This window comes from Artemia sp. Qi Xiang Cuo, chromosome 5, assembly GCF_049724085.1.
Source record: "Artemia sp. Qi Xiang Cuo chromosome 5, ASM4972408v1, whole genome shotgun sequence".
Lineage (NCBI taxonomy): Eukaryota > Metazoa > Arthropoda > Branchiopoda > Anostraca > Artemiidae > Artemia > Artemia sp. Qi Xiang Cuo.
In genome coordinates this window covers 35,697,560-35,769,648 of record NC_142798.1, presented here as the reverse complement: position 1 = coordinate 35,769,648, position 72,089 = coordinate 35,697,560, and the positions used below count along the sequence as shown (strand labels likewise).

Genomic DNA, 72,089 nt, shown 5'->3' with positions numbered 1-72,089 from the left:
AACGTTCCTTTTATCTTCCACCCAGAACAAAGTGTAGCCTTTGAAAAACTAATGACAGAATTATTAAATCCAAATAGTATTTTTCTAGAATTTCCTGATAAAGACAAAGAATTTTACCTTGTCACGGACGACTCGGAAAAAAGTATTGCTTCAATTTTAATGCAACAATGCGAAACAGCTGATAGATTTCAAATAGTGGCAACATATTCAAAGGTTCTTAGTGGCACAGCCTCTAGGTTTGATAACCACAACAAGGAACTTTTTGCCTTAGTACAAAGTCTAAAGTACTTCCAAAAGGGATATTTATGGGCCACGAGAACTCACATATTTGTAGACTTTGCTGCTCTAATATATCTTAAAAGATCCAAAGATCTTCACTCAAAATTATAAAGAATTGCGGTCTATCAGACAACGATTTGTATACTTATCACCACATTAGCAATAGCAGGAACCCTGCCGACTATTTGAGTCGCCCTAGCTCACAATTGTCTAAGGAAAATAGGTCAATTTATCTTGAGTCAGAAGTAGAATATTTAGCCCTATTTGGAGACGAGGTACCGATTGATTTTTTTGGAATATGAAAAGAAGAGATGAGGAGTTTTCAACTAGAAGACCCTGAAATTAAGGTGGCAATCAAGAAAATAATTGAATTAGAAAACACACTCTTAGGCTTAAAATCTCCCCCAGGATACATATAAAAACGATGCAAGCTCTAAGGAGGGTAGCAATGCACAGTCGAGCCAGACTGGTTTGACCAGGCCCTGTGAGGGATGTGAGTCAAATACGGGTAGCTCTAACATTCCCGGAGCTATCAAAACATCGAAAGGGGGTGAATTCAGTAGTAGTACTGAAAAGGAGTTTCCTTCTATGAGAAGGGACAAGCCTGGGTACAGGGATAGATGCCTGACTTCTTGGTCTATCCATGGCAAATTGAAAGAGGTAAAACTAAAGGGCAGTACATATGCGTGTGTTACTGACAGCATGTCAATTTTAAAGGGGAGTGAAATTGAATCCTGTAAAGGACAAGTTCTAACGGCGGAACTTAAGAAGACCAAAACTACTACGGGAGTTACTGGCACCATGAGTAATCGGGCTGGGTTTAAAACGTCCATGGATCCGGACTCGGAGAGGGACGAGCCGCTATGGATACGACAAGCTTGTGCGGTGGAGCTTGCGAAGACTAGGACTATGAAAGGAGTCACTAGCATAGATAATTGGGATGGGTCTGGAATACCCGCCGACCTAGGCGCCAAGAGGGGTAAGCCGCAGGAAAAATTTCCAAAATTTGACGTTTCGGGCAGAGCTCAAATTAACAACATACCAGAAACTTCAAATTTGGGGGAAGGGAATCCTTTTGTTGTGAAATGGTTAAGAGATCTCCAGTTGATCCTATTCGAAGGGTTATTGTATGCAATAGACGATTCAGAAAAAAGGAAGCAGATGTATCAATTTAAAATCATTCTACCAAAAAAACTAATTAGCGGAATCATTAATCTTATGCATACGAGCCTTTCCCTAGGAGCACACATAGGGACTGTAAAAACTTTGAATAAGTTAGAATAAAGTTGTGTTTTTGAAAATATGTACTGCCAAGTTGAAGAATTTTGATCTATGTTTGAGGAGGAATAAAGTTAGCACTATATATCCTAAACTAAAGGAAAGTATTTTCCCCGACCACCCATTTTATATCTTGTCAATGGATACCACGGGAAAATTACAACTTTGCACTAACGGTGACCAATATATAATTATTGCATCAGAGCATTTCACTAAGTATATAGTCAAGGCACCAGCCAAAGACCTCAGGTCAAAATCAGTGACGGGATTTATAATAAAAGAAATCATATCACATTTTGGAAATATGGATTTCCTACTGTCAGATAATACCTCATGCTTTACAAGCAAAACCTTTAATGAAATGGCCAAAGCATTAGGATTCAAAATTATACATTCATCGCCTAAGAGCCCCCAAACAAATGGATTAGCAGAAAACAGAGTAGAATGTGTAAAAAGAACACTAACTCACTACCACTATGAGGTATATAGAGGAAATTGGAGTGAATTCTTACCATGTATACAATTAGCGTTAAACAATAGTATAGATGCTAGCAGGAAATATACACCCTTTTTCTACTAAATGGTTTCGAAGCGAAATCAGTATTTGACAAAATTGTTTCTAATCCGAGGGAGGGGTTCTGTTCTGAAGATGAATGGGTATTTAATCTCGTTCAAGAGGTATTTGTCAGCCGACAAATATGTATGAATTAATTAAAAAGGGCCCGAAAGAGCCAAGCGGCACAATACAACAAAAAAAATATTAGAAATCGAAATCTTACCTAATAATTTAGTACATGTCATTCAAGAAAGTTCATCAAAAAATTATTCTTATATGGGACCCTTTCTAGTGTATTCAGAATTATATAAAAACGTCTTTAGAATATCAGATAATTATAGACACTACGGCTTACTGGGACTTGATAAATCGACTAGCTGCAATGTGGCAACACAACAATAGAAATTGTTGATTATCTGTGATTTCTCTATATTAAATCAACAAGATGGGTTCAGAATGTTCGAAATGTTCAGCATTCCATTTCCAGTCTCAAACATTTCATATTTCTTTCAAATTGAAAACGAGTAAATTTTTTGGGTTTAGTTAAGATCAAACTAGATATTTCTTAGAAGATTACAATATGGAAAAAGAGTGTAACTTAAAAGGTGTACCACTAATAAATAACCACGAATTTCTTATTAAAAGCACACAGATGAATTCCTGCAGTATAGCAAACTAAATGGAAAATAGTGCATTAATTAACAAAGTGTGTGCAATCAAAATTATAAAGGAAAATATTAACATATAATAACATCTCTATTTAAAGAAGAAATAAGAATACATTTCGAACGCAGAACAGAGAAAAACAGTAAATCCAAAGAATTGGAAGGGAAAAGTATATAATAACATCTCTATTTAAAGAAGAAAAAAGAATACATTTCGAACGCAAAACAGAGAAAAACAGTAGATTCTCATATATAAAGGGCAGCTCAATAGTGGAATTGCCAGAAGAATGTTCTCTAACTGCAGAAATGTTAAAAATAAACAGGATGTATAGGGGACACATTACAAAAGAAATGGCACCTTCAAACATGGCATAACTTACAACCCTTGCCCTAAGGGCTGTGGAGGAGTTTTCATCCTCAAAGACCTAATTTCCAGAACTTAAAATTACGTTTTATAAAATGGCTATCTCAAAATTTTGATTGGATGTGTTTGGGGAATAGGTAGACGTGTGGGGAGGGTTAGTTGCCCTCCAATCACTTTTGACTATTAAAAACGGCACTAGCCCTTTGAATTTCAAATCGAATGAGCCTTTTTTTGAAATTTCTACGACAACGCCTTCTATAGAAACCTTATATGCCCCCAGGGTATAACTTAAAACCCTTGCCCTGAGGGTTGTGGGGGAGTGTCCTCCTGAAATACATATTTTCTATCAGGAAATCAACAATGCAGAACAAAATGGCTATATCAAAATCTTGATTGGATGTGTTTGGGGTAATGATGGATGTGGGGGGGGGGCTAGTTGCAATCCAATCATTTTTTACTATAAAAAAAGGTAGTAGCCCTTTGAATTTCCAATCGAATGAGATTTTTTTGAAGTTTCTACGACAACGCCTTCAATAAAAACCTTATACGCCCCCAGGGCATAACTTAAAACCCTTGCCCTGAGGGTTTTGGGGAGTTTCCTCCTCAAAAACATACTTTCTATCTGGAAATCAATTATGCTGAACAAAATGGCAATCTCAAAATTTTATTGGATGTGTTTGGGGGAATATGGGCGTGGAGGGGGGGCTAGTTGCCCTCCAATCACTTTCGACTAATAAAAAGGGCACTAGAACTCTCGATTTCCAATCAAATGAGCCCATTGATTGGAAATGAGTCCTGTTTGCAATCAAACAGTTCGTGGTAACAAACTTTATAGTAAGATCCGGGTTGCATCAGAGGCAACACTATAGCGTTGCCTATAGTAAAGGCCATACGGTGTGTGCAACCAAAATTATAAAGGAAAATAAAATCTTAATCCAAAGAATTGGAAGGGAAAATTATATAATAACATATCTTTTTATAGAAGAAATACGAATACATTTCGAATGCAAAACAGAGAAAAAGAGCAAATTCACATATATAAAGGGCAGCTCAATAGTGGAATTGCCAGAAGAATGTTCTCTAACTGCAGACATCTTAAAAATAAAGAGGATGTATAGGGGACACATTACAAAAGAAATGGCACCTTCAAACATGGCATAACTTACAACCCTTGCCCTAAGAGCTGTGGGGGAATTTTCATCCTCAAAGACCTAATTTCCAGAACTTAAAATTACGTTTAATTAAATGGCTATCTTAAAATTTTGATTGGATGTGTTTGGGGAAAAGGTAGACGTGAGAGGAGGGTTAGTTACCCTCCAATCACTTTCGACTTTTAAAAAGGCACTAGCCCTTTGAATTTCCAATCGAATGAGCGTTTTTTGAAATTTCTACGACAACACCTTCTATAAAAACCTTATATGCCCCCAGGGCATAACTTAAAACCCTTGCCCTGAGGGTTGTGGGGGGGTGTCTCCTGAAAAACATATTTTCAATCTTGAAATCAACTACGCTGAACAAAATGGCAATATCAAAATTTTGATTGGATGTGTTTGGGGGAATGATGGATGTGGGGGGGGGGGCTAGTGGCCCTCCAATCACTTTCGACTATTAAAAAGGACAGTGGGCCTTTGAATTTCCAATCGAATTAGCATTTTTGAAGGTTTTACGACTCTGGCTTGGTCATAAACTCATATGACCCAAGGGAGTAATATACAACCCTTGCCCTGAGGGCTGTAGGGGAGTTTCCTCCTTAAAAACATATTTTCTATCTGGAAATCAATTATGCTGAACAAAATGGCTACCTCAAAATTTTTATTGGATTTGTTTGGGGGAATGATGGGCGCGGAAGGGGGCTAGTTGCCCTTCAATCACTTTCGACCATTTAAAAGGGTACTTGAACTCTCGATTTCCAATCGAATGAGCCCATTTTGAAGTTTCTACGACGACCCATTCCATATGAAGTGCCTCTGGGAAAAAAAATTTTTTCTTTGGAAAAAAATAATAATAATAATAATAAAACATTTTTCCTTTGAATAAAGATTTGGAAACAATTTTAGATCAAGATCTTCCTGAAATTAGTCTTCGCTTTCACCTTTTAGTTTCTTGATTTGAAATTGGTCAGTACCAAGATCTTTCATTTGCTTAAAGTCTTCTATGAAGTCTTTTGGAACCGCTGAATTGAGTGGCTGGACAGAAAAATGTTCAACCAATGTAGATTTTGCGCTTTCTGTCAGTTTCTGAAAAATTGCAGCTTCCAGTATTTCAGGTAAATTATCAACACTAACCGCTTTTTTAGCAAGACGCGTTTCAAGTATTCCATTTAAATCTTCTAGGGTGTATGCAAGTATTGTTTTATAGAGACTGTTGTTCTCTCTTAACCACAACAGTGCTTCATGGAATTTTCTCAAATCTATTAGGGCAGTCCAAACATTCTTGTTATAATTAGGCTGACCATTGACAATGACTACAAAACTATCAATATTAAGAAGTTTTTCAGGCTGAATATCTGCATTTGCTAGCCTAAAGGGGAATCTCTCCCTAGCTGGGATACCGCCTAGCTACTACTACTACTACTAACAACTCACCGTAGCACCAAGCCGCCTGAGGCCAACACAGCTACGCACGCTTCTCCTCCATCCGAATCTATTCAAAGCCTCCCTTTTTACACCCGCCCACGAAGTTCCTATTTCCTTTAAATCTTTCTTTATGACGTCCTCCCACCCCAGACGAGGACGACCTGCTTTCTGTTTAGCCCTAGACGGTTGGCCGAAAAGAACCATCTTCGGCAATCTGTCATCCTTCATCCGCACAACGTGCCCTAGCCACCTCAACCTTTCTTTCATTATAGCCCTAGAGAGCGGTATTGAACCACATTTTTTGTATAGCCTATTGTTTGACATACGGTCAGTCGGCCGGGTACACAGAACAATCCTTAAGCAATTTCTCTGGAAAACATCTAGCAAATCTTCATCCGTTTTTCGGAGTGTCCATGCTTCAGAGCCATATTTGACCTCTGTCATAACTGTAGCTTCTAATATTCTAATCTGGGTTTGTTGAATTATCTTCTAGTTCTTCTAAACTTTTTTTAACTTTGGAAAACCACCCCGAGTTTTGGCATTTTTTCTTTTAACCCGTTTATGGCACCCGTCGTGTCTAGTAATATCGCCACCAAGGTAAGTGAAGCTGCCCACCTGATCAATCTTTTCATTACCCAACGCCACCTTTTCATCTTCAATTATTCCTAGCCTTAGTGGTGTTGTACTAAGCACTAGCCTTAGTTTACCACCTAGCTGGTGTTGATAATAGTAAATTATCAACACCAACCGCTTTTTCAGCAAGACGCGTTTCAAGTATTTTATTTAAATCTTCTAGGGTGTATGCACGTATTGTTTTATAGAGACTGTTGTTCTCTCTTAACCAAAACAGTGCTTCATGGAATTTTCTCAAATCTATTAGGGCAGTCCAAACATTCTTGTTATAATTAGGCTGACCATTGACAATGACTACAAAACTATCAATATTAAGAAGTTTTTCAGCCTGAATATCTGCATTTGCTTGCACATCAACATGTAGATATATTCTACCCTTAAGAGCGTTAACAAGTTCTGTTCTAGGTTTCTTCAACGCAGTTACTTGCCCTAATCTGGCGATCGTAAGGCAAGGCATTACAAATCGAATCATTGCCATTTCAAAATTATTTAGACAGTTTATACATTCCGGTGTACAGTTGAGATTTTAAGGTTGCCCCAACCACCAGGGCTAAAATTTTCTAGCGTGTTGTTACTGATGCGTTTTGGTAAGATTGGTACTCTGAATTCAGTTATAACCGATGTATATTATGAAATAAATAAAATGAAATTATTCTAACTCTAACTATAATAATTCTTAACCTTTTCTAGGTCTGTTTTCTAGTATACTCTGGATCTGCTTGTTCAATCTTCCAATGTTTACCGAAAGGAAGGATTTAGTTAATTCTAGGCTATCTAATGTTTCTAATTGAAATAATTACACTTGAATGATCAGACTGACTTGGGCACTGTTGTAATTAAAGTTTTTTGCAAAAATTTATGGGATCTAAGAATAACCATTTAATAAAATTTCAATGGTTGCATAAGTTAAAACAAGTTTAAAGCTTATATTCCGAAATGAAATTTAGTTCTCTTTGGAACTTTGAAAAACTACAACTTTCTAGAGAAAATTGGATCTTTGGACGGAAGAGATTGGAAACCTTAATGTAGCAATTTAGTTCCTTTTTTATTCCCTAACCTATTTTGTATAAACATCAGGGCCGCTTCTATATAATATTAGCATGGGTTGAAATGCGAAAGTGGCTAAGAGAGGAAACCGAGTCCCTCTTTCGTATAACTTCAGAGAATTCACTGGGGGAGGAATATTGTATTGTCCTATAGTTCCAATCTTCTTATTTACATAAGATTTTAATAAATGCTAGGTAAATTCCAAAGGGTACTAAGCTGGAAGAAAGAGGCAAAAAAGGCTATTCAATTTATTCTTTAAGGTCAAAAAGTTTATGTTGTAGTTAAACGTTAGGTTATTCCTAGTTCAAGTTTCTAAGACGAAATAATTTTATTTCTATTCCATTCCTTAGAAAAAGATGTATTCCATCTAGGGCCCCAAGCATTTCCAATCCAATATATCCAAAATCATTAAATTATAATCCAATGTTGTACTTTGACTTGAGCACTATTTTTTATTCTTATGTCTCCTATATACTTATTAAATTTATTACTTAGCCTGGATTATCAAGGCGCCAGATATCTTTAGAATTTTACTTCCTATCACAATGTTATCTTTAAAGGGGAATTCAGACAGGACAGTGGTAGCCTATCTTAATTACAAAGAAACACTTACTTGTTGTTAGTTCCAAAAAAAGACTACCCCCTTTCGGTCCCAGAACCACTATTTCAAGCTTTGTCTTATTTTGTGATTCTTGTCTCCTATTGGCCAGAGGCCAGTTTTGATGCAATTCCTATTTTTGTAATAAGGCTGATAATAATTCTTTGTTCAAAATGTTGGTTTTCGCTTTCCCTATTCAAAAAACCCTGTTTTGTTCTATTGTGGTAAAGCTTTCTAATTTAGTTAATTATTAATTTAGTAAAAATATATATGACGCAAATATGAAGTTTGGAAATACCACTTTTTATTAAGATAAGGAATATATCCTGCTAAATTCTGTTTAACGGGAAATAGAGAAATTACCACTTCCTAGCGAATACGTGGGAAGGTGTGGTTGATAGAAATGTATAAAAGATACATTTTATCGGAAGGGGAATCTTATACTAACTTATATGCCGGACTGACCTCTGGTCCGTTGTTTTAGAAATACTTTGGGACTTTGTCTTATCATTGTAAGTGTCCAAGTATCTATTTATATATTATTGTTGTTTTATTGAGACTTATGGTTTATTTGGGACAGCCAGTCCCAGTAGACAGCCTATATCCGATTATATTATATGGTAAATGAATAAAAGTATTGTATTTTAGATGATTTCTCTACGATCTATTTTTAGCCTCTCGAACATACTCAGTCGGTACGCCTCATTAGTTCGGTCATAGCCTAAGGCACGCTACCAAAGTTTAATTACCTTAGGGCCAGAGTTTATCTCCCCTATAAAGGGAGAATAAAGGCATCTACGATTACACCCCCCCTCCCAAATACCACAAATAAAGCTTCACAACACTATATCTTATCATGTGACATTGTCACGTAATATTCTACCCATTGAACTCTGATTTTGAAACAGTCCGGTTTATTTGCATTTTATAGACCTTGTTGAATCAAGGGTATTATTTTTCAAGTCTGATTTCACAATGTTATGTTTGTTTTTCTTACACAAAGAAAAATAACGCTTCGTTAGTTTTACTATTACCCAAAAGTCATAGTAGAGCTTTGCTATTTTTACAATTTAGTCAGGTTATGATAGCTTTTTCACAATCTACCACACTTAAATTCATAGTACAGTTACTGTTTCTTAATGAAACCATAACTTTGCTAAAAATCAATTTAATTGAATTTCTTCTTGTTCCAAAGTTACATGGAAGCCTTGAGACTTTTGTTTTCTATAGTCTAACCATAGTTTTCTTAATGTTTTTAGGATTATTTCTATGGAGACTAGTCCTACTAAAGAGATAAGTATATTAAAAGTATTGAAAATAAATGTCCAATAGTTAGCTATTTTCTTTCCTCTGTCTTTTGTTAAGGAATTGTGTATTTTCTTCAGTTCATCTATGCCAATCAGCGTCTTAGAGATTTTCTGGAAATATATAGAGATTAAATCTTCAAATTCATTGTCCCAGTCATTCTCTATCCCAGCTAGGGAGAGATTCCCCTTTAGGCTAGCAAATGCAGATATTCAGCCTGAAAAACTTCTTAATATTGATAGTTTTGTATTCATTGTCAATGGTCAGCCTACTTATAACAAGAATGTTTGGACTGCCCTAATAGATTTGAGAAAATTCCATGAAGCACTGTTTTGGTTAAGAGAGAACAACAGTCTCTATAAAACAATACGTGCATACACCCTAAAAGATTTAAATAAAATACTTGAAACGCGTCTTGCTGAAAAAGCGGTTGGTGTTGATAATTTACCTGAAATACCGGAAGCTGCAATTTTTCAGATACTGACAGAAAGCGCAAAATCTACATTGGTTGAACATTTTTCTGTCCAGCCACTCAATTCAGCGGTTCCAAAAGGCTTCTTAGAAGATTTTAAGCAAATGAAAGATCTTAGTGCTGACCAATTTCAAATCAAGAAACTAAAAGGTGAAAGCGAAGACTAATTTCAGGAAGATCTTGATCTAAAAGTGTTTCCAAATCTTTTCCCGAAAGACAAATATGGCTTGCATGACAAGGCAAGACCTTTTTGGATTAGGTAAATCAAGGCTTCTTAGCAGACATACTAATAAGTTTCATCTTGACAAACAGTTTTTTTTCACAGCATCCAATTGCAAGAATTCTCTTACATGTGTAATAGCGTCGATCATATGTTGCAAACTGTGAAACCAAATCAAAATGCTCCTCAATTTATAGACAGGCTTCATTCCCGTGATGGAGAGATGGAAGCAAATTTGTTTTCTGTTCAGTCAAAAATCAGAGGATCTCAGCAGTATTTTCAATCTCTTTCCTATAAAGTAAAGTCAATGATTGAGCAATTGGGTCCACCGACTTTGTTTTTGACAGTTTCATGTTCTGAGTGGTACTCTCCTGAATTTATTGACTATTTACAGACTGTCCATAAAAACGTACCTGGTGTGGCAAAAATGACCCCAGCAGACTTGACGTGTCTAGATCCAGCTGCAGTTTCCATGAACTTTGACAAAAATGAACACCTATATTTAATGAGCTAATTTGTTCAAATACAAATCCTTCGTTTGGTAAAATCAAGGATCATTTCTGGCGTATCGAGTATCAGAAACGAGATGCGCCTCCTGTACACTGTGTGTTGTGGATTGAAGATACTCCTATTATTGGGAATTCAACAGCATCTGAAGTGATTCAGTATATTGATAGTATTATAACTTGTGAAATACCAAATAGATTGACAAGTCCAACTCTTCACAAACTAGTCAAAGACCATCAAGTGCACCACTGTAATTGATACTGTCAAAGAAAATATAAGAGAAAAAGAGAAAGATGGGTTACGTATTGTAAGTTTGGCTCTCCTCGTCCTACAAAGGAACGAACAGAATTATATGACATCCTTGACTGCTTGGCTCAGGGTACAGACCGTAAAAAGTCAAGAAAAAGAATATATCCTCTGCTTCGAAGAGATGACGAGCGTAACATAAATGACTATTCTCCTGCGTTACTAATTGCTAATCAAGCAAACATTGATGTTCAATATATTGGCCATTTGGGCTCTAAATTGCCGTATTACATTACCGATTACATGACTAAAGCAGATAGTGTCAAAATAGAAGCAATGTGGGAGGAAGTGAATAATGCATGCAAAAGTCTTGGTCAACGAACTATGTCCTAATTGTTGAAGTCCATAAAAACCCGTCAAGTTTTATAGTAAAGAACGAAATATAGCCTATAGTAATTGAACTACAAAGAACACCATTAGACTAATATGAAGGATAGGTCTAGTTAATTATAGTCTTGCTAAAGATTGATCAATGATGTCATAATCGTAGGTTGTAGCCAGGTCGTCTCTTACTATTCCAATTAAGAAAAAGCCATGGGCTTTTTCCTGTTTGTAATCAAACAGTTCGTGGTAACGAAATTTATGGTAAGATCCGGGTCGCATCAGAAGCAACGCTATAGCGTTACCTATAGTAAAGGCCATATGGCTCCAATGTTTTATTATTATCTTTTTTTCCCAGAGGCACTTCATATAGAAGGGGTCGTCACAGAAACTTCAAAGGGGGCTCATTCGACTGAAAATCGAGAGTTCTAGTGCCCTTTTAATAGTCAAAATTGATTGGAGGGCAACAAGCCCCCCCCCCGCCCTTCATTCCCCCAAACACATCCAATAAAAATTTGAGATGGCCATTTTGTTCAGCATAATTGATTTCCAGATAGAAAATATGTTTTTGAGGAGGAAACTCTCCCACTACTCTCGGGGCAAGGGTTTTAAGTTATACCCTGGGGGAATATAAGGTTTTTATAGAAAGTGTTGTCGTAGAAACTTCAACAAAGGCTGATACGATTTGAAATTGAAAGGACTAGTGCCCTTTTTAATAGTCGAAAGTGATTGGAGGGCAACTAACCTTCCTCTCACGGCTACCTTTTCCCCAAACACATCCAATCAAAATTTTGAGATAGCCATTATATTAAACGCAATTTTAAGTTCTAGAAATTAGGTCTTTGAGGATGAAAACTCCCCCACAGCCCTTAGGGCAAGGGTTGTAAGTTATGCCATGTTTGAAGGTGTCATTTCTTTTGTAATGTGTCCCCTATACATCCTGTTTATTTTTAACATTTCTGCAGTTAGAGAACATTCTTCTGGCAATTCCACTATTGAGCTGCCCTTTATATATGAGAATCTACTGTTTTTCTCTGCTTTGCATTCGAAATGCATTCTTATTTCTTCTTTAAAAAGAGATGTTATTATATACTTTTCCCTTCCAATTCTTTGTATTAAGATTTTATTTTCCTTTATAATTTTGGTTGCACACACCGTATGGCCTTTACTATAGGCAACGCTATAGCGTTGCCTCTGATGCAACCCGAATCTTACTATAAAGTTCGTTACCACGAACTGTTTGATTACAAACAGGGCTCATTTCCAATCAATGGGCTCATTCGATTGGAAATCGAGAGTTCTAGTGCCCTTTTTAATATTCAAAAGTGATTGAAGGGCAACTAGCCCCCCCCCCCCCCGCGCCCATCATTCCCCCAAACACATCAAATAAAAAATTTGAGATAGCCACTTTGTTAATTAATGCACTATTTTCCATGTAGTTTGCTAAACTGCAGGAGTTCATTTGTGTGCTTATAATAAGAAATTGGTTGTTGCATAATTGTGGCACACAATTTAAGTTATATTCTTTTTCTATATTGTAATCTTATAGGAAATATCTAGTTTGATCTTTACTCAACCCAAAAATATTTAAACTCGTTTTCAATTTGAAATAAATACGAAGTGTTTGACACCGGAAATGGAATGCTGAATTGACAATAGTTTTCTCTTCAGCAGCACTGAAATAGGATGGTCCCAATGCAGAACTCGTTGGGGTATCATCAGTTCCTTTATTCAACTTATGTTGTTTGCACGCATAAACAAGTGTCATACGTGGTATCCTGTACTTTTTGGCCAATGGCCTTAAAGCCCAGCTCACCAGGGATGTACTCAGAAAGCGCCTTAACCAGATCAGATTTCATGTATGTTGCCTAATACTTCTTTTTTCTGACCTTGCTTTTCTCAGATGTCCTAGTACTTTTTCTGTCTTCATGTTTTTTCTTCACCAATCTTTTACTTTTCAGCATGTTTTTTTTTGCCTCCTTCATCAGAATCTCCATCACTAGAAGAATCTTCACTGAAGTCACTTTTACTGTCACTGCTGGTTTTTATTGAGGAACTTGAAGAGCTTGTGCTACTTGAAGATGTAGAAAATTCTGTTACTGGAAAGTAGTCTCGAACCAACTCCATTTTGGTCAATGAGGAATCACTTTTTGCATAATATTTTTTGCTTCCCTTCCGCTTTCAGTGAGTTTTCTTTTGACTGGCTTTGCTCACCCTCTTCCTTTTCTTTTCATCTTCCCAGTCGCTGTCTTGCATTTATTTCTTCTTCTTCTTTCTCTGCTCCAAAAGAGCCAGCTGAGGCTTCATGTGTCTTGGAGGTGGCATTTTAGAAAAAAACAAAAATAAATTTCTGCTTTATACTGGGGGAGGAAAAGTGCAATCCAACATAATTATATGTAATAACTATATATATATATATATATATATATATATATATATATATATATATATATATATATATATATATATATATATATATATATATATATATATATATATATATATATATATATATATATATATATATATATATATATATATATGTGATTTGTATAATGCAAAAAACTGTGGTTGTGATAATATTTTGATGTCTTTGATGTGTTCCACTTAAAGGGAAATGACAATATTATTACCATCATAATTACTATACTTATAAATAGAGGAAAATGTTCCTTAAATAAAATAATAGTTAAAATAGAGGGGGATTATATTTTAAAAACTAGATTTTGAAAATAATTTTCTTTTTCATTGAAGAAGTCTAAAAAGCAAATCCCCCCTAAAATTTAAAAAGTTTTTTCTTGTTTTCAATCCTTTTTTAAATACCCAATTTACTTGTTAATACTGTAATTAATTATTTAATTAGCCTACTTAATAATCAAACTGAAGAAATAGTTTGTGTTTAATAAATTTAATAATATATTTATATATTTATGTTTACCTTTTAAATAATCTGAATTGCTAATAATTAATTACCAAATTAGTTTAAAAAAGGGAGAAAATGTGGGATCCACATTTGAGGACTTGCAACAAAATCTTGTAATCATGTAATTCAGTTAGAGACTGTAATATTTGCTGTTGATTATTCTTTTCAAGCTTTCTATAGAAAAATTTAGTCTTTTTGCTTTCCTAAAAATTACTATAATGCTGTATACACCAAACAGTATAATTGATATCCGTTTGAGTACAAAAACTTTTGTTTTGTATGATATATCAAATCTGGTTCTAGGTATTTACCCCCCCCCCCCTCGGCGATCACCCCCTGGACAATACCCTCCATAAAATACTCCCGGTGGAAAATGCTCCCCCCTCCCCAGAAAATGCCCACCCTGCAGGAAATACCCTGTCCCCTAAAAAATACCCCCTGTGACCATTAAGTGATATAAATCACTTTACTTCACCTTTAAGTGATATAAATATACAGAATAGGCTAGGTTTTTACCAATTATCCAGTTCGGCTTGAAATTTTTCTACTTATTTAAAGACATTTTTATGACTTCGCCAGCCAGTACGCTGCGTCTGGCGCTAGTAGTTTTCAACTCCTATCTTTCCATTTTAAATCGTCAAAGTTTCCACTATCGGAAGTCCGCAACTCTGACTCGAGTAGCGAAACATTCAATTTCTAAAGTCGTGAATACGATAATGTCAGTTGCCATAGCTGCAAATATACCAAAAGATTGCTCTGACTCGAGCATCCGCGACTACTTTTCTTCAGTTGGCATTGTTTTTAAAGTCCATTGTTCAAAGCAAAATTCTACAAAAGGTAGCCTTGGCTATAATAGCCCAGTTTGTTTCCTGTAAATTCTACAGAAAGCCTATGTTTCAGTTGTATTGGCTACCTTTTTGGTAAAATTCTACTTTAGCTACTTTTGGCTATCTTGAAAAGGGGCTGGGTTAGGAAAATGAAACTTTCAGGGATGGGTCTACATGCTAAGTTATGTCCTGGGAAGGTACTTTGAAAAAGTAGCTAAGGTAGAATTTTACCCAAGGATTTTTAAAGGTCATCAATGGTCACGGCCCTCTAGAGGGAGAAGGAGTGGAGATAAGAAGTTAAAATACCGGTCAATATCTACCAAATCATATTATTGAGTTAGGAATAAAGTGAATACACCATTTGATGCCTTTTTTTAGCTGATTACGAATAAAATAAGCATTTCTATCGGAAATGAATTTCAGTCCCCCCCCCCTATATCGGCTATACCTAACCTAACCCTGAATTGACCGATATCGGGGGGTGGGGCTGAAATTCATTTCCAATAGAAATGCTTATTATATTCCTAATCAGCATAAAAAAAGGCATTGAATGGTGTATTCACTTTTGTCCTAACTCAATAATATGATTTCGTAGATATTGACCAAAATACCTTCCCAGGACATAGCCTACTTTAGCCTGTAGACCCATCCCTGAAAGTTTCATTTTCCTTACCTAACCCTTTTCCAAGATAGCCAAAAGTAGCTAAAGTATAATTTTACCCAAAATTGGAGGGTCCTGAAATTTGCCTACATGATAGGTCTATAATACCTATTGAAATTTTGACAAAACAACATTTTACCCTAATTTTCAGTTATCAATTTCTTTTTCTCTGGTTTTAGTTCTGAAAATACAATTCCTGTTAATTGAGTAAGCCTAGAATTTAAACCATATGTTATAAATGTTTTTTTTTCAAAATTTAGGAAATATGTTTGCAGATCTTTAAAACTTTATAAATTGGGATTGAGCAAAGTTGTGAAGCTAAAAATAGTTTTGTTGTACTTCATTTAAGCCAAAAATCTATTTTGTAAGGTTTAACTTTTATAAGATATGCATTTTTAAAGGTCAGGACCCTCTAGAGAGAGAAGGAGTGGAGGTAGGTACTCAAAATACCTTCTTGGTATATATTTTAGCCTGTAGACCCATCCCTAAGAGTTTCATTTTCCTAACCTAACCCCTTTCCATGATAGCAAAAAGTACTGTAGCTAAAGTAGAATTTTACCAAAAGTAGCCTAGCTAAACTAGAATTTTACATAGGTTAAATTAAATTTACAATGGAAACTAGGGTAAAGTAACTGAACTTTTTGTCCCCCAAAATCCATAACTGGGAACAAAAATTTTCAGGTTACTTGAGCAGGCTTCAAAACTGTTGATTGGAAACTGTTGTGCATTAGACTGAGAATAGTCTGTATTCATCCCCACCCTTGTCTGTGGTCCAATATGCTGTGAAACTTCATGAAGAAAAGATTCTTCAGTTTCCAGGGACACAGGTGTATTCAAGGTGCCCAACTGAAGGTTAGGATTTTGAAGTGAGTAACTGACAAACATAATTTTTTTTTAATTTGAACATACACACAAATTGCTGCATTTGGTCTGTTATAAATTAATTCCCTTTCTTGTTGGCATGCATAGAACAGGCTATATGTGTTTCTTTACTTCATTTTTTTTTACCTAGATTAGCAAGGGACCAAAACAGGTTACTAGGGGATGAACTGTTTGATGGCTTCTATTTAGTTTCTTGTGCCCAGATTGAAGAAATTTCAACTCTCTTGGTACTCAATTATCACAGAAATTACCAGGAAAACTACAACTTTTCATTTTACCAGGGACAAATTGCAGTAAATTTTTGTCCCCCTTGTGGCTAGAATGACCAAAGGGACAGAATAAAGATATCAGGGCTAAAACTTTCTAACAACATAATCTTTTAAAGCTGAACCATCTAAGAGACAAATTGTTGAAAAAAGGGACTAATTTTGCTGATTTATTTTTTGTTTGTCCTCCAGTATAAAGCAGAAATGACTGATTTTCCAAGTATTAATTACTATTATTAGGTTAATGCAGTGTTTCATTTAAGTATTTTATGATGATTGCTGATCAAAGTCTATGTTATTTGTGCCTTTCATTTATGTTATTTTACTTTGTCATGGCCATATATTTGGCTTTAAAATATACTTCTCTATCTATCTATCTAATAAGCAGAATAATTATGCCAAACACATTTTGCATGCTGACCTGCTGTACTTTACCCCTCCCCCCCTAATGTACGAATCTATAGCCCAAATTTATTTCTAAATTAACAAAGAAACCAACAAAAATTTCTTGAATTTTTGAATTTTTCACAGCCTAAACTTAAGTGAGTGGTGTATAATACCCAAGTACCAAAATTCCGTCTCCCTACAGAAATTAAAATAATAAAATTCAAATAAATTTCTCCACTTTAGAAAGCCTTATTTTCCATGGGGGGGGGTATTTTTCACAGGGGGTGTTTTTTAGGGCACGGGGTATTTTCTGCAGGGTGGGCATTTTTCTGGGGGGGGGGGTAAACACTTAGAACCAGATTTGATATATCATACAAAACAAAAGTTTTTGTACTCAAATGGATATCAGTTATACTGTTTGGTGTATACAGCATTATAGTAATTTTTAAGAAAGCAAAAAGACTAAATTTGTTTATGGAAACCTTGAAAAGAATAATCAACAGCAAATATTAAAGTGTCTAGCTGAATTACATGATTACATGATTTTGTTGCAAGTCCTCGAATGTGGATCCCATATTTTCTCCCTTATTATAATGTTGTTGATTATAATTTTTAGCAATTAAAAATGCTATTAAATTTATTAAACATGAATTTTTCATTCAATTTGATTATTAACTAATTTGATAATTAAGTATTAGCAATTCAGATTATTTAAAAGGTAAACATAAATATATAAATATATTATTAAATTTATTAAACACAAACTATTTATTCAGTTTGATTATTAACTAGGCTAATTAAATAATTAATTACAGTATTAACAAGTAAATTGGGTATTTAAAAAAGGATTGAAAACAAGAAAAAACTTTTTAAATTTTAGGGGGGATTTGCTTTTTAAACTTCTTCAATGAAAAAGAAAAAGATTTTTCAAAATCTAGTTTTTAAAATATAATCCCCCTCTATTTTAACTATTATTTTATTTAAGGAACATTTCCCTCTATTTATAAATATAGTAATTATTACAGTAATAATATTGTCATTTCCTTTAAGTGGAACACATCAAAGACATCAAAAGATTATCACAACCACAGTTTTGCATTATATAAATCATATATATATATATATATATATATATATATATATATATATATATATATATATATATATATATATATATATATATATGTATATATATATATATATATATATATATATATATATATATATATGTATATATATGTATATATATATATATATATATATATATATATATATATATATATATATATATATATATATATGTGTATATAATATTGTCAGTAGTTATTACATATAATTATGTTGGATTGCACTTTTCATCCCCCAGTATAAAGCAGAAATTATTTTTGCTTTTTTCTAGAATGCCACCTCCAAGACACATGAAGCGCCTTCAGCCTCAGCTGGCTCTTTTGGAGCAGAGAAAGAAGAAGAAGAAAGAAAAGCATGACAGCGACTGGGAAGATGAATAGAAAGGGAAGAGGGTGAGCAAAGCCAGTCAAAAGAAAACTCACTGAAAGCGAAGAAGAGACACAAAAAAATATTATGCCAAAAAGTGATTCCTTGATTGACCAAAAGTGGAGTTGGCTGGAGACTACTTTCCAGTAGCAGAATTTTTTACATCTTCAAGTAGCACAGGCTCTGCGAAGTTCCTCCAATAAAAGCCCAGCAGTGACATTAAAAGTGACTTCAGTGAAGATTCTTCTAGTGACAGAGATTCTGATGAAGGAGGTAAAAAAAAAAAACATGGTGAAAAGTAAAAGACTGGTGAAGAAAAAGCATGAAGACAGAAAAAATACTGTGATATCTGAGAAAAGCAAAGTCAGAAAAAAGAAGTATAAGGCAACATACATGAAATCTGATCTGGAAAAGGCACTTTCTGAGTACATCCCTGGTGAGCTGGACTTCAAGGCCATTGGCAAAAAGTATGGGATACCATGTATGGCACTTGTTTATGTGTGCAAACAACATAAGTTGAACAAAGGAACTGATGATACCCCAAAGAGTTCTGCTTTTGGGCCATCATATTTCAATGCTGCTGAAGAGAAAAATATTGTCGAATTTGTATTTGACTGTCAGAAGAAAGGATTTCTACTAGTACGCCACCTAATTGAAACAGCTGAGCTATGTTTGAAACGTGCAGGGAGAAAGATATGTGGGAAGAAACTGACATTTTCTTGGTACTACAAGTTCCTGAAAAGAAACCCTGAGGTGACAACCCGTGTCCCGGAAACCATAAATGGCGGACGGTCAAAGGTCACTGAAGCCAAGATTTGGGGATATCTCAAAGGAAAGGGGTACCTAAAGATGGATCAGCTAGGTCCAAGACAAATTTGGAACTGTGACAAGACAAATTTCCTTTTCCTCCCTAGGGGGACGGTTGTTCTTGCTGAGAGAGGGAGCAAGCAAGTAATACAAAACATGGGAGGTGATGAGAAAACCTGCATGACGGTCATGATGTACATGAATGCTGCAGGAGACAGTTGCAAAGCGTTTGTTGTTTATTTGTGCAAATCTGGAAGGCTTTATCCTGATGTTGAAAGAGATTGCCCCAAAAACGTCTATCAGTCCGCATCCAAGTCAGGATGGATGAGGGCTGAAAACATGTATGAATTTGTCTAGCAGGTGCAGCTGGAAAAGGTAGAGGAGTTGTCTGTACCTTCTCCCATTTTCCTCTTTTTGGATGGTCATGCTTCTCGTTGCTTGCCACCAAACAGCTCCTTCATTCTTCAACCTCTAGATGTTGTTGTGTTTAAGCCTCTGAAGTCAAGATGGCAGGAATTCTTTTGTAAGAAAAGAAATCAAGCAAAGCTGGATGGGCAGGAATTTAAAGTAACAAAAAGGAATTTTGCTAGCCTTTTTGGCGAATTAATTGATCCAAAGATGACAAAAGAATTACTGAAAAAGTCATTTGAAGCTTGTGGACTGTTCCCGTGTAATGCTGACAATGTGCACTACTAGTAGCTTGTCAAACAACAAAATGACAAAGAAAACAGTCCGGTGACCAAAAAAAGCCATTTAGATGTGGTACTCAAATCACTAGAAAATTTTATTGATGCTGAAACTTTGCAACGCTTTTATTCTGCCTATCCCAACCCACTTGAAACAGTAGAGGAAGGGTCAAAGGGTCTTTATGCTTATTGGAGGTCTCTTGAGGTACTCTGGAGACAACAATGCTGTGCATTGGCACACTCCAATGAAAATTGACCCAGGAGTAAGATTTTTGCTCACCCCATCTCCTAGTTGGGTAGCGGATGCTGCAGAGCCCCAAAAGACTGTCCGAAGAAGGTTCTTTCAACATCTGTCAAACGAGTCGTATAGGCAAGAAAAGAGCACAGGTACAAAGAAGGATACAAAAAAGCAAACTGTAGGTTAAAGAAAAAAGATTCCTCAGAAGTACCTGAACCATCAACGTCAGCTGGACCTAGCAAGGACACAGAGACAGTAAAAGAAGGAGTACTCCTGGATTGCTACTTTGCTGTCTTTTTTAGTGCAAAGAAAAAATATGTCCCATGGTTTGTTGGCCGAGTCTTGGACTTTCTGGATAAGAATATATGCTGGCTAAAATTTTTGAAATGGTGTTCCTTCCCACAATTCACAATGAAGTGGCCAAACAAAGATGATGTATCCAACATCCTGGAGACCAGAAGTTTTGCAGGACCTCTGAAATTATCTGGCACTGGTCCTTTCACGCTTGCTAATGGGCCTGAAGTTTCCAAGAAGTATTCCAAATTTACCCAGCCCGTGGACTTCTAAAGATGATTTCTTAACTTGCGTTTTTATCCTTTGTTTTTATATAGTCGAAATCGATAAGAAAAGTTTTTTTTTACATATTTTGTATTAGCTGAAGAAGAAAAAAAACATTCGAAAATAAGTTTGGAGTATTTTTTTAGTTTTTGGGAAAGAATCAACATTCCAATCAATTTGTCCTGGGAGGGTATGTTTCAATCCATTTTATCCCGGGACGAACACGGTTACCTAGGGGACGAAAATCCAGTTACCCAAAGGCAGCGGACCAAAAGAAAGGTTATTTTTGCATTTTTCGGCTAAAAGTGAATAAAATCGCTCAGACTCCTTATCTAGGAGAATTTACTGCATAAACCTTTAGAACCTTACCCTGGCATCGACTGGGATAAGTATGAAAATCGTGTCCTTAAAATGAGACGTGCTGTAAGCAAAAAACTGTCCATTTTCCGAAAATGGGACGAATGTTCAGTTACTTTACCCTAATGTCAGTAAAGTTCTAGTTCAGCTACTTTTAGCTCTTGGAAAGGGGTTTGGTGAATCCTAAAAGTGAAACTTTTAGGATTGGGTCTACAGACTAAAGTATGTCCTGGGTTATCTTGGAAAGGGGTTAGGTTAGGAAAGTGAAACTTTCAGTAATGAATCCAGAGCCTAAAACCTACTCTGGGAAGGTATTGCCAAGCTTCTATATTAACTCTCTTCTGATTTTTAAGTCTTAGAAATTTGCCTACTTGACAGGTCTATAAGCTACTGTACCTATTGAAATTTTGACAATTTTTACCTTAATTTTCAGTTATTGTTTTCTTTTTCTCTGGTTTTAGTTCTCAAAATGCAATTTCTGTTATTTAAGTATAATTTTAAGCCATATCAATGGTTTTTTTCCTTAATGTAGGAAACATATTTGCAGATCTTGAAAACCTCATAAATTGGGATTGAACAAAGTTATGAAGCTGAAAGCAGTTTTGTTGTGCTTTATTCAAGGAGATGATCTATTTTTCAAGGTTTCACTTTTATAACACAAATACTTTTGAAGGTCATCAAAGCTCTCTAGAAAGAGAAAGAGTGTTCAGTTTAAAGTTTATTCACCAATAAATACAGGTTGGAAATACAATATTCTTGTTCCCCCTCAAAAAGCTCCATGGCCAGGCCATGTACACTCCTCTAGGTACTTCAAAATACCTTCTCAGGACATGCTTTAGTCTTTAGACCCATTCCTAAAAGTTCCATTTTCCTAACCTAACCCCTTTCAAAGAGCAAAAAGTAGCTAAACTAGAATTGTACCTTAACCTATCCTGTCTAAACTTGCCCAAATATATAGCTCATATTATATATTTCTATGCATTTATTGATTCTTGATTTTGTCACTGTCAATTTACAGGTAAACCAGTTTTGACAAGATTGATGCTAACACAGGTATAGGATCTGTATCTAAAGTAATAGATAACAGTATCATCTTTGAGGGTGTGTAAAGAGCTTAAAATTGAATTTACAATGGAAACACATGTCATATTTGGGGTAAATTCTGATTTTGGAGATAAGTTTGTTTGTTAGCTATGTTAGCTGTATACTCTTAATCTAGATATTTACAATTTTTTGAGCTTAATAGTGTAAAAGTAAAATAGTAGCTCTATTCAAATCCCCTTTCAACTCTGTTTCTAAATACAGACATAGAGATAGGCAAATACTATAGTCAACTGACAATTGTATCCCAGCCCCCTTTTGGAGCTGAAACACATATTTTAAACAAATAAGAATATTATCTTTAGATTCTGTTATTTTATGAGGTAATTCTAGTTCAGAGGCTTTTTATTATCTTTGAAAGCAGCCTAGTTGAGTTTAGTGAACTCTTCTCTCAGGAATAAGTCAAGAGCCCTAATAATCTCCTGAGAAGATAATTTTGAGTTACCTACCTCTATTACCTCTTCCTCCAAAGAGCACTGACCTTTGATGATCTTTAACAAACTTTGCAGCCTATTATAAAAGTTAAACCTTAGAAAATAAAATTTCTGCTCAAATGAGACATAAAAAACTGCTTCAAGTATTTAACTTTACTCAATCCTAATTTATAAGGTTTTAAAGGTCTGTGTAACCATTCTTATATTTGGGAAAATATACTGGAAAATTTTTCCTTTTTCAAATAGGCTTATGTAGCTAGAGAAAAGTGAACCCATCAATCCTTAACCTGCTTCCAGCTGTGATTTAAGGTACCTCTTGATGCCTGTTTTATGCTCTTTCTAAATGTACTATTGAAATGTATAGCTGAAAAATTAATTAAAAACTTACAATTTAATTATTAAATCCCTTACTTTAAATTAGTATATTTCAAATGTTTACAATCTAATTCAATAAGCGTTTGAATTTAATAGTTTCCTAACATCAGTATTTAAAGGGCCATTTTCTATGCAATAACTACTGTAATGTGACAGTAGCAGAAAAAATAAGAGAAAAATAACCGATTGCCATGCTTGTACAAAAATGATGGATAAAAAGCTAAATTACAAAATGCTTCAATTAAAGGAAATTATAAAACTAGAAACATTAAATATATATATATATACATATATATATATATATATATATATATATATATATATATATATATATATATATATATATATATATATATATATATATATATATATATATATATATATATATATATATATATATATATATATATATATATATATTATATATATATATATATATATATATATATATATATATATATATATATATATATATATATATATATATATATATATATATATATATATATATATATATATATATATATATATATATATATATATATATATATATATATATATATATATATATATATATATATATATATATATATATATATATATATATATATATATATATATATATGAAAGACTAAAAAGAATTATGGATTTAAAAACTAAATAAATAAAGAAAAAATACCCTTGTTGATATAGTTACAAGATAGACATGATTAACATAATCTGATAAACCAGTGATACAGGCTAATGAAATTGATGAACCACACTATTATAAATGGGCTGATATTTTGTTTACACTTTCTTCTGTTTTTTTTGTCATCAGTTTTGTAGAAGGTAAAACAATCTGTAATTTTTTATTTGGGTTTTGTTTTTATTATTGTTAGGCTACTCCAAAGTTTATTGCACAGAAAATGTATCCTTTTCTATAGAAATCAGAAAAACATTCAACACCTAAAAATAATATTTTAACTTCTAATTTCTATGGGATAAGATTGTTATTCATCAGTGCCTTTGAAATAGACTACTTTTGAATAATATATTTATAAACAAATGGTATGTTTGTAACTTTGTTTTAAACCCAGTTCTTGCAATTGTTGCTTTTTTTGTGTGATGACAAAATAAGTTATCTCTTGGAACTCCCTTTAAGGGCTCAAGATACAATTTCCCCTTGAACCAAGCAAGTTAATAGAGCTAAGGAAAAGCTTATTACTTCAGATTTTGAAATACTGGTTCCAAGTATAATGATCACTACTATTATTATTGACCTCTCCCCTACTAGGGCTATATGTAGCTTAAGGCTATGCCCAATGATTTGTATGCCATAGACTAAGCCTACTATGAATATAGCAATGAATATTGGAACATTACAGCAATGAATGAAGAATGAAGCCTAAAGAGAGCAGAAAATACAATGAACAATGAATGAAACCAAAAATGAACCTAAGTTACCACAAATAAGTGTAGGGTCTCTGCCTGCCCCCTAAAGTGTCCTAAAAGTATTGAGTTCAAAGTAGCTAGATTACTTAAATAGAAAGTTTTGTCTAGGCAACCCTTGCTTTTGAAATACAAATAGATTACAAAATTATGATACAGTACTAGGTTTATTGTTAGATCTCCTGTATTTGCAGTTTTTGGTCCTTTTTTTCTATAAAATCGTTGGTGTTTCTGATTTAAAACTAATTATGCTTATTACAGAAAGACAAAATAATAAACTGTTTGGCAGATAAAAGCCAGAATGCATTTTAATTTCGGTAGACAAAATTGTATTAGGAATCCTGACTCTTCTGCAACTAAACTTCTCTTAAAGTTTAGAATCTTTAAATTTTGAAAAAAAGGTTCAGATATGTTGATACAAAACTATCTCTTTATGTAAGCAATATCCCACAGGGATAACCATGGATGCCCATGGGGAATGCTGGGGACTTTAATCCCTCTCTAAGAATACACAAGAAAGGCAATACTTTGTATTAATGTGCTTCTAACATCTGAGAATCTCTTTGAAAAGGTATTTTTTTAAACCTTAACTCTCTTTTAGAATATTTTTTTGAAGCTTTCCTCAATCCAGTGGTGTTAATCTATTGAAACTAAGGGGAGTGAGATTAATTTTTCGAAGCTTTTAGCGTGGGATAATTTTTTGGTCTGTTCAATTTTGTCATTGGAGATTCTAAAAAAGCTATTTTCAAATGAGAATATTATAACAGTCATTTTTAAAAGTTAAAAGGGATGGGTTAATATTCCCTTCCTTTCATTGAAAACTCTGCCTCATCTGGAAAATTTTCCGCTGGAATCATTGCTCATAATTATGTATTTCTGCAAATTTACCTAATTGGAAATGCCAGTAGATAAACTTTTTTCTTTTTACTTTTTTGGATTCTGACCAAGGGTCTGTGTTGTGCAGGTACTGATCTCCTGGTTTGACGTCTTTGGCCAGGAGTGCAACGCGTGGTTGGGGTCAAATCATCTGATGCTTCCCGTGTCCCCCCCCCCCCAGATTTCTCCAGATACCCATTTAGAGCTGTGCTGATTCTGACTGAGCTTACAGGATCACACCATTGATCCTGTTCAAAACCAAATAACCAGCAACACCAGGACTCAAACCCTCGACCTCAGGATTTCAAGTCTGGAGCGCCAACCAAAATAATAGTACAAAATAAAAGCTCTTTTTAAACCAAGTCATATAAATGCTTACAACAATTTTTAATAGTTTACCATATTTATATGAACCTATGACAAAATTATATGATGTCAAGCAGAATTGAAGAAACTATTGACTTTCCAGTTATTTTATAGATGACGCAAAGAACAAAATTGCCTATATAACATACAACAAGAAGGAAGACTGTGTCTTGGCAGTAGAGAAGCTGAACAAGACCATTTTCAATGGTAATCGAATTACTGTCAGAATCAGTGGCAAAAAAAAATTAGAAGGAGAAGCGAGTAAAGACATTGAAACTACGGAGATTCAACCAATTTATGAAGGCAAAGAAAAAGAGGTACTAGGCGCAACCAAGGCTGAAAAAATTAATCGGAAAGCAAGACTGATTGTAAGAAATTTGTCATTTAAGGTAAGAACTTTGTATTTCTTTAATTAAAACTGCAAGGTAGATACAGAAAACAGGGTCATCATGCCATTTCAAAGAAGCATGAGTAATTCCAAGGCCAGGAAATCAACCTGTTCATAAAATACGCAATGGAAGAACTGCAAAAATCGTTTCGTCTACACTGTTGGTTTAATTTCAATTTGCTATTAATCTGCTGAAAAACTAATCCAGGATTTTGATATCTCTGATTGTAAATAATTTATTTGTGTGCTTTTTAAATTAGGTTGATCAAACTGGGTTCTAAAAAACTAATTAGTATTTTTAGTAATTATCTTTTTTTGTCATTTTTGCATCAACCTTAATCTGTTGGAAATGTTCTGTCAAAGTTAAACAAAGTGACATATAGGGTCATTAGTTAGACATTTGAGAGACTAATGACTTCTTTCCTAAACGCTGTCCCTATACTGTATGTCTTAGGAAGATGGTGCCAGGTTTTTAACCATATGACTGTAGCTGGTTCTGTTTCATGATCTTTGGGGGCCTCCTTACCCGCTCTCCTGGGGCACCTTTGCTAGCCACCCAGGAAAATTGGAAAATAATAGAAATCTTGGCTGTTTACGTGGTGGTGGTCCACTTCTTTCCAGGCATAGTCCATAAGAAGCTGCTTTGCTGTTTTTCAAAATTAGGCAAATCAAGAAGCAGTAGTCATACCTCTCTAAAGAGTCAACGCATGCTATTGTTAATTAGATCAAATTTTTGGTTTCATTGGTGACTGAGAGATAGAAAGGGTGTATTTTCTAGCCTGAATTATATCTTCTAAATGTGAATGAATATTTATTCTCTCTGATGCTTTCATCAACAGGGAATGCAAAGTCAACAGTTTGACCGCTCTCTATATCTGTTTTACTCCCCCTTCAATGCTGTTGTTTCTGGTCCGATCTCGCAAGGTAAAGTTCATTAATGTTATGTACTTTGGCCTCTAAATTGATGATTCACCAGATTACTCCTTCTTCGTGCTCTACAAACAAATCATAGCCATGTTCTTTTCTTATTTTTTTCCATCATGACTAAAGTCCAGAATTGCTTACTGCATAAGTATTTAAGGTCATATTATATTTTACATAGTATTTTCTCCAAAACTGTTTGAGATCCCTGCTAACTCTAAAGCAGTGTTTCGTTTTTACCTTTTTTGTTGAAATTACTGATAATATATTCAGTAAATGCACAAATACCCTAGGGTAGATCTAAAATGCTAAAAGTGTATTTTCAGGCCCACAATTTTAGTATTTTCTTCCTTCCTTCCCTGTGTGCTTATATTTTGTAAATTCCTGTGATGAAGGTAAACAAAGTGGTTGCCGCACTTTGACACTTTCAGTGCACTAAGTTGTGGAAACTGCACTAAATATATGAGACATTGTCTATCAAGCAATTCTTGAATTTTAAGCTCGATTGATTAGAATTGATGGAAAATAAAAGTATCTTTATATTTAGCATTTCAATTTTTTTTTTAATTAGCAAATATAATTTTATACTTGAGATTAGTTATATATATTCTGTAAATACAGTAACTGACTAACGGTGGCTCACATATTTCACCTTAATTAAGAGGAAGGTATTTCCAAGAAGTTTATGGAATACCTAATGTTGGCATTTTCTGGGAACTGATTCTCTTTGATTAACTTTCACTCTATAAAATTGTTCTGAACGGATTCTCTCTCTTAGAATCATTTTAAAATGGACCTAAAAATGGTCATTTCTTGTATTATCAATCGCATTCCTCTTTGGGTCAGACCTGCCTGCACATGTGACCCTCACAATATCACTTGTTTGAGAAGCAATGGATACTCTCCACTAATTTGTCTTATGAAGTTGAAGTAACTTATTGTAAATCAAATCGTGATTAGTTCCCTATTCTATGTTAGGTAAGTTACACCAAAGCTTAAAGCTTGTAATATGCTTAGATTTAAACAAGGGAATTCTGTAGTAACAAATTGAAAAAAAAACAACTATTGTAATTATTTAATACCAAGACAGTAGAAAATTAAGGACAACCAGTGCGGTTTTCTTAATTTGTATCTACCTACAATTAGTATCCAAACAAATAAATTTCTACCTTCACTTGCTTCTAGAAACTTTTATTTACTAAAAACTAGAATCACAGTTTTTACACCTTCGTCACCTTTTTCCCCTCTCGGGAATTAGACGCTCTGATTATTTTTCAGGGAATATAGGAAGCTATATATAGGCAGAATTGCCACTAGGAGGGAAAAAAAATTATCAAATGTTTCAAGAATTTCAAGATATGTTTCAAGATATGTGACGTTTAAACTTAAACTGAGAATTACTTTTTTCATATCTCTTTTTGTATTGTTTCTAGGGTATGGCACAATTGAAAAAACTTAGGAGCCCACAATGTGTTAAAGTGGCTTTGTCTGTACACCTATTCTTCAATTAAACTAAACGGAGCCATAACAGACTGTTATAATTTATTCTGTTGAGTGAGTTTCATAGTTCCCGATAGAAAAAAAGACTATGATTCTGTAACAACCATTCCTTAAGATCTGCTATAGAAACAGAAACGTATGTTTCTGGTTCGATATCTGTTAGGTATCTGCTTCGTCTGATCAAGGAACTTTAATTTAAATTAATCTGCATAATTTGCAATTTGATCTTTCTATAGGTGTATCTGGAAGATAAATGGGGAAGTTGAAGTTTAGTGACAATGCTAGAGCTGTTGCCTGAGCAAAAGCTCTTAGTCTTCTATGTTCTTTGTTTTTGTTAGACTGCCAAACAAATAAATGCCTATTTCTAGCAAGATATTGCTATAGATCCTCTTGTGTGTTCCTAATCTGCCCTTTGTTGGATCCAAAAATTTCACCCTTCAGAATAAACCAACCACGAATAAAAAAAAAAATCAGACTATATACGACCAATCAGGGGAGAAGAGTCAGTTAATTTTACTCGGGAGACAAAACGCAAATATGACAGAAATTCTTCCTTTAACAATGTTAAACCATCTGGGTACTGAATATTTTGTTTATTTGATTGGCTTATTGATTAATCATTTTCAAACCGAATAGTTGTAAAATGTAATGATTTAGTAGCAAAACTCTTTGTACATGTAATTTTAAAATTAATTGTCATGGCTATAGCAGTAGCTGCAACCTAGTAAAGAGCAAATGATAACCCATAGCAGCCGAAATTTTGAAAAAAAGTTTGTTTCTAAGAAAATGATCTAGTGAAAAATAGTCCTTATGTAGCACTGCTTTGAAAATTATATTTCATTAAATATTTTGTATTTAGAAACTTTTTATTAAATATTTTATGTTCAGAAATTTTATTTATCAATAAATAAATGAGACCCCAAACGAACAGAAATCCATATCAAACTCAAAACGAACGGAAATTACCACAAACAAGCTATTCTATTTTATAACGTTAACAAATCCAATATAATCAAGAATTTCAGGTATGAATATCAATATACCGTATCTTAAATTGTTAATCTACATTCATTTATTCTTTTTAATAACCTTGGTGATTTGGGTGTTTTTTTTTTTTGTTAATGTCAAGACGAATAAAAGCGCATAGCTTGGAATAAAAAGTGCAATTGGCATTATGGTCTGTAGAAGGTATTAGGGATGATAGCCCTTCTTCTATTTGTGACAATTTCGATTAGTTTTTAGTTTGAATTGGTTATTTATTGTAATTTCTGTTCGTCTTGGGTTTATTTATTTATTGATAGTGATTAATGGTCGTTCTATGCTTGCATTATTATTTGATTTTGTTTCTACTCATTGCTGGTTTGATATATCCCTTTACTTTTTTTTGAAAAATATGCTTTTGGGGAAAAAGTTTTTTAGATTAGTCAATGTTTTTTAGATAACTCTCATTACCCAAAACAAAACTCAGTAATAAAATTAAAGAACTTTCTCATTCATCTCCCGTCAAAAAAGATGCTGATACAAAAATCAAAAATCCTTTTCTAGAGGTTTCTCCCTGGAAGGTGTACACTTTGCCATTCTGAATAATCGTGGAGGGGATGCGGACGCAAAGGTAGCCACTTCACAAAAAAAATCCATTAAATTTCCGTCCTTCACCCTCTCATAGCTAAATTCATTCAGACAACAGAAAAGTATGCCTGGCTGACAAGGATAACTCATATGCCAACTGAATATTTAGACCACAGTTACTTGGCATATCGCGTAAAAAGGCGTAAGAAAGTTTACAATGAAAATCGGGAACGAAAGTCAAAGAAAAGGGGAACTATGAAAAGAACAAATGGACGTTTATCTAATAAATAATCGGGGCTTAAGGCCACCACGCCCCCAATACGATAAATGAGTGTCCCCATGTCCTACTGGTCAAAACACCAAGAAAGAAACAAAAAATACACAAAAGCCAAACTCCAATATTTCAAACTTTGTAAACTTATCGTCTTCTACATCTCATCTGTGTTTAGTGTACAGGTTACCAATTGTGCTTGAAAGAGCTTGACTTAAGATCCGCTACAGTACCGTGTCTACAGTACTGAACCATTGGAATAACGGGCTGTATAAGCATCGTAAATATGTTTGTATTTTGAAAAAGAGAATCCCCGAAATAAACGAATAATAATCCTGCTAATTTAATGTAGAACCCGTCGGGTATGGCCTGCCGTGTGAGAGAAAATGCATATACCAAACTACCCACTGACAAACAGGGACAGAATTTTATGGGTTCTAAGTAATTGTAGTAATTGTGTCTAAGTCAATTGTAAGAAACTTGTAGCACGAATAAGGGTGAAGGTCTGGGAGGAATTGGTGCTAACTGGTAATGGGGAAGAGTATATCACAGGGACCATAATTTGGATAGGCTAGACCTTGGTAAGGTAATCATAATTGTCCATTCAAGGCCACAATACTTAATTGGCTCAGGGAAATGACTGTCATATTTTACCTCCAGAAGGGATTCCTCCCCACAACCAACTTAGGCCAACTGCCTCAAAAAGTTGATATAACAGACCTCCAACACCTCCTCAGGCTCTCCCATTACATCTTCAATACCACCCGACTTTTCCAATACCCTTTGTCGTTTTTTCCCTTCTACTTCTTGATAATCTCTGTTTTCCGCTAAGAAGGTATAGGCCTTCTACTTCCCTTCAAGCTCTCCTTCGCTTCCGCAGTTGTAAGCTGACAAAAATGACTTCTTTATTCTTCGAAGTGCTCTCAAAGGTTTAATTAATACTCGGTTTGGGTTTCAAAATTGCTTGTGATGCCCTTGAAAATCTGAGGCCAATGTAGTCTACGGATTAAGATAAAAGCCCCCCCCCCCCTCCAACACCCCCTGAAACTTTTGACTCGATATCTCTTGCTTATCTCGAGATATTCAATATTTAAATAGTTCCTGTTAGTCGCCCCTCTTTTTTTAAATGTGGCTGAGTTTTTTTTTCAAAGTTAATATGTAAATAGTTTACATTTTAAAAATTCAAAATTTTTATTTACATGTTTTGTTTTTCTTGGTATTAAATGTATTGGTAAAATCAGACTATCAACAATGGCTTGTTAGGTGACTTGTTGTAATATTAGCTAATATAAATTATTAAACTTGAAACCAACATACTAATTTAGGAATGAAGCCTAAAGAACTGAAATTATAGTATAGTATTTCCTAGAAATTAATATTGCTCCAAACTAATCAAACATGACAGCCAAAAAATATCGCGATGTAAATGATCTTGTAATAATTAATTAAGTTTCATTTGTCAAATAGGTTCTTATTTAATAACATTCTCAATTATGTTCAATTCAATCCTAACATTCTTATTTTCATCGCTGTTTTGTGCCTCTAAATTCCTTCCTTTCAAATATATAGAAGAATCAATGGGCTAGAGCAAACCTTCTATTTTAGCAATATATTTAGTTTTCGTTAAGCACAAATCATATTCAGGTCTTTTTGGATTTTTAAGGGTCTGTCAACATCGCATGTATTTGGGGTACTTTACGTTCGTTGTAATTTTGAATTCATTGTTTATTGTAATTCCTAAAAAACCTATTTGCATGTTTAAGGGAATGTGGTGCCTTGAATATGGCTGATCCTGGGAGTCCAGTTCAAGTGTGACTCCAGGAGGTTTTGCCATTATATGTACGCCAAAACCGCATACATGAGGAAGAGATTAGGAATACCATTCAAAAACTTTCTAGCAAACACCACAACCCTAGGAAATTACATTGAAAAATTGTTAGAATGTGGGAAGAATTTCGATTTTCAGACTAAAAGCACATGGTCTACCGGTCTCCTTTTTAGTTCAACAACAAGCTCTCTGATTTCTCCTCCTACACCCAAAGGAGTATTTTGTAATATACATTTTCGTACAAATTGAGTTTGCACTCTTTTCAGTTATATGCGAATTTTTAAATTTATTTTTAATGAACTAAACTGTAGCCTTTCTCACTTTGTATCCTCCTCTGATGTAAATAAATAGACGAAGATGATATATTTCTAGTAGACTTACCAAAGTATTCTAACGGTTAAAAAATCAAAGAAGTGCGCTTCAAAGACCTTATAAATAAAAGAGAGTACCAACCACGTGACTTTTATGCACCAAAAAAGTTTTTCTTAAAAGGGCAGGAGGTTTCAAAAAGCTTGCATTTTCTGCAAAAATTTTTAAAATGTTGAAGTAGTGTTATTAACTGTATAATTTCAGCTTGTGTTATGAGCTGTAAAATTTCTAATGGCTTCACTTCAGTGCATTGCTTTACTTTGTAAATCAACGTTATCCATCATTGTATATTTAATAAGTTGATTATTAACAAACATCGTCACTCCAAATCTGTCTGAATCTAAAACTGCACGTCTAAACCATCCTAAAAGGTCAGCTGCAGTGGGTCTCTCCTGTGCAAAGGCTTTCAATCTTAAATGATGGGTGTTGACCCTATGCATTTTATACCTGTATGACACGCGTTAATTGTTAGTGTGATACATTTTTTGTTTCAATATCCTTCTTTATCTAGGCAACAGAAAGTGATGTCAAAAAATATTTCAGTCAGTTTGGGAAGGTTTTAGATGTGAATCTTCTCAGGAAAGATGACGGAAGACTCAAGGGATGTTGTTTTATTCAGTTTGAAAAGACAATGGAAGCAAATAAAGCTCTTATCAATGCAAATGCCATGGAGTTCAAAGGTAATAGTCTTCATCTATTGTCTGAAAGGGCTCCTTAACCCTTGTAAACATTCACTTTCCTAAAGCCGCTATTTCAGGTTATCCCAGGTCAGGTTATATAAAGTATCTGATGCAAAAAGATCAAAAAAAAAAAAAAAAAAAAATGAAATCATGATTCTAACCCTGATCCAATTACTAGTGGCGCGAAAAGTATGTAAGGATTTTTTTGTGAGTAAATATCCTCGACCACAATGTCTGAATTAATTCAGTGTATATTAATTTCGCAAAACGAATCTCAAACAGTCGTTACTTTATACCAGGACTCTCATGGCGTTCCTAAACCTCTGTTAAGTTCGTATTTATGAACAAATGTCCCCCTTTAAGTCTATATATTAGATCTATCTAAACGGCCCCCGTTAAATCTATTGAGATTGATTTACTGGCGTATTTGAATGATAAAATAGGTAAATGCCAAGTACTCGCCTATATTTACATCGTTCTCATTTTTTCTTGTAATATTCAGATGGGTTATAGAACCTTAGCTAATATCTTTGTGAAGCAATTTTCCGACCGAGTTCCTTTATATATATTTTTTTTTTGATATTTTATTCTGTAGCAGTCATCCAAGTGAGAGTATCAAATGTTATTAAAGAAGAGATTATATACTATTGCTGTAAAAGTCAGTTAAAAAAGTTAATTGTCATAATCACATTTGACCTTATTTCATATATGTTTCAGTGAATGCAAAAAAGGTAATTCTAGTTGTGTCAGTCTTTTTTACTGGTTTTACACCAATGGACCCTAAATAAAAGGGACCCTGCAAATAAAGGTACAAACAGAAGATACCAAGATGCATATCCCCATAACAAGGACATGACTTTGTACGTCATGTTTGGCATCTAAGATACTGTTGAAGCAATTTTTATATCAAAAGATTCATTTTACACTAATTTCTACAAGGAATAAAATATAAGTTTCAAGAAAAAATGAATATCTAAACATTTTGAGAAACAAATCAGATCGACCAAAAAGAAATAACCCTTCTGCAGAAAAAAGGTGGCCAGTAAATTGGAGTTGTACGAAAATGTAACTTAACGCCTTTAGACCTTTTATAAGACAAATGTATTTGTCAAAGCTATTTGGAAACCCCTATTCTTATCAAAATCTCTAAGGAACACTTTTTGGAGCCTAGATTCTATAGCAAGTTTTTTTTGTAACTTGGTCTGGTCAGTTAATCTACTATCTTGTAGTAAGTAATTTAGAGTATCTGTAAAAAACTGGGTCCTTTTTTTTGCCTTTCCAGGTAGACTGATTGCTGTAGATTGGGCATTACCTAAAACTAGATTCCAGGAGAGTAGAGCAGAAAACACTGAAGATATGACTGAAGCTGAAAACGACACTACGGAAATCCCGTCTGAAGATAGACTAAATAATTTAAATTCAAATGCAAGTGATGAAAGTGACTTAGCTGTTGAAAGTTGCAGTGACTCCCAGGAAAACGATGTTAACACTGCATTCGAAGAAAAAGATGAAAGTGATGACCATCTTGATGATGATCTTGAAGATGAAAGGTACACACGCATCTAAAGCTCGTGCTCAGGAATTTTTTTTATGGGAGTGGTGCAAAATTAGTCAAACATCAAAAAAGTATTAGAGAATTTTATGAGTTCAAAATAAGGATCACGAGACTTCAGTACTCTTCACTTTAGCGATAGCTATAGATTTTTTTTTTTTGTGAATATGAAATTAAGATGGACGTTTTTACATATTCAAAAATTGCAAATCTGTCCTTTAGCGAAATAGACGAATCTTCAAATGTGAAGCTCCTCAGTTAATTCTTGAAAAATTCGTGGTCATTTTTCTTAAAGCTCATAGTGAAAAGTGTATAATTATCGACCGACGAGTACTAGGATTTGTTTCAGGGATTGTACACCTTTTGAATAAACCAAAAAAGACGAATTACATGTAAATAGACAAAAATATAAGAAAAATAGTAAAAATCTTTTAGGTTTTCATGAAAGGAAGGAGAAGGGCAGGGGCTTGAAGCATCTTAACCCCTGTGTTCTTGTCTGCTGTTGATGATGAGTGATACCAATGAAAGATGTTACTTTTATAGCTAGATTGAATTATACTGGTGTCTCTGATGTGTATTTTTTTTTTATTAGTCTTATATACTGTACTACTTAAAAAATATTAGTTTTTTTATAATGGAATTTTGCCTGGCATGCAGCTTCAGAGAAAGGATGCTTGAATTTGTGTCTAAATTCGTTTGACATCATATCTCTCTTGATTCTTGCCTTTCCTCTCAGGTATGTAGGTAGACTTAAGCTTATATGCCCTGTGACAAGTCTGAAAAAAACGAGAACCTGGAGATTAACGAATTATAACGGAAATGGGTTAGACTAATCTATTCAAGCCACAGTTTATAACAATGTTCATCAAGATTAATCTTTTAAGACCTATCTTTCTGTCTTTTCTTCTTTTAGATGTAATTTATTGTTATCATTCATATCTTGTCACTTTAAATTTGGTTAGCCCATTTTAATATGCATTCTCTATTGTAAATCGTTTTATGTTGTATTTCAAAATCAAGCTTGGTAAAACCTATCGAATGTGGGTGTTTCTTCTGTGACAATTCTTTTTTAAATATATGTAATTAAGTTAATGGAAGCAAGAGGTTTCCTATATAACCGGAAATTAGTCTGCAGAAACAGAATATGCTTCTAAGATCAGTCTTTTGCGGACTATATTTTACGTTAAATATGTTATATATATGTTAAATAAAGTTTCATTTTAGAACAACTATCATAAGAAAAATTGCCGAGCTTTATTTTTGCGGAACCATTGAAAAATAAATATTAATCATCAGTAAAATCCTTGTTTCAGTTCAGTGATGATTCTATCTTATTAGTAATAGGGTCAAGGTTTTCCAAGGATATAAACTCCTGTTATTCTAGATTCAGTTTATTTGTGATTTAGTGGCAATGTTCTTCCTTATTGATGGTAAAAATTAATTAACGTTGATTCTTTTTTTTTAGTGAAAGTGAAAGGAGATGGGAGGGAGAGAAGCATAAACAGTCACATCAGGCTAGTGACGTACAAGAAGGAAAAACTGTTTTCCTTTCAAATCTACCCTTAGATATTGAGGAAGATGCATTAAAACAAGAAATGGAAAGCTTTGGGAAGGTCATCTACGCACTAGTGTGTTTGGATAAACTACTAGAGAGACCAAAAGGCACTGGATTTGTAAAATATCAGGTTAGTTTATTCATGTTTGTGTTTCGCTTTCAACTCAAAACTGCTCAGCTTAGCTTTGTTCTCTTGAATACTTCTGTTTAATTCTCATTAACCTTTTATAGGCTTGCCTTTGATTTTCACAAGAGCCCCTTTAATTTTCACAAGAGACACAGGCTCGCTTTTGTTTCTCCAATCATACAGAATGGAAATCATTTTCTCATCAAAATTCTGCTTCGATCGACTGGAAGCGCAGAGTAGGCTGGACACTTAGAATGAGATCGTTCTAAAATTTTGGAAGTCTCATCTCTTACAGCTGTGGAGTATTTTCGTTTACTTTATTCTGAAGCTTATTCAATCAAATTGAAAACGTAAGGAAGAAGAATTCTTTCAACTGATCTTGTAGCTTGTAAGACTGAGGGTATCTTTTGAATGAATTGTCTCTTCAAATAGTTATGAGGAATGAACCCCTGTCCCTAAAAAAAGATGATGCGTCTGTAACAATCAAAATTGAATCCACAAGATTCAAAATTCCTTCCAACAGAATTTCTGATTAAATAGTAATTAAAGCTATAACACAAATTAGAATGTTGAAACAGACCTTCAAGCTAAAACCCTGTGACTTGCCCTGAAATTTCTCAGTGCCCACTAAATTACTGGACATACCATGCTTTCCCAGTAAACTGTCCTTCAGTGATTCTGATGTTTTTTTTCAAACGATTCTGTTTTCCGTCTCTTGCAACGTCACGGGGTCAGTATTGTCTTCGTCTACTTATTTTTGTTTGAATTGTTGTGGAGGTGCTTCCGTATAGTCCCATCACCTGAATCAAATTTTGGGTCCTGCAGCGAGTTGCTGCATCTGAGTCTAATTTCCTGGTCTTCTATTATCAAGCAGAGAATTCCACCGCGCCATTACTGTACAGTCGTTATTGTCACTTATTAAAAGAACTTTTTCTAGATGACTAGTCTGACCTGCTTGACGATTTTTATCAACCTAATAATTCTTATTACCTTGATAGCCAACTGGAATAGGAGTATCTATTAGAATTTACTCTGTAAAATTGCTTATGCAGTTGAAAAAGAAGAGTGACATTTGAAATAGATATAAATAGTTTTTTTTGTGCGCCTCTTGGCTAGCAAAAAGACCTTCGCTTTGACTGAGTGGCGATCCGGCATTTGGCCCCTTGTGTATAATGCCATGCAGGATGTTTTTGTTTTTTTTTAACCAGAGGGGAAAATAAATATAGAAAAAAAATTAATGGCGAAAAATGGAGACACCAAAATGAATGATAAACTAACTTGAACTTACTTTTACTTGCTGTGGGACCAGACTTGAACGCCTCAGCCGATATCTAGAAGACGCCGTATGGCTGACTCCCAATTGTCGCGATCCAGTTTTTCAGGAAACTGGAGCCAGCAGTTCGCCCACTTTCTGCCAATTGTCCAAAGTCCACCAGAGGTATCGAGGTCGTTTTTGACAGTTGTCCACCAATTTTTCAGTTGACCGCCAGGACGTCTGCTCTAATCTGGCAGAGGAGCAGCAAAAACCATTTGCTTGATGATGCAGTCATAGGGTGTTCTCAGGACATGGCCAAGCCAATGCAGTCTTTTTTCTTTGACAATCATTACAGCCGGTTACAGCCGGTGACGCACATCAGCATTTGAGATTCTGTCGGAGTATCGAATCCTCAGGATTTTTCGTAAACAGCGGTTGTAAAAGACTTCCATACCATGGAGATGAAGCGCATTCAGTGGCCAAGTCCTAACTGCGTAGAAGAGAAGAGGTCTAACAGCCTCTTTATAGACACAAGTTTGTGTCTATAACACAAATTTGTGTTTTGTCTTCAATCTGATCTCCCGTCGGTTCCACAAATGGTGGTGGAGTTGAGAGAATATGGCCTGGGCTTTGTTGATTTTGTTTTTTACGTCAAGGTCACAACCTCCATGAGAGTCTATTAGCCAGCCAAGATAAGTGAAGCTATCAACTGTTTCCAATTCCTGTCTGTAAAGCACAAGTTGATAATGTGACTGTATATTTAGGTCCATGACTTTAGTTTTGACCGTATTGATCTCCATACCCAGTAGCTGAGAGAAATGTGCTATTTTATTTAGCATTGCTTGGGTAGTTGCTGGATCAGCAGCAATCCGCGGAGTCTAGGTTAGTGTACTGAATTATATTTCATTAAAAAGGGATACGACAAAGTGTAAAAATGAACAGAAAACAAGAGAATTTTTTTTCCTCTATGATTGCTGCTAGAACTATGAGATTTGTTTTACTCTTAAAAAAATTCTTATTTGGATCACAACAGACATAGGCAAGCATCCTTTTTTTTAAGGGCTTGGAAGATGGCTTGGTATGATGTTTACCTCCTGCTGAAAACTTAAAATTAGATAGGTTTTAACATTGATCTTATAAATGAAAAACAAAATTATGCATGAATATAGTTTAAGTATTTGCCTCCAAAATAGTTTTTTTTTGTAGATTTTTCTTTGTCAGTAATTGAGGTTTTTTCTTTTACGGATTTGTGGTTTTCTTGAAACTTTGAAGGGACAAAAACTGCTTAAACGCCCTACAATTGGTTGTATGTTGTAATGCTCTGAAGATATGGGGAAAATGTATTTTTGGACTGATTTTTCTTCTTTCTTTTAAGTACTTTTTTTTTATTTTCTTTGATATGAAAACATTTTATATCCTCTGTTTTTTTTCTATATTTTATTTAGATATCAACTTCGAGGATGAATTTAATTTTTGGGATTTTTTGGTTCTTTGGAATTAGTTTGTGCTTGTTTTATTGTATTAGTTGATGTTTTTTTCTATGTAGATGTAGTACTTCAATTCGAAGGACAGACAAAGCGCAAACCATAAGATATGCATCATCTAGCTAAATATTATATAAACAATTTTGGAAATTCAAAGAAAATCTTTTGAAAAATAAACATTAACCATTCCGTAGTGGAAATCCGACAAAGAAACGTTTTTATGCAGTTGGAATATCATAGTAGGGATTAAAGCTCAGGTTAGAGTGGGCTGTTGAAGGAGTTTTATTAGTTTTGCCTACGTGGCTTGGCGATCTGATGAGTTATTGTTAGTATTAATAGTAGTGTTGGTACAATGTGACTTGTCGCTGCAATAAATGAGGTTGTCTTGTTACAATATTGATTAATACTATAATGTATGTTGTTTATGCCGCTTTGATCAAAAGTTAAAGCAAAACTATTATTCAAAAACTTAAGATTGTTTTCTCTTTTGTTTATTTTTTCAAAGTTGATAAAGTGTGACAAGCTCTGTCAAGGTATTTAAGGGGAGAGGGGTATTAAACCATCTATATGTTGACCAGTCAAGATCATATTCACCATTAAAATATAAAGCATTTTCATTTTATATCTGTAAACACTTTTTATTCGGTTATATGCCAATGAACACTAAGATCTGAATTACGCGATTTTCAAGGAATATCAAAAGGTTTGACCGTCATTACATGTCATTTTCAACCCATCGTTGTCAGGGTTGAAAAGCAAGATGTCTAATAGAAGAGTGGTATTCATTTGTTCTGATATTAACTGCTAGGTTGCTACTCTTCATCCAAGACAACAGGGTAATGGAATGGACTATTGATGTTTTTTTGTGGTGACTTTGAAAAACAGTAGGAAAGACCATAGTTAATTATTATTCCGTTGTATCGAGAAATTCAGAAGGACCCAGACTTTGGCAATAAGACGCCTCGGGAGAACAGAAAGATAAATGCTATTACTGTTGGGCTTAAAACCCCTGCTTTGACTGTATTCAAAGTATTTCACCTGGTGGTAGTGTGATTTAAAATTTATGCTTAGCCGAGATGCTTATTTGCTGATTGTGAGTGACTCGATTTTTTTATTTATACCCCAATATTTTTTCACCGTTTAAGAGGCACTGAGATAGACAGAAGGGTGTATTTGACACTTTACTGAAAAATTCTTATAATCCGGGCTTATAAGAGTCCTCTGAAGGGCACAATTTCAGAGACCATAGATACTTTATGAAGGTTGACGACTAACTGGACGAAAAAGTGGTACCATTAGCTCAAAGACTATCTGATATAATTATTTGCTATGCTAAAGTATACATCTAAACAATGTTATGTTTACATATTTTTTCTTATCTAAATTTTCCGAAGAAACACCATTCTCATTAAGTTGTTTAAGACCATGCTGTTATTGTTCTGCAAAATTATGGAGGTGACAGATACAGCCTGCAGCCTATGGTTTTCGTCACGGCGATTTACATTTTTTCTTTTGTCGAGTTAATAACTTGTCCAAGATAGCCGTCTTGTTTTGGTGCTTGGATATATGCCATTTAAGAGTTTACTCCTGTCTATTAGGGATCTTTGTTTGTTTTTTTCAATGTCTGTTTTCTTTGCAAATAAAGCAATATTGCTGAGATTGAGCTAAATAGGCTCGTTCTTGTATTTTAATGATTTATCATTGTTTTTCATCAGACAGCAGAATCAGCTCAAGCATGTATAGAAGCAGGAAAGAATAAATCAATAGTACTAGATGGCCGCCAAATAAATGCAGTTTTGGCTATGAGCAAAGAATACATCGTAAGTAAAGGGCAAGATGCAAAGAAAAAAGGAAAAGATAAAAGGAACCTTTACTTGGCGAGAGAAGGGAGTAAGTAACAAATATTATATGTACTGAGCAGAGTCTGTTTATTAAGTCTATTGAACGAATAATTGAGGAAATTGATAAAAAGATCTGTTGCTAAAGTAGCAATAGAAATGAATGTGAAAAAATGCTCAAGATTGTTTGACGTTAGCTTATTTCTGAGTATGGAACATTCTAAATTACATTTTAATTTATTCAAGCCAGATAAACTGGAAACCTATTGGCTATTAGAAAAACTACGGTACTTAATATGTGGTGGACAAAGTACATTTATAGTTTTTTGTATCTTTCTTTTTATTTTCAGAAAATATCATCATGAATAAGCAAAGTAAATGATCAATCTATTGTTTTGGCACTAAAGAAAAAAAAACAGAAAACAATTTACACATAATCTGTTTGAAATATGAACTAACATAGTTACCCATACATCTGAACCTTAATGGAGGGGAGGGGGATAAATTACAGGATTTTATTTTTCTGGTAGTGTGATGACAAAGGGCCGTCCTAGCAGAGTGGTTAGCGCTCCGGACTTGAAATCCTGAGGTCAGGTTTTCGAAATCTGGTGTCGCTGGTTATTTGGTTAGGAACGGGAGTCAATGGTGTGACTCTGCAAGCTCAATCAGAGTCAACTCAGCTCTAAATGGGTATCTGGAGAAATCTGGGGGAAATTTCGGATGATTTGCCCCCAGCCACGCATTGCACTCCCGACCAAAGGCATTGAATCAGGAGTTCGGTACCTGCGCAACGCAGACCCTTGGTCAGCATGCATAACAGTTTTTTTTCTTTTTTTTGCAAGTCACAACAAAAAGAACGGATGTTCTGGCCACTTTTCACTTTTTCCACGAGAGCCCTTGGACCAATCTTTAACGTTAGAGGCCCTCCCGTTCCCCTCAAATTAGGTATGGGAACAACTATGTGATCCATGCTACGCGGAAAATTGACTTTTCTCTTTTGAAAGTTTCAGAAAGAATGGTGAGATGTAAATTTGATTTGTAGCTTTTAGTTGTCTTGGAGTACTGTTCAGTACATGCGATAGCCTTGATTTACTGCATTTGGTTTAAACGGGAGGGGAGTATGCGCACTATCAGGAGTATTGTTGGGGCTTTTACGCAGTTCTACACTAAATGAATGGTCTAGTATGCATGCAAGTAATGCCTTAATGCCACAAATACTTATATTTCGAGGTATTCTGTGCTTAGTATCGACTGTAAAGATGAGTCTGTGGCTTTCAAGAAGACTGACTAGAGACAACCAGTTTTAAATGAGTAAACTCGTACAATTTGCTCTGTTTAAAGCCTGCTTTGGAAAGAAATTTTATTTAAGGTATTAATTTCCAACGTAGTTGTCTTAATCAATTGCCGTCTTTTATCACAAAGATTCCTGTAGAATTGAAATAAAATGAAAGAAAAGTCGAAACAAGGCAAATTAAATGAAATAAACACTTTTGTTTAGAAAGGACTGATTACTGCCAAAATTTATGCGAAGCAATTTTTGAGTCCCCAAAGTCAGTTTAATGTAACATCCAACTAGTCAATTGAGATTTTTTTTTTATCGTCATGGTTTATTTTGTATGACGTTTCCTTATCTGCTAGTATATGATTTGTGTTTCTTTTCATGGTGTTTACGAGTTGCTGAATTTGGAGTAGCAATAAAAAAAAAACCATAAAAAACAAGACCCCTCTCCCAAACCATACAGAGCTGATACCCGAAGATAGAAGAATTCCTGTCTGAAATATAGTTACCAAGGCGTAGTTTCTTCTCCTGTTCTATTTAAAAATTACGTTGTCGAGCCCACAAGAACATTAATTGTCATCTTACATGTCAAATGGTATTATCTTTTTTGCTTCGTCTGTCGGAGATATCCTTAATATTAGTCGGACTCTGCAAAATGAGTATTTGAAATTTGGTCTTGAATCAAAACTGGATAATGCAAGTTCCTCGTATTTCAAATGGCGTGAAAGTAACCACGTCCCACCTATGACCCAGGGCTTCATTTTGGTTCAGATAGCAGAAAGTACCGCGTATATGGGCCTTCCAATCGGTTCAACTCTTTCTGACATCCGCCAAGTCCTAATAAGACACAAACCACTTAAAATTCGTACTATATATACATCCATAGTCACTGCAAAATGTTCCTTCATTTGACGTCTTTTTGTGTATTCAACTCATTTCCCATTGCCATATTCTGTATATTACCCTTTTTTTGAAAATTTTCGCTAGGTCAGGTAAAAGAAAAATTTATTCATGCTTGTTCAGGTTTGCTAAATAACTGCTTCACCTCCCTCCATGAGTACAACATCCAAGAATGGTTCGAAAATTCAGAGCAGCTGACCCGAAGGAAGCAGTAACTTCATTAAATGAAATGGAAATATTGCAAGCCTCCTTTGATATCCTCTGCTAGTGCGTGGCGCATAGCTGTGAGTTAAGAGTTCAATTATTATGTAAATATAACTTGATGTTATTTTTTATGTGCAGGTTTTATTCATTTGTTCCGGAATCGGTTTCTTTTTTTCAGTGTGTACAGTATGTGCTCTAAAGTGTATTTTTGAATAAATAATAATAATAATAATAAGACATGATTAGTGAAAGACTAAGCGAAATAAAACTAAAGACATTAGCCTTTAAACTCTCGCCCCCCCCCTCTGCCCGTGGGTGATTAGCTACTCACATGGCAACAGTGGTTTTGATACTGTAGCGGATGGTGGTAATTTGATGTGTATTTAATAAGCTCAAGCAAAATGTGACATTGGTTTTGGGCTTGGGGCTCAGATTTCCAAGTTATGCAAATATTATGCGACATAAGACATACAATTTTGAATGAAAACTAAGTATGACGTGTAACGAATAAGCTGTGAAACTTAATCCCTACTTTTTATTTTAAAAACAATAAACGAAAATAAACGATATAAATAATTGTAGAAACTAAACTTAATTCGCAGTCACATGTTAATCATATGAAGTTAAATCATACAAGAAAATCTACTTGAAACTTCGGAAGCTTCTTTTGCGTGAAATCCGTGAATGCACTTTGTTGGAGCTGCTCCCTGCTCAACTGGAGCTCGTCCCTGCTCAAACTCCAGCAGTAATCATCATATGAGTATCCCGTCTTCCTAGGTTGCGATCCTCCATAGTCTTTAAGTCCTGGTGAAATCTTTTATCTTGTTTTTTTGTTGGTAGCATTTGAATTTTCTGGCAGACAGTTTGAGCGGCTATTTAAATAGTGAATTTTATTACTCATCATATATGCAACGACAGCTACAACCTAGTAAAGAGTTACAAACTAGTAAGTTCACTATTTGACTTATAACCATCTCATTTACCAGCGTAAAATAATTTTCAGCATTGTGGTAACCCAAAAAATTGTTTATGACTTCGCCCATGCTTTTCGCTCAGCCTCATTCGTGGAATTAATAAAGGCGCAAACTTTCATGAGTCGTTGTATCTTTTAGCCATCGAAACTCAGGTTTTAATCTTTTCTCTGGTCACGTGAGACGTTTTTCTTCCTATGTATGCAAAACAAGATTTGTTATTATCTAGATCCCTTATGAACTGCATCATTAGGCCCGGCTTAATGTATAGTGGAGGGAGGAGGATTTTCTCTCGTGCAACTAAATGATATTCTTTTTACCAGGACCCATATTTTCTATCTGAGGCCACTACTTTTTCGAAGGTTTTTCTTATCTTTGCTGTCCCAAAGACACGAGAAAGAAGGAATTTTATGTAGCCACTTTGCAACCCAAGAAGAAAATTTTCCGTCTCTAAGTTCAAACAAATCACTTACTGATCCTCAGAATGCTTAATTTTTTCGAAAACTAAGGCCACACACAGTGTCATATTCTGCTTTCCTTTTACGTCGAGGGAGCAATCGTTATGGATCCAGATTCGTTGTCAATGTGTAAAAGAACACATACACATACTTTGTTTTTACTTTCTTTCTTTTAGGGAAACGACAATATGAAATTGGAGACTAAATTTTGTTAGATCCGGCCAAGTTCCGTAATCCTGACGGCAATTATACGCCTAGTATTTTTTTTTTTTTACTGGGTTTATCTTTATTCTAGTTTAAACAGGTTGTGACAGTTTTGCTCAATAATACACTGTACAGTGTTAATGCCGTAATTAAACAAACTTTTTTAGTTTGTGTATGAATACGCCTCTGAACATTTCTGATGGATACGAACTGGGCTTGTATTAGAGGAGTTAAGAATTTCAAATTAACACAAATTCTTTATGGCTATCATCATCAGGAAATGAATCTGTTGTTTCAGACCCCGTTGGAATTTATTTACCGCGTTTTTAATTTATGAAGAGTATCATATTTTCTATAGTAAGAAGTCCCTCGTTCAATTTTGGAGGTGAGATGTTTTTTTAGAACAGAAAAGTTTGTTTTCAGAGTTTAAATAATGTAAAACTAGTTTAAATTTGTCAATCACTGGTAAAACTGATATAAAGAAGGATTAAACTGTTAACCCAGATGCTGGTGAAAGGGACTAACAATTTGTATGTAAAAAGACATTGAGCAGAATTTACCGAAACAGACATATTTGGAGCAGAGGGGAATCCTAAGAAATGCTTTCTAAGAAATGTTTGTAATGAAAGAAACTTTGGTCTTAATTAAAATTTCAGTATGTTTGAAACTAACGACACAAATATATACTCATCGCTGCTTATAGCCTTAAGAAATTATTGTGTAAATTCTATTGTATGGTTCTTTATTTATTTTTGTGTCTTAATATTGTTGATACTTTCTAATAGGAAATTTATATTGTCTGACCTTCCTCCTTTTTTATAGCAATTAGGATGGGCACATCTGCAGCTCAAAATATTTCCAAATCTGACATGGATAAGAGAAGTCAGCTTAATCGGTTGAAGCGTCAGCTATTGAATAACCTTCACATGGTTGTTTCTCCTCTTCGGCTCTGTATAAACAACCTTCCTCTCTCCTTAGATGACAATGGACTCGAGAAACTGATCAAGAAATATGGTCCTAAAGGGGCTAAAATCACCGAGGTAATTTAATAACCTTATTTTTTCTTTAATTAATAGGACGATCGATCGTTAAATCGTTAAATAACTATAAGGTTTTCTCTTTCTTTTATATGTTTTAAGAAAGTCAAGTTGAAATAATAAGTCAGCCAAAAGATTCTTCAAAAGCATTCCATATCTATTTAAAAGGCCACTGACAAAAATCTGCGTCACACCTTTGAACATGGCTGTTTTTCGTCATTGCCCGAATTCTAAATTTCATGGACTTTAATCTCTGTTTATTATTGCTTTATGGACCAAGTCAGAGCACCTTCTAAAATAAACTCAGGTTCCCACCCTTGTTTCACCCCTTAAATTGAATCAATAATATTTTTTATATTGAACAGAATCTTGGACTTTTCTTGGTATGTACTAGTAATCAAATTTGGGATAGCCCTTGACCTTTGCTGTTTTGATCCTGTACTAATAAGGAGGCCCTTTTGTTCAGCCCACATGGATTATGACGGCTTCTAGGGACCATCATAATTAATTTATGATGTAGTCTCTGGTGGTTGGTTTAGTGAGGTAAATCAAGCTGAAATCACTTTTTACCGAGTTGGTTAGGTTGTTAGGTTGGAATTTTTCTTCTCGTGATTCCAAAACACAATTTTCTTTGCAATTTTCTTCACAATATTTTTTAGCCTAAAAAAAGGGCGGGGGTCAATGTGTCTCGGGAAGGACTCTCTCTCTTTTTCTTTAACCCTAGAGTAGGAATGATTATAAGCATAATCCAGATCATGCAGTCTTGTGGTTGGTATATCAGATGCTCAAATAATTATTATGCAATGTTTTTAAACATCAGAGAACCCCATTGTATAGGTCCTGATGGTTTTGGCTGCAGAGAAGATTGAAAGTCACGTAGGATTTCCATCCATATGAACAATAATTCTCGAAGTAAATTCCTTCTTCCACCGAAATTCTGCAATAAAAATACTATTGAAACTTATTTAACGAAACTACTTTTCATTGACTAAATATCCAATTTGTCCTAAATAGGAACGATTGCTGAAAGACAAGGACCTCTGAATTAGGATCAAAAGATTTTGGGATGTACCAAAAACGTTCAGTGTAACGAGCGAGGTGTTGAGGAAAGGGGCAACCTCCCTCATCTAGAGAATAATTTCTGGTAGTTTAAAGCTTTAATGCTGCTTCTTACTTTTAGGTGAAAAAACTTTTTTTTTTTAATTCATACTATAGGATTTACTTTTATATTTTATTTCTTTTAATTCTTCTTCTTGTGTTTTTGGGTCTGGGGGTTGAGTGATCAGAGCAGGGTAAGATAAAAGATGAATAAATTAATTTGATTGCTTATTTAAAAAAGAAAGCTCTGTTAATCTTAAATTTTCTTGATTCTGACTTTGAGTTTGACTCCATGTTATTGGAACCGAATTGAAAAAAAAAATAAACACCCTAAATATACTTCAGACGGGAAAGCCTTCTGATTGAGCCCAGTATTTTTTGTGAACAAGTTTGATGGCTTTTGAAAACTTTTTTTACTTGCACTATTGCTTGGTAATTTGATATGAGAGGCATGGTCAGTTTAAAATTTGCTTAGCTTTCACTTGGAGTTTCACTCCATGCTATTTAAGTTAAATTAAAAAACGCTCATCGTTAATTAAGCTAAATTGATTAAAAGGAAAAAATAAACATGTACCTTAAAGGTATTTCTGACGGGGAAACTTTATTATGCATTTTCCTACTTATTTTGCTTTTCTGATGTATTTTCGTTCAGCATAGTTTTTTTTTCTTTTCCTCATTATTTTTACTTATCATACTTTCTCTTGGCTGCTCAATTTTGCATGGGTAAATTTTCCACGAGGCGCAGGGATTACGCCTAGCACGCTCTATTCTGTCATTGCACGCAAGCTACACGAGACTCGTGACTGAATATATTTGTTGTCTATTCGTCACTTGGGTATTATATTTTCATGTAGTTCCCCCGGAGTACATGCAAAATTAACCCAAACAGGCTTGATTTTGTAAACTTCCTAAGCTAAATTAGAAGTATTTGACGCTAAAACTTTGTTAGCATTCCTGAAGTGGACGAACTACTCTCTTTTGACGAGGTTTCCAGTTTGATCCCTGCCAAAATTTCCGTTACAAGAGTAATTTGTCATTAGCCCCTCCTGGTCTCGCTCATTCTGGTAGCTAATGAAGCTACTTAACTTTTTGGAAATTATACGTTTCTATTTTTAGGCGCGGGTTATGAAAGACCTGAAATCTGTCGACTCAAAAGGGAAACGACTTTCAAAAGGTTATGGATTTGTGTCCTTTGTCAGGCATGAAGACGCTCTGGCCACTTTGAGAAGAATAAACAATAACCCAGAAGTGTTTTCGATTAATAAGGTATGTTATACTTTTCATTATTACATAAAAAGAATGTCACTTAATTATCTTTTTTTTCCTTGTCTTAATATTGAAGACCGAAATTCTAAGCGAATTCTTTCGCCAATATATGTGTCAAAGGAATTTGCTTTTCATGGAGATCCCACATATTATATAGATATATTTATAAAAAAAAAAAAAAAAAAAAAAAAAAAAAAAAAAACAAAAACAGTAATAACAACCACCCCGAGAATTAAAAAAAACTTGTCCGAGGGGGTGGTAAAAATACATTAGAAAATAATACAGGACAAAGAAATTTTTTTTTATAAAACCAATAGTACGACCTAATCGGCACAACAAGCCTTACAACAAACAAATTCAACAATACTAATAAAATCAAAACCATACCCCGAGAGGCCACAATAAGGTACTCAATTATTTATTTACCCCCCCCCCCCCAAAAAAAAAATAGAACAAAAGAACTAAAATTCATACTTAGTAAAAAGGATTTCTTTTATTTCTTTCTTGAAAAAGAAATATCCTATTATTTTTAAAACTTTTATCTAGATGATTCTAACTTATAATTCCCCGAAGAAGCACACATGACGTCGACTTGCTAGAAACAGTTAATGGAGTATTAATCTCTCCAGAAGATCGTGAGTCATAATCGCTGATCTTGGATCTCAAATTAACTAAACTGTCAAAACATCAAAGATTTGTACCATGATGTAGCCTAAAAATAAACAAAAATGTATATAACTCTCGTAGTCCAGATGCTGGTAGTATCCTTATTCGCTCGTAGACGTTCCGCACCGAATCCCGAGGTTGTAGGCCAACCAACAAGCGAACAGCATTATTTTGAAGAACTCGGACGGGCCGGGCAACAGAAGCAAATGTACCGAGCCAAATGCTACTGCAATACAGAATATATGGATGGACAAAGGACAAGTAAAGGAGGCATAGGACATATGTAGGGAAAAATGCTTAAGTTTTCTCATTATACCTAGGCTACAAAATAAAATTTTACTCACAGACTGTGCATGGCATTTGAATGATAAAGTCTCATCAAAATAAATCGCCAGATACTTAATCGATAAAACACGCTTTAAAACTCCACCGTGTGTTACAATTTCATTAATCCAAGGATAAAAAACAGGAGATCGGGAAAAAATGACGAATTTTGACTTACCAAGATTAATCTTAAGCCTATTTACCCTCAACCAAGAATGTAACCTATCCACATTATCTTTCATCGTCAGGAGTAATTCTTCTGTCTTTGCAGTGCTGATGGCCACAGTGTTATCCAGAAATAATGACATAGTTTCATTCCGGAGACTTTTAGTCATATCACTAACACTAAAACAGCAAATATGGATACAATTAGGAATATCATTAATAAACAAAAGGAAAAGAATCGGGTCAATAACACATCCCTGTGGGACATCACAAGTGACTGGGCGCAATTCAGATTTAAAGAAGTTCATCTCTACAAACTGGTACCGGTTACTGAGGAAACTCCGTATGAGATCGAGAACTTTACCTTGGATCCCATAAACTTCATACTTTCAAGAGTAGACCATGGTCAACTGTATCAATAGCCTTCATTAGGTCTAGAAATATTGCACCAACCTTAAATCCTTTGTCTAAAGCCACATTAATGATACTTGTCAGAAATACCAATTCATCCTGTCCTTTCTATTCTTCTAGAACCCAAACTGATTAATATTCAAAATATCAAACTTATATGAAATGTGGTTCACCGAGAACTAAAACATTTTTCAATAAGACGAGAAATAACTGGCAAAACTGAAATTGGGCGATAATTACCAAGATCATTTCTTTCACGAGCTTTATAAACCGGTGTCACTCTTGCATACTTTAAACAATCTGGAAACTCACCCTGTCTGAAAAAATCATTAATCGACGATGATAGAATGCCAGATATAGATCGAAAAATATATTTCAGAATTTTTAAACTACCAGACGAACTATTTTTCATAGCAAGCATGGTATCCCTTGGCTCGTCCACGGTAATCCTCTTTAGATGCAACGATACATCTATAGGGGTTGGTAAAGTGGATCAAAAAGGTGGATCTTCCGGTAATGAGAAAATCATATCGGCTATTTTTGAACCTATTGAAATAAAATGATTCTGAAACTCATTACAAATCGCAAAACCGTCTGTAGCTATGGCCTCATTTACTATCAATTCAGATGGTAGTATATTAAGACTCTGACCTATAACACTACGGGTTATTTGCCAGGTCTTCAATGGGTTTCCTTCAGCGTCCTTAAATTTCAAGCTAAAATACCTTTTTTTTAGCGTCACGGTGAAAATTAGCCAGACTGTTACGAAAAACACGGTATTGTTCTTTTTTCTCATCCGTAGGTTCTAAAGCTTGTAACTTAAACAATCTATCTCTTAAATTTATTTTCAGAAGAAGATCTAGTGTTATTCATGGCTTCTTCCCATTATGCTTTCGCCCTTTCATATTTTTGACAACTCCCACTTCCTTAGCCTTTTCCAATAACTTACCATAAAAAAGTGCAAATTTACTATTTGCATCATTTTCCTCTCCAATCGAGGACATCCAATCAACTCGAACCAAATTATTACTCAGTTTTACGAGGGCATTTTTATCAAAAACATTAAACCTTTTACTCAAATCAGAAATTACTCGCTTATGAGTAAATACATCAAATTTAGCATAAACACCAAAGTGGTCAGATTCAATATTTACAACAACTTCTGGAGATCTAAAAGGTACATTTGAAAATATATTGTCCAAAAGCTTTGCAGAAGTCCTAGAAACTCTAGTCGGAATATTAATTCGTAGGGACTAAACCATAAGACCGATATAGATTTATAAGTTGAGAAGTCACTGAAGACTAAATAGGTTTATTGCTAAATTGCACTTTCGCCAGCTGTTCATGTATATTCTCAAAGAATTCCTGAATAAACATATTGATGTTGAAATTGCCAAGAATGAAACAAGGTTTATTGCTAAATTGCACTTTCGCCAGCTGGGCGGTAATTTATGAGACTCGATTTCGGTATTTTCGTAACCAAATGGTTTTGATGATATCGACATTCCACCGTTGTTCAGCCATTTAAGTATTGCATCTTTAATCTATGGTCGGTACCAGATTGGGCAATCATATCATACAAAACAAAAAACAAAACTTAGCTCTGTTTTGGATGTTCCAAAGGGCAGACTGATAGACCACCGCCAAACCCTCCTCCTTTATCCAGCCGTGGCACTTTACTGAAGACTAGATATATAACATATTGATGTTGAAATTGCCAAGAATGAAACAAGGTTTTTTGCTAAATTGCACTTTCGCCATCTGTTCATGTATATTCTCAAAGAATTCCTGAATAGAGCTAGAGGGAGACCTGTACACAATGACTAATTATGCATCAATATTATTTAATTTAGCTTGTAAGACTAGTGTTTCACACACCAGTCCATTATATTTGCGCAGGTCATCACAGATTTTCACGTACAGGTCTTCACGTATATAGGCTATTTTGTATTATTTTTTATATTATTTTGTTTTAATTTTACTTTATCCCCTTGTTAATTTTACGAGTTTTTTTTTTTTTTTTGGGGGGGGGCATTTTTGCTGACTTGACATTGGCCTTCTAATTTTATGAGTTTACTTTGTTTTTGTTTTTAACGTTTTTACGTATTTGACATTGACCCTTTTATAGTTTTCTGTTGTTGTTTGATTGTTTGTTTTTGTTGTTCTTTTTTCGCTGTATTTGACGCTAAAGTGCGAATTCGGCCATTATAGGCTTGTGATAGCCATTTTTCAGCAATAAATCTTATCTTATAGGCTGTGAGACCACTGTGCTGCCGTAGCTCTCGGTTTCATGTAAACAAAATATGCCCCAGTATATCCAGAAGAGCAAAGTTAGGATCACCTAGCCAAGTCTCCGTTAAAACTAGCACATGGAAGAAATTAAGATTAGCCAAATTGACTAAAAAATCAAAAGTTGTAATAAGGCCTTGGCTATTCAAATGAAAAATTATGTAAAATAAGTTTAATTTTATCCGTCAAAAACTATTAGTATAAGAAAAAGTTTTAGATTTTAGAAAAAAGAAAACACCACTTAAAATGGGTGGAGGGAGGGGGTGATGTCGATAAAAATTATACCTTCAATTCCAGCCCATCTCTTAACACCTATGTATCAGGTTTCTCGCCCGTACCTGAAATTTACGAAATTTCGTATTTTTTTCAGAAAGATACTACTGTAATGTGTTTTTATTGTTGTCTGTTTTCTCAGGGGTGATCATTTTATACCAGTGGTCGTACTTTGACAAAAGAGGATTCGCTCAAATGTAAATTAAAAGTTTTACTCCCCTTTTTGAATAACAAAAGTAATCACTTGACGATTTTGACTTTTCCTCGTGCAAAATAACAATTTTAGCCAAAACAGAGCTAAACTGCCATCAAGTGAAAACCCTGTGACATCTTATGTTTCATGGGTTTGAGGAGGCGGAAGCCCTGTCCCCCTGCCTAGCAGTTAAATTTACCGTTCGAAAACTATTAATTTACAAAATTTTGCAAAATCACTGAAAAAAGCAAGAGTCTTCCAAAAAGGGAACCGTTGACTGGGTTGTTCACCCCAATCGACGCTCATTATGCTAAATTTTATTCTTTCCTCCAATGTTTTATAAAATTATCTTGAAACACGAAATATTGTGATGGAAATTCAGTTTTTTTTTCAGTGTTTCAAGATTAAAGATCTTATTTATAGATAATTGCATTAAACTGAATCTTTCAATTATACCGCTTGTAAAGGCAGTTGATTAATACTCCTAAAACACTTGTAATTACTATCTGGCTGTATGTGTTGCACTCAAAATTGCTATCAATAAACTACTAGTCAAAACTAGCGTGTGTTTGGGAGAGGAGTGTCGAGCGGGGCAGCCACTGTCTGCATATACAGTATAACTAATTTTTTTATTTCAGCTATAATGATACTCTTTACTTTCATTTTGAAAAGGTTTTTGCTAATTAAATAAAAATGGAGCAAGGAAGGTAGAATAAAAGGAGTGAGAGGAAAAACCGTTTCGCCGGCTGTAAAAATAAAAAAAATTTATGTGTAGCATTTTTTTTATATAGTCTTACTAGGATATCCAAAAAATATTCATTGTACAAAAAAATAATTTGGATGCAGAGTTAATAAACAGAAACAGGACTTGTTGGGGGTGCAACTGGCCCATTGCGCTCCCCAAAAATTTGCAGAAGCGTTGCGCCCTGGTAAAATTTGTAGCAATTCAGAACCGCCAAAATAATTTTAGTTCGTTCTTAGTTTAATGTCTCTCTTTACTTTCATTTAAAAAAATCGTTTTTGTGCATTTAATGATAGGTCAGTCGGGCGTTTCTTTTATCTTGACCATTGTCTTATCTAAAGTCAATAGTTTTATCTAAGAAACTAATGATTGGATGCGGAATTTTTTCCTCTAGGGAAATATTTATGTTGTGAACTGATAGGGTCGCTGGGTCTAACGTGCCCCTTAATTGGAGTGGGCGCTGATGGTTACTCGAACATTTTAAATAGTAACCTCTATATATTTCTACTTATTTTGAGTCTATACCATAAACGAAATTCACTTTGTCCAATAATTTCTTGGTAGAAATACTCCTGTCAAAGATCGTAAGTAATTAAAAAATATCGTGAAAATGTTTAAACAAACCCATGCAGAAAAAAAAACTGAGAAAATTATTCGTGTCCTTCAGATTATAGGGAACCGTTTTATTCTCATGTCGGATAAATGAAATACACGGACAACATTAAGCATTTGCTGAGCTTGTTTAAAGTCAGAAATCTGCTTATGCCCATTCACAGGCAGCGATAAAGCTAAGGATTCTTGTTTTTCTTGGCAATAAAGACTTGGCCTATAACTGTTGACGGGAGCATTTCTCAACAAAGTACCTTCATTTTCCCCGTAGAATCCAAATGTAAAAATTTACAGAAATTCCAAATTGAAATTTTTACTTGCCTCTTTTCCATAGGCCTATGAAGGGGGCATGTTAGCCCTTCCCCTAAATTCTATGTCATGGTATATCCCCCAGCAAGTGATGAATATCCTTCAAAAAAAACTGCACCCATTCATTACTTTCTTAGATATTTACCATTGTCAATATAAAAAAAGGGGAACCTGTAATTAAAAGAGAACCGTGAAAATAATAAGAACAGGCGATGGGATAAAAAAAAACGTCACAATAGCTATAAATGGGACGAATAAATTACCTGCAGGATGTTCTATATAAATCCTTACAAGTCAATAAATATAAAAAAAATTATTGGCCCTAACAATTTCTGTTGAACTTGAAAAAAGAATGACTTCTTGTTGCATCTCAGATGGCCCCTTCAGGGGTAATTTCAAAGCTTTTAACGGCGACCTCTTTAAAATTTTTCATATGTAGAATGTACTCGAGAAAAGAAGTAGCATTTGTCTTTAAATTTTTTATTGTTAAGTAGTATATAAACAAAAAGCTACAAAAGCTAGGAGGTGCAAATCCCTCCATACGGCACTGGGAGGAGTGATTGAATTTTAAAACGCCACCGCTTCTGGAATTTTACATTTTAAGGTAAAATGAATATGTTCAAAATTAGAAAATGTATTTGAAATGTAGGTTAATTTGAAGTATACTCTTTGTTTAAAAAAATATATTCAGACATATTTGATTTTCGTCCTAATCTGGAGTAGTTTTATTCTGACACTTAAATGTTTATATATTTTTGTATGAATATTTCTCCAAAAGGGTTACCGATAGAAATTTTGAATGTTCCTTTCATGGACCGTGAAATTGGAGGGGGGTGACGTCTCTCGTCTGTTGAAGAATTGTGCTGAGATTTGGACTATATACAAATTTTAATTGTTTTTGACTTAAAAAAATGCTTGATCCAGTTTTTCGTGCTTAAAGCTTGCATTTGTAAAGACTGGTTTTCTAGAACATGATTATCAAATGTTTTTTAATCTCCTTAGACTAATGTGTATGTGTTACTTTATTTGGTCTCTATTTTAAGTTTTTAGTTACCTTCTATTGACAGCAACTTTATACCTTAGAAAACGCATTTTAGTCTTTTCCCCAAAGGCTAAATGACCTAAAAAAAAAGGTTTAGATCCAACGCGCGGGTTTTAAGATATTAGCTTATAAAACGTCAAGTGGGACTCCCTGTATGCATAGTAAAAACTAAGAAGGGGATGGCCGGCCTATAGCTTTCTTGCCCCTTACCTGCCCGTATTAATTTTACATCCTTCATCGATAATCCAATTTCGTTTCTACTTTGGAATAAAAAGGCAATTACTTTTTCTTATCATGAATAGTCCAAGAATAGAAGGAATCAGACGTCAAGAGGTCATTGGTGAGTATTACACCCTTTCTTTAATCGGCGATTATTTTATATAAAATCCATTTTGTCCTTTAAGTCACTAGACACCGAGTGATCTTCTTTGTTTATAATTTTTTCTGAAATCGATATGTTTCCCTTGCCATGTAATTTATCGTATAAAACTGGACTGAAAAATATGCTGAGAATAAGATTTTAACGTAGAAGATTTCTCGCATGCGTATATGAGAGTATGCGATATGTTGTTCTCCACCAAATTTGAACATTTAATCGAAATTTTCATTCCTAGCAATATGTAATTGCAAGAAGCTGAGACGCTGCAGTAGTCGAACACGCTGAACCAACCAAAACCGTGGTAAATTTGCCTTTAATAAGCTTCTCATCTCCAGAACTCCCCTGTATTGTATTACTCTGAATCAACAAACTTAGTTCTCCTTTTGCAAAATGTATTATTTCCAGAGATTTTTTGTTGTTTAGTAAAGTTGTATTTGGTGAGAGCTATGGCATTTCAGTATCACCTTTTTCAATCGACTATTGTTTTTGCGCCAACCTTATGATTTGAATATATAATGATGTTTTTTTAGCTTTAGCTCTTGCTGCCAATAGCACACACTTGCTCAGAAGGCATAGTCCTTATCCAGCTGACGGGATTCTACCACTACATCAGTAAACACTGCGCTTATGATATTATTAGCAATGACGTAGAGGAACTACCAATAACTTTTTCCTTTGCCGTATTGTTTATCTCCTTTTACTTCTTTTCCTAGAGACCTATCGTTGAATTTTCTGTTGAGAACATGAAAGCTCTTCGTGCTCGAGATAGAAGGCTGGAGAGAAGTAAAGAAGTTCTTGAAGCGAAGGAAACTGGCACGCCGACTGGACGAAAAGGAAAGAAGCGAAAAATTGACCTTGAGCATACTCCGGTGTCTGATAAGAAAGAAAAAGATGAAGATTATGTTGGAGCCTTATCAGATCCAAAAGACAAGAAACTGTTCACTCATATTGGTCCGAAAAATCGGCACGACAAAAAGAAAAATAGAATTTCCAGGAATTCCCTTAAAAAGAACAGAAGGCAGAAGAAGCAAGCTATCAAATCTTCGGGTGTACAGGTAAGATTCCATTTCCTGTTTTTAACCATGTGAATAGCCTTAAAACTGAACTTCAAGGGAATGTATATACAAGTGTTTGTGTATTTTTCGCTTTTTTTCTTCTCGTTCCTCTACATCCAAGCTGTTTGTTCGGGACTTTATGATTTGAGAAACGATGGGCCTTTTTCCTTTTATTTACTGGTTTCGTATTCTGCATTTTAAAGCACCGTGATCGCACTAATCTTTATTCGTAATTGTCGTAATCACGTCTCGAAAATATTACCCTCCCTAGTTCTCTCTCTTGTCTTATCTCCCTTTCATTCCCTCCCTCCTCTTTCTCTTTCTCTCTCTATCTCTCTTTGTTACTCTTTCTTTTTTTTAACTGTGGCGATGTAAATACAATCTACAACAAAAATATTGATTATTTAGGCTCCTGATTTAAATTTTCTGTCTTCTCGTAGAATTTAATTTAAATTTTATGCAGGGAGCCTCATAAGAGGAACTACATAGCAATGAAGTTTTTTAGGCTTTTAATGAAATTTCAGGATTTTGAAAGATATTTCAAGCAAACGTTTCTTTTTTCTAAGAATGAAAAAAATTGCTCAGGGTTAAAAAGTAAAAAATGTGTAAGTGATAATATTACCCTCTCCTCCATTCAGTTCCATACAGTGTTTGTCCTATTGATGACCCATGTTATGGTGGATATTTTGAGTTATACAATGTTTCTCGGGAGATTACTTATAAGGTCCAGTGCTTGTGTGTTCAAAAACCGAAAGTATGATCAGTGTTGATGCGTCGGATGGAGATGCTACAGATATGTTTTATTGGTGATTTCACCGATTTAAATTGCCTACCTATATATTAGTAGTTTTTTCCAGTGGTTAATTAGAGAAGAAGAAGCATTGTCTTAATTTTGGGTGGAAGTAACATGCTCAGCATGGTGATACCCATTGGACTATGTGGTGCAGTGGGTTAGAGTTTTAGAGAATAGCAGAGTGGTTTTACTAAAGACCATTGATGCTCAGTAGTTTTTCGTTCTGATGAATAGTTGAAAAGATGTCTAAATTATCAGACTTGCTCAGTCTTGAGTTTTATTTATTGTGTATATCTATTTTGTTCAGTTGATAGAAAAGCTATAGAAAAGGTTCTATCCTTATATGGTATACTAGATATGTGCATTGAAGTGATTAGCACTATATACGAGAGTAATATTGTAGTGAAAAGGGGAGGAAGTGATGCTAGTTGTTACTTTGGTGTAGGGTCAGGAATTAAACAGATTGTGTTTCATCTTTTTTTTTTATAAAGATGTTTTTATGAATTCCTGAGGAATTGTCTAAGGGTAGTTGTGATGTTTATTTGAACGATTTTAGATCAAACAATAGCATTTACAAAAATATGGTGAATTCTACTGTCTTGAGGTGTAATGAATGTCAGGTTTCCAAAGTTTATGCCTTTTGGAAATCAATGTGGGGTCAATAGGTCCTCGAAGTTGGTTAAAGTGGTCATAAGTAAAGATTCAGAGGGGGTTGGAAGTCAATGTAAGGGAGTAAGCAGTGAAGCTCTGAATAAAGTGAGGTGGAGGAGTTTGTGCTTTTGTTTGGGCCTCAGTAGGTCTCCAACTGACAATTTAACAATTTCCTGAGATTCACTTGCCAAAAATTCTAAGTTTCAAAAACAATTCCAAGAAATTAAAGAATAATAATATATACTTTATATACGGTTTGAAGGTAATTTTTCCTATAAATATTTTGCCCAAAATCTTAAGATCAGGACTGAAATTTCAATATATGCTGGGAAAAATCCCAAGAACGGATAGCACTGGGCCTCAGGTGACTGGGTTGTCAGTACTAGTAGTTTAATCCTTGCAATGAATTAGATCATGAAGCTGGAATAAATGTAGATTTAACAGAAGAACCCATTACTGCAACGTTGAAGTGTCTAAAAAAATCTAATTTTTTCAGGAACCAGTTGAAAAAAAGGCTAAGAAAGAGAAAGGGAAGAAAACACCGAAAAAGATGATTCCAGATAATAGCCAGTTCAATTCTTTAGTGCAATCTTATAAAGCTAAACTTAGTGCTGTCCCAAATTCTTCGCGTCAGAAATGGTTTGAATCGTAAAAATAAAGGCCCTTGCAATTTTACCTTTGTATTTTCTTAGAGATTTTGATGCCATCGTTTGCTGTCCACTGTCACAAAGGATTCCAGAATGGTCAGTGCTATTTGGGAATCCAAATAGACTTTAATTGCTTCTACACATTTAGAATCAACTCTTCATTGGTGATTACTTTGTATGTTACCCAACCCCCCACTACACTTCCTGGCTGAAGGGCCACGAAACGGAGATCAGCACCACCGGTTTGGACCTTAAAGGTCTAGTGCCGTCATACTCACTTTTTTTACTTACTTTCTATGGGATTTGAATTCAAGAGACATAAAATGTTCAGCACCGTCTTGTCACCCTCTGTATTGAAGAACTCAAAATACACTAAGACAGGTGATTACGCAGAGATTAGGCCTTTAACCCCTCCCCCTACTTGTTGGATCTGGATCTTTTTACGGGTTTTCTTAAATTGTCGTATAGTATCTACATATTCCACCTTTTTTTTTTTTTTTTTTTTTTTACGTTTTCGATATTGAAGCAGCCTCCTTTTTTCGACTTAAACCCCGTTTTCTAAAATAAATTTTTGTTTTACTAAAGCTGATGTATTTACTAAATCTAATATCAACCAGGCAAACACTTCAGGCTCAAAACGTCAATAAAGAATTTTTGAATCTTCTCAGTTGAATATGTTTTTCTATTATGTTTTTGTACTGAATGAAATGTCCCATTGCTTATATAATATCAAAGCGCTGCTTATATTATACCCCACTCTTTTAGCTTTCGTTATTATTGTGTCTAGTGATGTCACATAGGCAGTAGTAGCCATAGAAGCTTCTTTGCCCCTCCCTTTAGAAGACTTACTTACTTACTTAGAGTTATTGCTCCTGCTGGCGGTCCAGCGTAGAGAGAGAAGCCACTCATCGCATCCAGTTCAGACGATCCTGAGCTAGCATAGGTCTTGAACCGCCTTCTGGCAGAAAATTAAAGATCTCAACCTCCTTGATCTATCAAAAGTTTTTGTAAGCTTGCCTCCCTCCTCGTCTTTCTCTCCTGTGGATTTTTGCGCATGCGCACATGATTCATTGTCGGTATTAGTAAGTTAATTACCAAAATAATGGTCTTTAGGCCTATAGCTAGATCGAGAAGTCATTTTTTGTCATCCTTGTTTCGTATCTTTTGTCTGTCTCCACCTGTTCTTACTGCAAAATTGTCCAACTAAAAATAATGTATTAATCCATTCTTTTTAATTATTGATATCTTTCTTTGATTCTGGTAGCTTTATTCTATGACTTTTATTATTACTATTTTTTATTTGTATAAATACAAAACTTGCACAAAATACAATAAAATAATACGAATCATACATACTTCCACCATGCCAAAGCCTTGTCAAAATTAGTCTAACCTCGACAGATGTTTAACTTGTTTAACGATTGATTATCTTTATCTGCAAAAATAATGAAATTATCCCTTATTAAACCAAAGCTTTTTACATGTCTTGACCTTTTTTAAGCCTTGTCGAAGCAGCAAATTATGTAATTAATTTTTAACTTGCTTGTATTTTCACTTTGCAAAATACATAAGTCATAGATATTTACAGTAAAGGACAAACCGGCAGGATCCCCAAAGTATTTTTCATTGGGAACATTTGGATCTTACAAGGCTGACATAAAGGATAGTTATTATAAAATTATATTTACAGTAATGAAATCTGTTTATTATTGTTAAGAAGTTCGTTAATATTTTTGGTTAGTTCAGGCGTGAAGGACATATTTTCTGATTTTAGTATTTTTGGTTGAAAGTACTAAATCAGCGATAGCTGATAAACACTCTACATGATAATTACATAAATAAAAACAAAAATAAATAAATAAATAAAAATAAATAAAAACACTCTACATGATAATATCGTAATTCCTGCCAAATGTTTAACTTTATAGTTAAGTTAGACAAACGAAATCGAGAAGAATCAAAACCCAAAAAAGAATCTCAAAAGAATTTTCGGTTAGAAGACAAACAATATTGAGATGAAAAATGGAGTCTCAGTGTTCGACCGCAACAAGCTAAGGTACACAGCCCACTACTAACATACAAAGATGCCGTAAACTACGCAAGTGATAACTACGCGTCATTGTTACCCTTCAACGTTGTTTTTATTCATTGTGAAGTCATCCATTTCCCTGAAGAAAGAGTAGTGAACAAAAGGGTGCGAGGATCACAACAAATCAAAAATGACAATTAAGCACAAAGATTTACGTGGCTAGAAGACATGAGACAATGAGAATCACAACGAGTCAAAAATTAAATGAAGGACAAAGAAATATGATGTTAGAAGACTTGCGACTGCAAGAATCATAACGAGTCAAAACTAAAATAAAGGACAAAGAAATGTATGGTCAGAAAACTTGCGAAAAAGAGGATCCTAACGAATCAGAGACGAAAATGAAGCACAAGGATCTATGCCGTTAGAGTTGTGAATTAAAAACGAAAATGAAGGGCGGAAAAATATGATGTTAGAAAGCATGTAACAACAACCATCAAAACAAGTCAAAAACTAAAATGAATTACAAGAGAAAACGTAAACTGCGCAAGTGTTAATTACACGTCATTGTTACCCTTCAACGTTGTATTTATTCACTGGTGAGTCCTCCGTTTCCTTGAAGAAAGAGTATCGATTAAGGGGCGCGAGGATCACAACAAATTAAAAATGAAAATTAAGCACAAAGATTAAGTGGCTAGAAGACATGCTAAAATGAAGGACAAAGAAATATGAGGTTAGAAGACTTGTGAAAGCGAGAATCACAACGAGACAAAACTAAAATGAAGGACAAAGAAATGTATGGTCAGAAAACTTGCGACAACGAGGATCCTACCGAATCAGAAACGAAAATGAAGCACAAGGATCTATGCCGTAAGAATGTTGAATTAAAAACAAAAATGAAGGGCGGAAAAAATATAAGGTTAGAAGACATGTGACGCTAACTATCAAAACAAGTCAAAAATTAAAATGAAGCCAAAAAAGCGTAAACTACGCAAGTGTTAATTGCAACGCAATGGGGACCCTTCAACATTGTTAGTAATAATTAAAAAAAACTCTCCGTAAAAGAAGTTTTTCAAAGTAAAGGCCATTTTAAACTTAAGATCAGCAGATACAAATGCCTGTTAATATTCAAACCCAACACGACCAGAAATTACTATTAAAAAATAAATGAAACCCAAAACGAACAGAAATTAAATAAACAATCATAGCAAAGAAACATACAGCAAGTAATAATATAAATGAATCTTACAGCGAGTAATGCTTAAATTGAATATGCAAATCAAGCTAAAAACGAAAAAAAATTATTTTGCTACTGAAGTATAAATGAAATCCAAAACGAACAGAAATTAAATAAACAATCAATGCAAACAAACATACAATAGAGGGTAATATAAATGAATGAATAAATATTAAAACGAGTAAAACTTAAATTGAATATGCAAATCAAGCTTAAATTGAACAAAAATAACTACAAACAAAAGTTTGGGTATCACTTCCTTCTCTCACTGCTAAAGTCTAAAACCTACCGCGTCATTGGGGCTTTACTGAAAACTATATGTGTCTTGAACAGTCTTGGGACGTATAAACAAATTCAAATTGAATATTAGATATATAAGGATATTAATTATTGATAGATCCATCAGTTCAAGATTTTTTTTTTTTCACTGCAATTTTATTTTTATTTTCAATGCTGTAAGAACTAGAAAAGATAATATTTGTAATATAATTCGTTATCAGTGATGCGCCAATGACGCAGTAGGCTTTAGGTTTTTACAGACCCTATAGAGGCAATTGTTGTAAAAAAACAACACTGTACTTTTCGAGCTTGGACTGCCATCTTGCTGTAAAAAATACTGCTTTTATCAACATCTTTCGATGGGGCTGAAAGATGGCAGTCGATTGATACCTTCGGGGAGCTGCTGTGTGACATGTGGCCTAAACAGTGAGTCACCAAACCAAGGGATAAGAAAAACGAATGAAAAGGTAGGCAATTTCTAAGCTAGAAACTGGAAACAAAACGAAAAGGTGGGAGATTCCTTGCATGTCATTTGCGTATAAAATATATACCGTTTAGAATTACTGTAGTTGAAATTCACGAAATGTGCAAGAATTTGAATCAGTAGCAAGATAAACTTCCTCCTGTTGTAAAAATACAACATCGGACGATCGTGGCTCAAAATTGTGAAACGAATAACTAAATTTCGTTTTCTTTTTAAATGGTGGAATCTTACGACAGACTAAGAAAACGAGCTCAAAATCGCCGAATTGACGCAGAAGAGGCGGCCAAGTATATTTTTGACATTCGAGAAGACATGTTGTCTGACTTGTCTGACGATGATGATGACGATGATCCAGACTTCCTGTCTCCAGAAGATCTTATCGATGATCCTGATGCAGACTTGCTCCCTCTACTGGACAATCTCCACTTCTTCTTGGAACAGGATGACGTGGAGGCTAACACTGAACCCAGTGACGATGACTCGGGGGAAACTCCACCCTCCATTCAGCAACAGCAACCGGTAACAGCAAGTACTGGAAAATCAAAGAAGAATTCGAAAGTCCAAGAAAAATATAGGTAGCCGTCATAGAGCCCGATCTTGGAGTCGGAGGCAACATAGTTTTACGTCTGATGAGTACCTTGCCAGAGAAAATGAACTAAAAGATTTACTTTGACAACTGGTTTTCGAGCTTGAAACTAATGAGTTTGCTCAAAATTAAAGGATTCCCTTGCATTGGTACGTTGAACAAAGCGCGACTGAAGGGCTGCCGGCTCCTCACAGATGGTGAAATGAAGAAATGAGAGAGAGGAAAGTCAGATTACAAGACTGACATTCATTCGGGCGTTATTGTAGTGAAATGGTTAGATAACAACACGGTTTGCTTGGCTTCAACGTATGCAGGAATAACGCCACAGGATACTTGCAGACGCTGGAACGTTAAGGATAAATCCAGGGTTGAAGTTTCAAGGCCAGCCTTTGCTTATGAGTACAACCGTCATATGGGTGGCGTAGATTTAGCAGACATGCTGGTGGAGATGTGCCGAACTCATCTTCGGACACGAAAATGGTATATGAGAATCTTCTGGTGGCATATTGACACAGCAGTCTGCAATAGCTGGCTTCTTTTCAGGTCAGACGTCAAAGCGCTGACTTCAAGGACAGACGAACCGATGATCTTGAGAGCCTTCAGGTCTGAAGCTGCTGCAGGGTTGTATGCCTCAGCGCGTGTGATGCCCCAACGTAAACGTGCTAGACCATCCGCAGATGTTGAAGCAAGTCCCAGCCCCATTCGAAGTCGCAATCGAATCCGACCGGCAATATCTGCTCAAGCCGATGGACTTGATCACTGGCCAAAAAAGACTGAAAAGCAGAGCCGCTGCAAAGAGTGCAAATCGGGATATACCACTTTTGAATGCAAAAAATGTGACCTTCCACTGTGCCTTACTACCAAAAACAATTGTTTTAAAGCCTTCCACACCAAGTGAAAATGCCCTATTTTATATACTCGAGAGGCTAATGTCGTATTTTTACAACGTGGTCTAAAATTGACAATTTTGAATAAATCATGCAAAAAAAATTTTTTTCGTCAATAGTCTGACCTAGAGATTACATGGGAAGCGTTGGAGATTTTTCCTGGCATTCGTTCCTATTGTGGCCCGTCAAGGGTTAAAGAAGGGGGCAGCATCCAAGCTCTTGTTTGTCGTGCGACTATATACGTCTTGAACAATTTTGGAAAGAACTATTAAATTAAACTGAATATTTGATGTATATTGATATTTATTGCTGAAAGCTCATCAGTTCAAAATTTTACTGTAATTTTAACATTAATTTTCAATATTAAGTACAAAAGAAAATATTTGTAATATAATTCGTTTTCAGTAAAGCGGCAATAACGCAGTAGGTTTTAGACTTTTGTAGTGAGAGAAGGAGGCGATACCCAACTTATTGTTTGTAATTATTTTTGTTCGATTCAAGTTGATTTGTATATTCAATTTAAGTCTCACTCGTTTTAAGATTTAATTATTCATTTATATTAGTATCTATTGTATGTTTGTCTGCATCGATTGTTTGTTTAATTTCTGTTCGTTTTGGGTTTCATTTATTCTTTAATAGTAATTTCTGGTCGTGAGTTTGAATTTTAACCCAAATAACTATGCTTCCGGGGGTTCAACCCCTGAAGCATAGTTATTTTGCCTTTGAACTTTTTTGAACAATTGGCAATCTTATTATTTTGACCGGATGCCCTTTGAAAAAGTGGAGTGTGGGCTAGTTGCCTATTGATATCTTTGGACTCATAAAAAAGAACTAGAAATATCAATTTCTTATCAAATGAGCCCCCCCCCGAAGTTAATACGACCACCCCTTCCACAAAAACCTTATATTTTAATAATAGGCAACTTACATAGGTTACAATCCTTGCCCCGGGGGCTTTGGAGGATTTCTCAACCCCGTAAGTTATAGTAATTTGAATTTTGGACTATTTTGAACAAAACAGTTATTTAAAATTTTAATAAGATGCAATTGGGGGGAAAAGGCACAAGGGAGGTTGTTACTTTTTGATTACTTTCGATTCTGAAAAGGGTAATTATAAATTTCGATTTCCGGTTGAATGAACTTCCTCCAAAGTGTATTCGACCACGCTTTTCATAGAAGCGTGCAAATGTTAACGATGGCGTGCTAGTATAACTTACAGCCCTTTCCTTCAGGGTTGGGGGAGGTTCAAACCCAGTATTGTAGCTGTTTGACATTTGGACGATCTTGAACAAAATGACTAACTCAAAATTTTGATCGGAAGCATTTAGAAAAAAAAATGACAGGGGGGGGGGGGGTGTGTGCTTACTGTCCGATTATTCTTCACTTTTAAAAGCGGAGCTAGAACTTTCAATTTAAATCAAATGAGCCTTTTCCAAAGTCTATACGATTACCCCTTTGATAAAAACCTTATATGTGCTTACAATAACTATGCTTCCGGGCTGAATCCCCCCCCCCCACTCCTAACCCGGGGAAATCTCAAAACTTTTATTGGATGGGTTTTGGGAAATAATGGCATGGATGGCGGGGGGGGGGGGGAGCTAATCGCCCTTCGATCTCTTTTGACTCTATAAAAGTGAAGTAGAAATTTCAATTTTAAATCAAATGAGGCCTCTCTTAAGTTTATACGAACATCCCTTCTAAAAGAACCATAAACCAAAACCCATGGATGGGTTTTGGGAAATAAGGGCGGGGAGGGGGGGGCACCTGCCCTCCGATCACTTTTGACTCTAAAAAGGTGAACTAGAACTTTCAGTGTTCAATCAAATGAGCACAATCTGAAGTTTATACGAGTATCCCTTCCATAAGAACCATACATGCCTCCAGGGCATAACTTAAAACGTCTACCCTCGGGCCCTGGAGGTTTGTGTCGACACCGGAGTTTTTGCTATCATATGTTAGAACTGTTTTCAAAAAATGGTTATCTCAAAATTTTTTACTCTTGACAAAATTCTTTGACTCTTAAAAATGTATTAGAACTCTCGATTTCCAATCGAATGAGCCCCCTTTGAAGTTTACACGACGACCCCTTCTATATTAAGTGCCTCTGGGACAAAATAAATGGAGTGTGGGGAGGAGGCTAGATGCCCTCCGATCACTTTTGACTTAAAAAGTGAATTACAACTATCAGTTGCCAATCAAATGAGCCCTCTATGAAGTTTATACGAGCATCCCTCCCATAACAACCATGTATGTCCCCAGGGCATAACTTACAACGCCTACCCCCGGAACCTGGGGGGCTGTGTCGTCACTGGAGTTTTTGTTATCTAAACTTCCAACTATTTTTAACAAAATGTCTATCTCAAAATTTTTATCCTGATGCATTTAGGGCGTGGAATGGGGGGGGGGGTAGTTGCCCTCCGATCTCTTTTGACTTTTAAAAAGTGAACGAGAACTTTCAGTTTTCAATCTAATTTACAGGAGATGTATATATTTTGACAAGTGATTATAACAGTTCAAAAACCTTAAAAAAGAAAAACCAAAAGTTCGAAGCTTAGTAGAAATCGTCGTTTGAAATAAGACTTGTTTCAATAATCAAATATCTGAAAGATTGCAGTATGTAAAGATATTAAATTGTGTTAAGAGCAAAAAACTGGTAATTGCAAAAACTGGTAATTGCAAAAATATTTCTGTATATTTTAACGATCGATCACAACAATTTAAAAACCTTAAAAATTGAAAATCAAAAGTTTGAAGCTTAGTAGAAATCGTTGTTAGGAATCGGACTTCCTTGAATAATCAGATATCTTTGAAAAAGAAACAGCAGTTTGAAAAGACATTAAATTGCCTAAAGAGCAAAAAAGTGATAATTGCAAAAATATTTGTATATATATTAACAAGGGATTACAACAATTCAAAACATGAAAATAGAAAACCAAAAGTTTAAAGCCTAGTAGAAAATCGGTGTTAGAAATCGGACCTGCTTCAATAATCAAATATCTTTGAAAAAACAGCAGGATAAAAAGACATATCAGTGTGAAAAACGTATCTAGAGGTAGATCCAAAAAACGAAAATTTACAAGTGTTATAAATAGTAATTTGTTGGAAGAAAAAGACGATTTTGTCCCACCACCTGAACAATTAACAAATCAACAACCTGGATCATCATCAGACAGTTTGTGGTAACGAAATGTATAGTAAAAGTGACTCGTCTCAACAGTAACCGAAACCCAAAAAACGGAATTTTGATACCAATAGATATCATGATTTCATCTGTATCATGAATATTACATAATCGAAACCTGACAAAAAACAAAGCTAATTTTAAGAATTTTAAGGTATTTTTCTTGTTTGAATTAAAAAACTAGTATCATTGGTTAGACACCATGAATGTTTTTGCAGTTTATCTAATAATTTTAGCGATTCTGAGCTGAAACCTAAAATGGAGAAATTGAATTTTTTTTTCTTCGGAAATCATTAACAGTTTTTGTTGTTTATAAAATAACTTCAGCGATTCTGAACTGAAAACTAAAATAAAAAATTTGATTTTCTTTTCTTTGGAAATATAGGACAACAATATAGAGATACGTACTTTACGGGTCAAGCAAAAAAAAATTTAGTCCCAGGAGGCAATTATTACTTTGAACTGAGAGACGAAAACAAATACTTTGTTCAAATTTACAGGAATTACTCTAGTTTCAATTCAAAAATCAAATTTTTTGTTAAAACTCCTAAAAGAATTGCTGCATTCTACATACCTATATCTAAATGTTTTTTTATCATAGGCAGCGCGATAGCACTGCCTAAGTAAAGAGCGATGTGGGCACAATGTATTGTTTTTTTGTTTTTTTTTTCCATACCTGGGCACTTTGTATCGAAGGAGCTGTCGTAGAAACTTCGAAAAGGGCTCATTCGATTGGAAATTGCAGTGGCTAGTGCCCTTTTTAATAGTCAAAAATGATTGGAGGGCAATTAGCCCCCCCCACGTCCATAATTCCCCCAAACACATCCAATAAAAATTTTGAGATAGCCATTTTGTTCAGCGTAATTGATCTCTTGATAGAAATTATGTTTTTAAGGTGGGCTCTCCCCCACAACCCTCGGGGCAAGGATTTTAAGTTATGCCCTGAGGGCATATAAGAACGATATAGGCACTATGTAATATCTATTATTTTTTTTTTCCTTTAGAGCAGAGCACTTCGTATCGAAGAAGTTGTCGTAGAAACTTCGAAAAGGGCTGATTCAATTGGAAATTGGAGCGGCTTGTGCCCTTTTAGCAGTCAAAAGTGATTGGAAGGCAACTGACACCCCTTCCAGGCCCACCATTTCCCGAAACACATCAAATCAAAATTTTGAGATAACCATTTTGTTGAGCGTAGTTGATTTCCAGATAGAAATTATGTTTTTGAGGAGGGCACTCCCCCAAAGTCTTCAGGGCAAGGGTTGAAAGTTATGCCCTGGGGGCATGTAAGATTTTTACAGAAGGCGTTGTCCTAGAAACTTCAAAAAAGACTCATTCGATTGGAAATTCAAAGGGCTAGTGCCCTTTTTAATAGTCGAAAGTGATTGTAGGGCTACTAGCCCCTCCATGCCCATCAAACCCCAAACACACCCAATCAAAATTTTTAGATATCCATTTTTTTCAGCGTAGTTGATTTGCAGATAGAAAAAATATTTTTGAAGAGGACACTCCCCCACAACCCTCGAGGCAAGGGTTGTAAGTTATGCCCTGGTGGCATATAAGGTTTTTATAGAACGCGTTGTCGTAGAAACTTCAAAAAGGGTTAATTCGATTGGAAATTGAAATGGCTAGTTCCCTTTTTAATGGTCAAACACCCCTTCCACGCCCACCATTTCCCCAAACACATCCAATAAAAATTTTGAGGTAGCCAGTTTTTTCCAAGAGGTTCAAAGTTCAGGAAATTATACCTATGAGCAGGACACTCCCCCCACAGTCTTCGGGGCAAGAGGTATAAGCTATGCCCTGGGGGCATATAAAGTTTTTATTGAAATATTTGTCATAAAAGCTTGAAAAAGGGCTCATTCGATTGGAAATTCAAAGGGCTAATGCCCTTTTTAATAGTCAAAAGTGATTGGAGGGCAAATAACCCCCCTTTCACGCCCTCTTTTCCCCAAACACATCCAATCAAAATTTTGAGATAACCATTTTATGCAACGTAGTTGAAAGTTCTGAAAATTAGGTCTTTAAGTATGACAACCCCTCCCCTCACAGTCCTGAGGGCAAGGGTTGTAAGTTATGCCCTGGGGGCATATAAAGTTTTTGTTGAAAGCGTTTTCGTAGGAACTTCAAAAGGGCTCATTCAATTGAAAATTGAAAGGGCTAGTGCCTTTTTTAATAGTTGAAAGTGATTGAATAGCGACTAACGCCCCTCTCACGCCCACTATTTTCCCAAACAATCAAAATTTTGAGATATCAATTTTATTCAACGTAGTTGAAAGTTCTTGAAATTAGATCTTTTAGGATGATAACCCCCTCAGATACCTCAATGCAAGGGTTGTAAGTCATGCCCTGGTGGCATATAAGGTTTATATAGAAAGTTGTTGTAAAAATCATAGGCAGCGTGATTGCGCTTCCTAAATATAGAACGATGTTGGCACAATGTATTATTTATTTTTTTCCATACCAGGGCCTTCGTATGGAAAAGGGCTAAAGTTTTTATTGAAAGCGTTGACGTAAAAACTTCAAGAAGAGCTCATTCATTTGGAAATTGGAATGGCTTGTGTCCCTTTTAATAGTCGAAAGTGATTGGAAGGTGACTAACACCCCTTCCACGTCCACCATATCCCAAAACACATCCAATCAAAATTTTGAGATAGCCATTTTGTTCAGCGTAGTTGATTTCCACATAGAATTTATGTTTTGAAGAGGATAGTCCCCCAGAGCCCTCAGGGCAAGGGTTGTAAGTTATGCCCTGGGGGCATATAAGGTTTATATAGAAAGTTGTTGTAAAAATCATAGGCAGCGTGATTGCGCTTCCTAAGTAAAGAACGATGTTGGCACAATGTATTTTTTTTCCATACCAGGCCACTTCGTATCGAACGAGTTGTCATAGAAATTTCGAAAAGTGCTCATTTGATGGAAATTGGAGTGGCTAGTGCCCTTTTTAATAGTCGAAAGTGATTGGACGATAACTAGCCCCCCCCCCCAGCCCATCATTCCCCCAAACACATCCAGTCAAAATTTTGAGATAGCCATTTTGTTCCGCGTAGTTGATTTTCAGATAGAAAATATGTTTTTTGAGGAGGACACCCCCCACAACCCTCTGGGCAAGGGTTTCAAGTTATGCCCTGGGGGCATATAAGAACGATGTTGGGACCATGCACTATTTATTATTTTTCCTTTAGAGCAGGGCACTTCGTATCGAAGAAGTTGTCGTAGAAACTTCGAAAAGGGCTCATTCAATTGGAAATTGGAGTGGCTTGTGCCCTTTTTAATAGTCGAAAGTAACTGGAAGGCGACTAACACGCCTTCCACTCCCACCATTTCCCGGAACACATCCAATCAAAATTTTGAGATTGCCATTTTGTTCAGCGTAGTTGATTTCCACATAGAAATTATGTTTTGAAGAGGAAAGTCCCCCGCAGCCCTAAGGGAAAGCGTTGTAAGTTATGCCCTGGGAGCATATTAGGTTTATATTGAAAGTTGTTGTAAAAATCAAAGGCAGCGGGATTGCGCTTCCGAAGAACGATGTTGGCACAATGTATTGTTTTTTTTGTTTTCCATACCAGGGCACTTCGTATCGAAGGAGTTTCGAAATTTCGAAAAGGGCTCGTAGAAACTTCGAAAAGGGCTCAATCAAATGGAAATTGGAGTGGCTAGTGCCCCTTTTAATAGCCGAAAGTGATTGAAAGGCAACTAACACCCCTTCCACGCCCACCATTTCCCCAAACACATCAAATAAAAATTTTGAGATAGCCATTTTGTTCCACGCAGTTGTCGTTGTCGTAGAAACTTCAAAAAAGGCGGAGAGTAATTAACCCCCTCTTACGCCCACTATTTCCCCAAAATCATTCAATCAAAGTTTAGAGATAGCCATTTTGTTCAACGTAGTTGAAAGTTCTGGAAATTATGTATTTAAGGATGACAAACCTCCCAGAGTCCCCAGGGCAAAGGTTGTAAGCTATGCCCTGGGGGCATATAAGGTTTTAATGATAGAGTTTTCGTAAAACTTCAAAAAGGGCTCATTCAATTGGAAATTGAAAGGGATAGTGCTCTTTGTAATAGTCGAAAGTGATTGAAGGGTAACTAAACCCCCTCTCACGCCCACCATTCCTCCAAACACAATCAATCAAAATTTTCAGCGAGCCATTTTGTTCAACGTAGTAGAAAGTTCAGGAAATTAGGTCTTTGAGAATAACAATCCCCCCCCCCCAGCACTCAGGGCAAGGGTTGTAAGTTATGCCCTGGGGGCATATAAGATTTTATTGAAAGTTTTGTCGTAAAAACTTAAAAAGGGCTCATTTGACTGGA

The 72,089-nt window shown here is 35.0% G+C and overlaps 1 protein-coding gene across 1 annotated transcript; it reads left to right on the top strand.

Moving 5' to 3' along the window:
- The first annotated feature begins 14,746 nt into the window (after positions 1–14,746).
- On the top strand, positions 14,747–59,126 carry LOC148952088 (RNA-binding protein 28). The gene is made up of 10 exons (XM_089089528.1): positions 14,747–14,887; positions 25,911–26,185; positions 33,154–33,322; positions 34,605–34,872; positions 36,340–36,559; positions 41,011–41,185; positions 45,972–46,189; positions 48,401–48,550; positions 56,666–57,007; positions 58,948–59,126. The coding sequence occupies exons 1-10, from the start codon at positions 14,767–14,769 to the stop codon at positions 59,101–59,103; spliced, it is 2,094 nt and encodes a 697-aa protein (XP_088945654.1). The 5' UTR covers positions 14,747–14,766; the 3' UTR covers positions 59,104–59,126.
- The last annotated feature ends 12,963 nt before the right edge of the window (positions 59,127–72,089 follow it).

What these genes read in the sequence shown, in the direction of transcription:
- LOC148952088 (XM_089089528.1), top strand. Translation starts at nt 14,767, where the DNA reads ATGTCAGTTGCCATAGCTGCAAATATACCAAAAGATTGCTCTGACTCG. An exon ending in CTGGATTTGTAAAATATCAG is followed by an intron (nt 36,560 to 41,010) that starts GTTAGTTTATTC and finishes GTTTTTCATCAG; the next exon opens with ACAGCAGAATCAGCTCAAGC. An exon ending in AAGTGTTTTCGATTAATAAG is followed by an intron (nt 48,551 to 56,665) that starts GTATGTTATACT and finishes TTCTTTTCCTAG; the next exon opens with AGACCTATCGTTGAATTTTC.